This window comes from Manis javanica, chromosome 2 (assembly GCF_040802235.1).
Source record: "Manis javanica isolate MJ-LG chromosome 2, MJ_LKY, whole genome shotgun sequence".
Classification (NCBI taxonomy): Eukaryota; Metazoa; Chordata; class Mammalia; order Pholidota; family Manidae; genus Manis; species Manis javanica.
In genome coordinates, this window is record NC_133157.1 from 80,442,932 (window position 1) to 80,515,020 (window position 72,089).

Sequence of the window (72,089 nt, forward strand, 5' to 3'; positions counted from 1 at the left end):
ACCTAACAGCCTGTCTTTCAAAATGTTGTATCTTGCCCCCCACCCCCCTCCACCCCCGGTTCTTCCCATCCCACTAAGTGGAGCCCCCTTCCCTGGCCGGCCCTCCAGGCCCTGCACATTCTGGCCAGCCTTCGGCTCTCTCTCTCCCCTACCTCCCCTTCTCACCCTGTGTGTCCTGCTGGGTTGAGGCCATTGCCTCTGTTCCTCTTTCCTTTCCCACTTCCAACTTGCCCTCACTGGGACTTCCTCTTCCCTGAGGGCCTATATAAAAATACCTCCTGTTCATCAAGGTCTACCTACATGAAGCCTTCTTGCTTTCCTCCCTTTGGAAGAAATAAATTCTTCCTGGAAATGTGTTGAGATGCTTAGAGTCTCGATTAGAAGCAAGGATTTGGACCCACAGGGTGAGTCTTACCAGGGACAGGCCAGGGAAGAATGGGCGATGGGGTTGCGTGGGTGACAAAGAAGTAGCCACAGGCGGCTCCGTGGGAGAGGGTGAAAGGCATGAGGGGTGGGCGCCAGATGGAGGAGCGTCTGCATGGTCATTGTGCTGAGTTTATCGTGAGGAAGAAGCTTCCCCCCAATGCCCCAGGGAGCATTGATCCCCTCAGCCCATCCCAAGCCCCAGCCCGTCACCACTTCATGGAATCAAGTGTGCATCGTGCTGCACTGCGGCAGCAACCTCCTGGTTCTGGGACTGGGTTCTGCTCCTCTGGGCATTGCCCACACCCTGCTGTGCTCACACACTGTTGGGGAGGCTGGGTGTGATGGGGTGAGGGCATCGGCTGTGTGCAAGCCTGGCTTTACCATCACTGTCTTCAGCGGCTCTTAACAGACCTGAGATGTGTGCTCGGCACACAGCAGTGCCTCTGTGCGTATACGTTGGATGGGTGACTGAGAGTCAGGACAGCAGGAGACAGCATCATTTCCACACACAACACTCCCAGGGGTGTTTTTAGGAGTTCAAAAAGTGTGGGTGAGACCATATTGACTTTTTCATAGAAACTTCCCATCTTGGATACTTCTTACCAGATAGCCCTTCTCTCCAGCAACTGTAGGTTTGAGAGCAGCAGGGTTTTCTTGGGGCCCCTCCACCTTCTCCCGGCTCCCACTGACATCTTCGTTTTCATGCTGAAAATGTGACCTTCAGTGTGTGTGGTCACATACAGGGCTTAGAGTCTTCTCTGGTGAATCATGGTAGCCACCAGTATTTAGAGGTAGGTAACATCAGAGGGGCTCGGATGAAATTGTGTGCCACACAGACATACATTAAAGTACATTTATTAATGCAGGCACAAATAAATTCATACCACTCTATCTGGAGCTCAACAAAGCCCCAGTAATCTGAGCCCTAAGGTTCTCCAATCACACCACCCATGTAAGGTTTGGAGACACAGATGCAGTAATAGTGTGGAAATCACTTTCAGTTAATTTTTATATGCATCATACAATTAGAATCCTCTAACCAATGAGTGAATATAGGACCATTTAAGGAACAAGCCCCAGGTACCATTTCTATAGGGAAGGGCCGCTGGACTGGGCCTGTTCAGGTAAGGGTAGAACATCTCTGTTGTAGCAAATCCACTTTCCTGGAATGTCAAAGTTGTATTTGATCATATTTGTGCTTTGGAAAATCTGGTTCTGGCTGCTGTGTGGGGAATGAACTAGAAGGAGACCAGAACCAGTTGGGAAGTTGCTGTATTTTTATTTTTTATAATGTGTGTTTCATTTATTAATATTGCAACTTAACAAATCCTTGCTATTATTTCCCTTTTATATTGGAAGAACATTTTTTGAGCACCTGTGTGCTGTAAACACTTCTTCAGGTCAGGGCTCTTTCCCTCTGGGTCCTTGTCCTGGGTCTGGGAGAAGGGCAGGGAGCAGCGGCGTCCTGTATAGCCTGCAGGTGCTCAGTGCAGCGAGTGCGCCTGGCAGGGTCTGCAGGGAGGGCAGAGTGGAGTGGGCAGTCAGGGGATTTAGGGAAAGGCTCCAGAGAGTGAGGACCCCCGATGGCTTCTATGTGTAAATTTTGGGAGAAAGTGTCTCTTCCTGTGGGCAAATTTAAAAAGGGCAACTGCAGCCCTGGGCTATGTAACTTTGGAGCAGAAGTCACTTTTGTGCAGAAAACTTACTGCTTCCCTCAAAAGGGTCATTGTCCTGGTGAGGGCACATGGCTTAGAGCTGGCTGCACAACCCTCACATGCTGAACACCCATGGCTCGGATATACACTTTTCTCCCCGTTTCTGCCTTCCAGCTGGCCATCCATTTATGGGCAAGGTCGGCAGGCAGCTGGGACCGGCTCCTGGTTTCAGTGGGCTCACAGGCGCACTCAGGTGTCATTTTGGGTCTGTTCAGACCTTGGGGATGACTCAGTACCTTGAAGTACCTGTTCCCAAGGGAAACCAGAGGATTTGGATGATGCTGGCTCTGGCGACAGAAAGTGGGCTCCTCCCACAGCATCTTCAGTTTCATCTTTGCCAATTGCCTCCACGGGCCCATGTCATTCAGGGGCCAACTAGTAGGAGCTAGCATTCAGGGCTTTCAGCTGTTCACTGGCAATGCCATCCAAAATACCAGGAGACGGGCCAGAGGCTGAACCTGGGAGGAAGGTGGTGGTGGGCGTGGACGCTGGGAGAAGGTTTGGGTAGAATCTGGGGGGCAGGCAGGGAGGGGAGGTGGTGGAAGCTGGGAAGGTTCATTCAAATGCCAGAGTCACAAGGAACAGGCTCACCTCTGAGTTGTTCTAGGGTTGCTTGCTGAAAGGTCGCCAGCCAGGTAACTGGTAAATTACCCCTCTGTTCCCTCCCTGGGAACTTAGCAGGGACCCATGTTGCAGCCAGCCTGCCTTAGCAGAGGTTAAACTGCCCCCAGGTCTCTCTGGTGACACCGACCCAGGGGAAGCCCGCACCTGCCCCCAGGCATGCCTGCGCCTTCGGGGTCATCACGTAACAGGAGAAGGCAGCATGGCCCCTGCCTCGGCTCTCCCGCCCTCCGATGCATGCAGCTGTAATGCGCACGATGGATTATTCTTTCTGCTTGGCTGCAGGGACTTCTGGATCTACTTCCAAATATCTCTAGAAGCAACTTACTTGGGAAGGATGACTCAGCGCGCTGCAGAGAGCCTTGCTCCTCCACACCCACCTGGACCTGCTGGTGGGAAGGTGGTGTGGGGTCAGGCCCAGGTGTGAGGAAATGGCTTTAAACCTGCAGCCCCGACCGGTGAGAAGTTCAAGTGCAGTGGATGAGAACATTCCCGATAGAAAGGAAGGCCACAAGGCTGTGGCTAGTTGCTGTTTTATGGGCTATGATGCAAATCTGTGTGTGCTAGTTTGTGTGTGTTGAAATGTTTAGTTCTATGGTTATGGGAGGGAGTTTTGGAAATTGCTCACCATAGATGTCCTCTGGTCTATGCTCCCCACTTTACTGGTGGGGGATCCGGATTAGAGAGAGCAGATGATGTCCTGGGATTTCACTGCCTGGTAGCTGCTGACAGGGAATGAGAACCCAGAGACCCCCGCATTCCTGGCTGTTACCCTCAGGAGATGATGTGTGGTGGAGTTGGAGACATGTGCAAGCCTCTGAGTTCCCTGTACCTCCGTTTTCCCATCTTATAAAAAAGGATGTTGTGCTAGGGGGTCCATCACTCAGATACCAGCTCAGCACTCCACGATCCTACATTCCTTCCTGTACACATTCTGGCTTTTCCATTTTCCATGTTTCTAAAACAAGTATTTGATTGATTCCTTAAAATTAAAGTGCCAGCTAGCATTACTTCTATATGTATATTATTAAAAAAAGGATAATTTGTTGATCTGTTTCATAATGATCCATTGTATAGCAAGTCAAAAAGTTAGAACTTGCAGTGCACCCAATTAATTATGAAACTTTCAATTCAGGAAAAAACAAGTAATATTTGGGTTCCTTTCTTCCTGGAATGGAGATGTAAATATTTTGCCTGATACTCTTCAAGTTAGCATTATGCTAATAGCAGTGTAAAGTGTATCACATACACTTCACCTAAATAGGTGTATAATGTACACACCTTACACAGATAATAAAACATTCATAGCAACATGCTGACAGTCAATGCATGTTAAAAACAGTTTCACATGCAAGGCAGTCCTCAAACTCTTTTATTATGTTTTACTTCACATTTGATGACATCAGAGATTAATTGATACACACAGCATATTTTTGTAACTTGATCCAATTGTAAAGAGATCAGAAGAGATTCTGTTAGTTCCCTTGGCCACCCACTTGAGAATTTTAACAGTTCTTCCCATCAGAAGGTCTCCTTTGTGTCCATCCCGCCTGAATTTATCAGGCTGCAGGACCATCTGGGCTCTCAGCAGCTGAAGCTAATTCCGTCCCGCTCACCTGGTGGGCTGCTCGGGATGAGGAGAGTCCTTGGAGTTGCCTTCAGAGGCAGGCCTGGGTACTGCGGGATCAGCTGCAGAAGATGCTGGGAAGGTCAGCCCTGGGTACTTGGGAACAGGGTCCTTTGGACAGGGAGCAGGGGACAAGGCATGCGGTTAAATACAGATTGGTAACTAAGCATTCAAGTGACTCTACATGAGCCTGGAAGGCAAGTGCTGTGTGACCTCAGGAAGGCCCTTTCCCACTCTGTTTTAACATTTGTAGGATGAGAACTTGGACTAGCGGCTTTCTAAGACTTATTCTGCTCTGGGTGGTCTAAGTTGGTTTTGTATGATCAGGAACGGCTGCTTGGCTAAAATCGCGTCTTCATTATCTCCTAGTGTCTCTGGCTGTATTTGTGCGAGATGGGATTTTTGTCAGTTGCAAATAAAAGGGACTGTGCATGAGATATAGTGGATGAAAACTCAAGGCACAGACAGGGCATATATTTATTCAGAGTGTCTATGACACGGAAGGGAGACAGCAATGATCACAACAGGCAGGCATGCCACACTGGCATGGAGAAATCGTTTCTGTGTGTGTGCTTAGAGCGCCTCCCGCAGGCCACACAGGAAATGCTCCCTTTAATTAATGCCTCGGGTGGGGAGTTCGACGTTCTGTTGTAGAGCCTGCGGACTTTATGAATTTTATACCACGTGCAGGTATTTCCATTAACACAGGTAAAATAGTTGTAAGAGAAGACGAGCAGGGCTGTGTGCGCCCACCTGTTCCATCAGTATTGTGCACCTCACCCCATTGGAGGCGGGGACAGTGGAAGGGGGCGGCCGCCTGTGGTGACCCAGAGTGGCCACGTGGTGGCAGTGTTTCACTGTGATGAGGCTGAGCAGCCCGGCTCGGTTTTAATGAGCTGGTCAGAGGCAAATTTCTGGGCTCCGCCCTTTAGGATCAGTTTATGGGCTCAAGCGAAGATGCAAAATAGGATCCTGAGTGGAATATAATGGCTGTAGCAGTTACCCTCTGGCTCCCCCCTGTCTTCTTTCCTCTTAGAACGCCTCCCCGTTAAGAACTCCTTAGCCCCAGGCAGGGTTCAATATTGTGGAGAAGGGATTTGAGAAGATGAGGCGGTGGTTGAGAGGGTCAGCGGGGGGGGGGCGGGGGCGGGAGGGTGGTAGACAAAGAGCGAGGTGGCACCAACCAGGCAAGAGTGCCTGGGGTGGGGTGAGCCTCCCAGAACCTGAGGAAGCAGGGCTTTCACGGAGCGCCTGACTTTCCTCTCCCACCTGCGGGCCGGAGCCCCCAGGGCCCGCCCCTTCTCAGGGGCGCGGGGAAGGCAGCTTCTCTCACACAAGACTGGCAGAGCGCAAGGCTGTGAAAAGTGAGGGCAAGCCGTGGGGATGAGGACCCTGAGCAGCGTACAGCACCCTCCTCGGCCAAATTCCTCTTTGGTGAGACTTGGGGGCTGAGCCACTTGGGAGGTTCCAGGGCCACTGGGGAAATGAATCGAACACCCGATCCCAGGGCTCTGCCACGGCTCAGTCTGTTCTCTGGCCCAGGAGTCTGCGGGTTTCATAAGCTCCCGGGAGAACCCAGGGGGTCCTGGAGTCCCATGTCTAGGAAATGCTTTCTTTGGTTCCTCCCAGGGAGACATTGAGTGACCGAAGAAGTGAGGGTGCTGTGTGAAGCGCAGGGCCCTGGAATCCACTCATTGAAGCTGCCAAAGTAGGTCTGTAGTCATGTCCTCAAGATTTAGGACCTTCTTGGGCAAGTAAGCAGATCGTACACCTGCTGAGGCCTGCTTTTCTTCCCATCCAGATTTTCCCACGGACAGATCCGGGGTTCTCAGGAGGGCCTGTTGGCTGTCACTTCATAACCACGGGGTCTCAGCTTTAGATCTTAGATTCTTTTTGTTATGGAAAAAAATGTAAACATATACAAAAGTAAAGAGAATAGTATAAATTCTTATTTATCTATTACCTAGATTCAACAACTATTAAGATTTTGCTTTAGTTGTGTGACCTAATCATATTTTTTGTTGTTTTATTTTCATCTTCGATAAAATATCAAGCAAACTCCAAAAGTGCAGTCATTTCTCCCTTATATAGGGCATTTTCTCCATAATTTGCATGCCATTAACACATGTTAATAATAATTTCTAGGTATTATCAAATTCCTTGTCTGTACTCAAATTTCTTCAAAACTGTCTCAGAAATGTCTTTTTATATTTAGTCTGAAGTCTAGAGATTGGTGTTATCTCCTAATATCAGCTAATATATGCAGGTGCGGAGATACACTGATGGGGCATTTAAAATAGAGCACAACTTCTTAGCCCCAAACACGCAGGCCCATTGAAGTAGAGATCCTCACAGGTTCAGGGTCAGAGGGGCTTTGGAGATCACTTGGTACCTGCCCTCCCCAAAATCAAGGAGATATTTGATGTATCTTCAACATGATAAGGACTGTTGTACATTTAGTGCCTCCTCACACTGTTCCGGGGTTCCCCAGTGGACACAGAGGAGATTTGGAATAGAGAAGCTCATTTAACTGTCTGACCCTGAGGGAATTCCTATTTTCTCTGAGGCCAAGACCTGTAGCAATGGAAGGTAGAGGAGAAGCTTGCTTAACACACATCCGTTTAACCATTTCTCCAGCTTGGCCCACTCTGTCCACTCCATGAGCTGCAGAGTGTCCATGGCCTGCAGGCTTGGCTGCAGACACTCACGGGGCTCCCGAGGGGGCATCCAGCTGCTGAGAGGCAGGCCTTCCCACACACGGTCACATTGTCCTCCAAACCTGTGCCAACTCTCCTTGATTTTAATGCTCATTTAATTTCACCAAAAATCAATGACATATGGATGTCAAAAAGAAAAAATGTTGTTCCTACCTTCTCTGAAACAGTTTAATGCAACATAAAGACTTGGAGCAGGCAAGTTGACAAAATATACCCCCTGCTGGCTTTACTGAGATATAATTGGTGTAGAACAGTGGGTAAGTTTAGGATGTACAACAAAATGATTTGATATGTGTATGTATTGTGGAATGATCACTACAATAAAATTTACATAGTTATAATTTTTTTTGTGATGAGAACTTTTAAGATCTACTTCTTAGCAAGTTTCAAATACACAATACAGTATTATTAATATAGTCACCATGCTGCTCATTACATCCCCAGAACTTATTCATCTTATTGCTGGAAGTTTGCATCCTTTGACTAACATCTCCCCATTTCCTGTATCTCTCTGGCCCTCTGGCAACCACTATTATATTCTATGCTTCTGTGAGTTTTCTTTTTTAGATTTCACATATAAGTGAGATCATATGGTATTTGTCTCTCTCTGTCTGACTTATTCTACTCAGCATAAGGCTCTCAAGGCTCATCCAAAGGCTCACCCTTCAAGCTTGTCACAAATGGCAAGATTTCTCTTTTTAATGGCTTCATAATATTCCTTCACATATATGTACCACCTTTTCTTTATCCATTCATATGTCAATTGACACAGGGTGTCTCCATGCCTTGGCTATTGTGAATAATGCAGCAATGAACATGGGGGTGCACATATCTCTTCAAGATGGTGATTTCACTTACTTTGTATTTATACCTGGAAATGAGATTACTGGATCACATGGTAAAAACTGGCTTTTGAATTATGTACAGATGAGATAGTTGTAAAATTATAAAAATATAATTATGAAATTATGTGAACCTGGAAAAAGTCCCCAATTCACATTGTTTCTTAAGAGAGTTAAAGTTCTTGCTCCACTTTTAAGAAATGAAAACTAGAAGTCATGATCAGCACACAGAGTTTATGAAAGGCCATCTGGATCCAGCCAGCAGCTCTCTTCCAAGCAAAACCTTGTGTGGGTCAACACTGGCTTTGAGGAATGAAAGAATGTTCATATGTATTAAATTGAAATTAAATGCTTAAAGTATATATTTATCATCTTTTGCAATTCCCTGCTTTGCTTTGTTTCAATGAACTACCCATCTACAGGTGGATAGTGTTGGATATAGCATTCTGTATTAATAATAAATACTTATCTCAGAGGAAGAATATGAAGAAGAAATGAGACTACACACATTTTCCAGGCCAGTGCCTGGCACACACTAGGTCCTCAATAAATACAAAGTCTCATTATCTTCTCTTTCCTTTTCAATGGTAAGTCAACACAACTTTCCAAGACAGCTGATTCCATTTCCAAACAAACCTAGGTTGTGAGACGCTCTTCTAAAGCCTGCTTATAATTTCTCCCTGTAAGCTTTAGTTTTGTCTTCTGGGTGTGCCCAGAACCAAGGCAGTCTACGTGTCTTTGAAGAGGACCATCTTGTCTTTCCAAGAGCCTTTTCTTCTCTAGCCAGTCCTAGTTCTTTGTAACCGTCCTTGTATGATAAGTGTTTTCACTATTCCTCACTTATTACTTTATTCTTCTGCAGGCCTGCTCCACGTACCCCACGTTCTAGCCCAGATGAGTGTGCCATTCCCTGTGCTGTGCTGGGGAGCTGCTCCTCCACTTTGCTCTTATCCTGGACGTTCCCTTCCAGCAGGACCACCAGCCACTGCCTGGGTGTTAGGACTGTGCCAAATGTCGCTACTATAGGCCTTGCAGTCAACTAAAACTTATAAGTCTTTTTCTTCTAGATACTACTGTGAAGCCAGGCCTTTTCAATCCTGAAATTGTACATATGATTTTTTTTCAGCCTGTATGTAGGAATTCATTTGAAATATATTTCATCTTGTTTGTTTCAGCCTAGGTTTCTAGCTTGAGTCTTTTTCTTTTTTCTTTTTTAGGTATTTTGATGCAAGTCTTCAGCAATTGATTGTTTCCCCAGTCAAGCTGCTGGTAAATATATTGGACAGTGAAGGGATTGGAACACAGCCATGGAACACATTGTAAGAGGTCCTGCCTTCCCTCTAATTCATTTAGCACTCAATTCAACAAATATTTATTAAAATGTACATGATAGGCATTGTTCTAAATGCTGGAGATGCAGCAGTGGGCAAAACAAACAAAAATTCCATCTTTATGAAGCTTCCATGTTAGTGGACATCATTTTGGCTTGTAAGTTTACACTGATCATATATATGCCTTTGTCCTTATTTAATTAAGCTCACACTTATTCATAAGAATAATCTGTTGAGTGCTTGTTACATGTTGAGCCTTGTTTCTGGTCTTCATGCATGTAATGTAGCAGGTGGGAGCTGATGTAAGACAGATATGTTCAGGTGTCTACCCACTGGATTGGCAAAAAGCTCATTATCACTCTGTTGGGGTCCTCTCTTCTTTCTCTATCCAAGAGCCTTTTGTAACATTTTCATTCTAAAAGGAAATTTCTCCAAACTTTTCACGTGGGGAGAACTAGTATTGGTCAACCCTTTGTAGTGACAGCCCTTTGTAGTAGCTATTTGTTGCCACTCAGGGGCGCCACTGAGTACAGAATGTCTACTGGCCCTGTGACCCTGTGGTACTTGAGTGACCTGGCCAGGTTGGTGCCCTTCAAAGGGAGGCAATTCTCACTCTGGGCTGCACTCAGCAGGCTGTCTGAAGCAGTCCGTGAATGGCTCAGCAGACCTCTGGCATCTGAAACCCTGCCTTTCTTCAGTTCTGAGAACACTTTGGGGAGGTAGGTGGAAAGAAGGAGGAGCCTAGGGCTGAGATGTTTTTCCTTTGCAAGCCTCAAAATCTAAAAATGTATTCCATTCCCTTCTTGACATAATGTCAATTGATCAAAGCCTTCCCAGTACTCTTTCATCTAATGTGAAAAAAGAATTGGGCTGCTTCCTAAGGAAGGGGTTGGAGGACAAGGTGCTGATTTGGGGGTGCAGACCAGGGATTGCTCCCCATGCATGTGGCACGTTAGGGGTGGTGTTTGTGGCAGTAGTGAAGGGGGATGATGGAGATGGGGTGCTGGGGAAGAAGTTTCAAAACTTAATGTGTGAGTTGCCATCTCAGAGGCCACTTTAAATATCAGTGGAAAAAAAAGTAATCTCTGAGCTACCCCAAAACATATACATTACCTAATTTGACCCCCAGAATAACCCTTCAAGGTGGCATCACTGTAGCTGTTTCACAGATGAGGAAATAGGTTCAGCGAGGTGAAGTAAGGGAGGTGGGGCATCGGGCAGACTTCTTGCCTGAGGCACTTTCCAAACTGTAGGGCCCAAGTAGAGAGTGGCCCTTCGGAGAGCAGGACACCAAGATAGAAGGTCAAAGTTGCTAAGTCAGGCTGCTGGAACTTTCGGGTTTGGGCACCAGAAAGAAGGCAGCTGGAGAGAAATAGCCCCAGAAATCTGAGGGTTTCCTTTAGGTTCCTGGCCAAATCTTTAGCTGAATATGCACTGAATGAGACTCCGCAAAGTCAGCTGAGACCAGTTCTAGGGTACTGAGAGGTGAGTGATAACTTTAGAAGCTGGGGCATATTAGGGAGATGTTGGAGTTCTGATCCAGTCAAAGTAGAGCTGTTCACTTACATGAGACCCCAGAAATGCTCACCACAAGAGGAAGGACTATGTTCTAGGAAAATAGGATATGCCATGGGATTGAGAGTGAAGATGCCAGAGACCTGCCTTAACAAAGCCACAACCCAAGACTCAACAGGATCAAGATGACATGTCAGTAATTTATCTGCTTGTCAGAAGGAAGTGTCACTTCTTAGAGGAATAGAATGAAATTCAGTTTCTACAACATATCATTGGAAATGTTCAACCTATAATAAATGCAAGATAATGCAAAGGAAAAATATGTACACCTTCTTATGATCCGAAACCCCAAACTTTCTTTCAGTTGGCTCTTTTTCCTTGGGAGTGTTTTGGTTTGATTTAAATGATTAATAGAACATGGAATGTCTGGGCTTTAGCAGTAGGACTGGATTTCTTTAAAAAAAAATTAAGATATAATTGACATATAAGCTATTAGTTTCAGGTGTACAGCAAAATGATTCAATCTCTGTATACATTGGGGACTTATCACCACAGTAAGTCTCATTAACATCTGTCACCTTACATACTTACAAAATTTTTCTTTTCTTGTGATGAGACCTTTTAAGAATTATTCTCTTAGCAGCTTTCAGATATACAATACAGGATTATTAGCTACAGCCCCCATGCTATACATTACATCCCCATGACTTACTTATTTTATAACTGGAAATTGGTATCTTTTGACCCTTTTGACCCATTTCTCTCCCCTCCCGGGATTTGATTTCTGATTTAGAATCACAATTTGTTTGTTTCTGAATTCCTTTTAATATCTTGGCTCCTGTCTGTCCTGCCTGTTCATGGAAAAAAGAACTTGTACAGATTGATGTGCCTCCCTAACTAGACCTCAGCATTCTGTGATTCAGTTGAGAGATGACATTTTGAAACATATCTGAGATTCCTCTCTTTCTTCTTTAAAAATATTAATTGTCATTTTTTTTACCCCAGTAAGAAATTTTGGCAGATTGGGATGGAGTAGTGGAGGCAATACATGACAGGGAATTTTTATGTATTTGGAAGAATAGCCTAGATTTCACTGAACATCTGAATATCTGGATGATGGATAATAAAATAGGAAGGACTGTAAAATCTGAGCAACTATTATAAGATCTTCAGAAGAAATATCTTCTAGCTTTTTAATATATGACAAGAAGTTATAAGCATTTTCCCTAGACAGCTTCATCTTGTGTTGCATACATGACGAATTCAGTTGTTGCCCATAAAAACTGGTTTTTAAACCTTTCTGTTGTGTAAGAAACCTGAAGAAGTACAAGGAAAATGTTTTTCAGTTCTGTCTTTAGATACAGTTAGTTGATCAGTTAGCATTTTTAGTAAAAACGGTTGTTAATAAAGTTTTTCCTTTCCCTAAAATTAAAATTGCTCTCTAATCAGGAAGGAAGCAGTGGTTTCTGCTGGAGACCTTTTCATTCTGGTTGCTGTGGGACTTGGGGAGATTTACTGTTCCTGAAATAAGCACATTTATTCCATGAGGGAATAAAATCAATGTTATTAATTATTTTAAGACAGAAAACATCTTGAATCATGAAACCTTTAATTCATGGGTCTTAATCTTTCTCCTGGTTTCTAATGGCTGATAACTCATCCTGCAGAATTATGCCTCTGTGCCTTTGGAATGCTCTGTAATTAATTAATAATTTATGCTGGGTGAAGTGATATGTAGAACAGCGACGGGCATTCATTCCATGTTGGGATGGCTTTGGCTGTTTAAATGGTGAGGGAGGGTTTCCTGGTGGAGAGACTCTGGGGAGAGTGTGGCCCCGAGGCTGAAGGGCGAAGGCTCACAGGGGTGGACATGTGGGGGCTGCATCTCACAGCTGCCGGTTTGACCAGATCTCTTACACATCAGTCAGATGGTAATTTGCAGACCCCGACCATCCTTCTCTGGGTTGTGTGGACTCCAACAGGTTTCATAATTCGAATCTTTGAGAAAAGGTCTCTATTTGGATATGGGAACATTAGTATGCATTTGGGAAATAGATTTGCAACCCATGAGCAGGACTAATGAGCTTTTCTGTTCTTCTGATTCTTGGACCACTTCCATTTTAGTTCAGTAGATGAGGAATTTTTTAATGAGTTATGTGATATTTACTGAAGGTTGTGATTTTGGCAACTGCTAAATAGAAAAAAAAATTCCTCCTCCCTTACCCATCTTATTATTTGGACAGTGTTCTCAAATTATTTGCCAGGACCAGTGACACAACTGCCTTCTTGAGACAGGCTTCTGACACACTGGCCCAGATTTCCATGGCCACCAGCCAGCTTTGTGGTTAGTCTCCTCCACAGAAGCAGCAGCCTCTCAGATGGAAGAGCATTGTTCTAGAAAGGAGTGTGTAAAGATGTGGGTCAGCCAGAAGGTCACTCAGCCTAAATTCCTTAAATGGAGGGTGGTATTTTTTAGATACCAAAGTGGTTTCATTGCTTTATCAAAAATTGTGATGCTCATTAAAAATTCTATGTAATACAACAAATAACAAAAAAGATAATAAAAACCAAACCCCAAACACTCCATACCCCCCAAATCCCACCATCTATGAGCAGAGGTAACCAAGCTTTGTGCAAAATGTCTAGATAGTATTAACTATCTGTGTTTGGAAGCCCAAGGTCCTTCGTCACCACAGGTGACATTTGCAGTTGTAGCTGGAAAGCAGCCATTACGTGATATGTAAATGAAAAGGTGTGACTGTGTTTCCATAAAACTTTATTTACGGCCAGATTTGGCTGCAGGCTGTAGTTTGCTAACCCCTGAGCTCATTTATATTAGGGACGCATCACTTCCCAAATCTTTTTTTTTTTTTTTTTACCTTCTTGCTTGTGTCTTTGGGAATGAATATATCCATGGAGGAAAAAAGACAGAGCTAGGTTTATAAAAATGAAAGCTGTATTTAAAAATACATTAAGTTCAATTTTACTTGAATTTAACAGAAGAAATGAACTGAAACGAGACTGTAGGAACTACTGAACTTTAGACTCATGTTTCTTTACCACAGTGGCAACAGTTCCTAAATAGTTCCTCTGAAATTCAGGGGAGGAAAGATGATGAAAATGTGGGTCCTTTTGCTTTTGAAAGGCCAGTTTTCAATTTTGGATGGAGCAGTTGACTTCCTTCTCTGACAGATGAAGAAAAGCATGCTTCCACTTCTACTGCCTCCTGAATTCTCATTACTCATTTGATTGTTTTTAAATTGTAGAAGCTGATGATTTACATTCTGTTATGTAACCATGATTACCTTTGGGTCCTTTTCCTGGGTCACACTTTCATATGAGTGTTATGCAGCTTCTTCATTCATCCATTGACTGCTTGTATTTTGTGGTAAAGAATCTCACTTTCTCCTTCCCCCAGTAACGTGCAGGTGCTACATTCTTTCCTGTTGGGGAATGTTCATCTTGTATTCCTGCTGGAGGGAGTGCCTGGCTGTGTCTGTCGCACTTGGGGGAATCTCTGCCTGAGTGTCTTGTAGCCATTGCTCCTTTGCCTTCTCGTGTTGGATATTGTTCTTAAGAAACCTGAGCACAACTTTCTTTTCATCCCTTAGGAGAATCTCCCCTCACCTATGCCTGAAGGAATCATTCTTCATTGTTGAAATTAATCACTTCTTGAGAACGTGTCACAGGGTCAAACATTTACATTAGTTTTGTGCCTTTCCTGCTTCAGGGTGAGTTCTTCCTCTATGTCATGGAAATTTTCTTCTATTTTGTTTTTTCTATCTTTTCCATTCCATTTATTGAGCTCTTCTCAACTGTAAGGCCATGCATTACTGTCTTTGTTCCTGGATATCCTGTCAGTACTATTCTATTATTTTCTATTCTGGTTTAAAACCAGAGGACAAATCTTTGATCCAGACTGAGTCTGATATCTTTATCCAGAAGTTTCCTTATAGCCTCTGTAGGGGTTTCCTAAGCATTTTGAGAGAGAAAGCCCTGCTTTTTAATTACACTAATTTCCTTATTACAAGCCAAACTCTCTCCTGCTCTAATTGGGGTTCAAGTTCTGTGCATCTTTTTGGGGATGTTTAACCCACAATAAATCATTTTGGATTTGGCTTCTCCTGTTTCCACTCAATATTTCATTGTTTGGCTATATATAGTCTTTATATTTTAAAACTAATACAAGGCATCTGTAGGGTATAAATAGATTATATTATATTAAAGGGGAAATAAAGTGAGAGTATTGGCTTTCAAAAATTTTTATTTAATAATGAGTCATCAGGCATGTGATTGAGAGTCCTGTGTGCCCAGTGGACTTGCCAACTGGGGGGTCTGGTGATCAGGCCCCCACCTGGACCTTTCCACTGTGGGAACCTCAGGATCTGGTGTTGATATTGCTGAAGGGTCTGGTATAAGGGGGCTGGAAGCATATGGTACATGAATATTTAATATGTAGTGTATCAGAAAAGGATGTAGCATGTCCACTGAGGCTCTGGGGAATCTGGCCCAGCATCTCTGCCCAACAACCCTCTAGTGTCCCGCCAGGCAGGAGATGGCCATACCCGGTGGAACTGGATGGAGGAAGGGTCCAGGCTCCAAGTGCTCCGTGTTCAGACCGGCCCCAGACCCTGGTTTCAGGCCTCGGAGCTGGATCTCGGATCCAGATTCTCCTGGGCGTGTGTTTCTGAGGCATTTATTTCTGCTGCTCTTTGGCATCTTCCTCTCTAGGCACTGGTTTTCATCCTTTCAACTGCATTAACTCCTCACGTGTTACTTTCCATTTCCCAAAAATTTGCCCACATTGCTAGTGCTGTCCTCTGATATTATAATTAAAAAAAAAAACACTTTCTTAAATTTCTCACATCTCAGTGGCATTTGAGAAGAGTGAAGGGATATATACATTTATTCAGGCCACCATGTTGAATTAGGCCACTGTTTTTATTCTCCCTCCCAGCCCCGCCCTCCTCTTGCTTAGAATGTCTTGGAGCCTCATCTATATTTCATCACATCGTAACCATCCCTCGCAGTCCAGTGGAAATCTTTGCCTCCCCCCTCTTATTTACAGAAACTTTGATTAAGCACCAGCTGTGTGCTAGCTCAGGTCCTGCGCATTGAGGCACTGAGGTCACACTGATGAAAAGACACATAGCTCCTATTCTTGCTTCTGATGTACTATTTAATGGGGAGATTGTTCAGTGAGTAGGCATTTCTTAGGCAGTTGGATAGTGGACTTGACTGAGGGAAGTGCATGAAACACAGGGAGAGTGCCTAAGTCAGCCTGGAGGCTTCTGGAAGGAGGGGGCATTTAGGTGAACCCCAGGAAGGTGTTTCAGTTGGAGGGAGTAGCAGGAGTTAATAGGACAGCAAGAGAAAAAAAATGAATACTGGGTTATTTGACTGGTTGAATGTTACAGAATGTGAAAGTTATTTCCTTCCTTTGCACTCCCACTGTCATTTTAAAATTTATTACTTTACCATTTGTATGTGTGAAACCCAAATGTTGCCAAGTCCTCTGGTCTCTGTTTCTTTAATATTCAAGCCCAATCCTCCAAACACAGTTTCTAAGATTTACATATCCGAGAGGAAAAAGGGCTGTGTTTGTCTTGCTGACCCCAAGGATTGACCCCTTCCCTTTATTTTTTTGTCCCCTAGTACTCTACAGAGGACTGTTGTGCATTACAGGCTTCTATTGAAGGCTGAAGGAAAATAAGAGAATACAGCTCAGTCTACAAGCCCCCAAAAGTCTTTTCTTCTTCCTGGGGCCTCTGACTGCTGCAATGTTGCTGGGGGTCAGTCTCCCTTTTATGTCACTTCTCTCCATTTCTTTTCTTCTTTGAGTTCCAAGAGCCTCCTAAATTCCTTCCTTTTGAGCTTCTAGGGGAAGCACTCTAATCCCCACTAATTAATTAGGTAGCCCATTTCAGTTGCCCTCGTTGAAATTAATTGTTTCTGCCAGTGGGTTTCTATAGGATTGTCTTCCCTAATTAAGCAAATTCAAATTTCACCTACCATCTTTTGGTTCTGAACTTGCCAGGGTTCTCCACCAGATAGAAGCCCCTGAGGTTGGGGACCTTGACTCTTTCATGTTTATATAATAAAGTATAATGTTTCACTCACAGTAATTATTCAAATAAATCATGCCAATTGCATTGCCAAATACTCAGGGCTTTGCAAACATGAGATGGCATTTAATCCCTGCATGGTTTCTTCAGTCTCATGCAGGCCAGTTTGATTCTTCAGCTGTTCCGAATTCTTCCAGGCAGAGACAAATGACGGAGGTAAATGCAACACGAGACCTGAGACTTAGCATGCTGCAGGTCAGCCAAGGTGCAGCCCTGGGCTTCTTTTTTCCTGTAGTACCCACAATAGGCTCTTCTCTTACCTGTCAGGGTGGCATCAGCACTGGCCAAGAAACACCACCTGTCAAGCACCTGCAGAAATCTATGGCCTCAAGTGGGATGGCCTCAGAGTTCTGGGTACTTGTGAGGCCTGGGGAAGGGGTGGCTGATAACTGGTGTGGAAAGTCCTTTCCTCAGGGGATTGAAAGGTTATAGGACCTTCACCCATGCCTGGTTTCTCTGTGATATTTTGTTCTTGCCAATGACCTGAGGAACTTTAAAAACTGTCACTTCACTATTCATCAGTGACACCAGGACAGTTTGGCCAGTTCTATAAAGGATCCCTTTGTCAACTGGGATTAGCCAGGGCTTCTTCTCAAGGACACTAATGACAGTTTTTGGTTGTAACTCTGGTGGGTTGGAGTGGCCTCGTTGGTCATATTGATGAGTTTTCAAAGCAATAACTGCCCATCCGAAGGACATGGTAATAATAATTATTTATAGACAATCTTCTGTTAGAAATAAGCCAAATTTTATGTCATCTTTTCTCTTCCAATTAGCAGCTTTAAGCATTATGAAGAAAAGGGCTTTCTTAGAAAAATAACCAATAAATACTTGACTCTCAAGCAGTAGGAGATATCTGGGTTATTTTCTGAGTAGGCGTTTAGATTTCATAGAATCTGTAATTCTTTCCCCCTTCAAAGGCTAGGAAAACAGGACCTCTGCTTGCCCAGCCACGTGTTATGTGGTTTTCTGAGAGTGTGTTGGAGAGGTCATTGGTGACTGGGCATTCTCGTGGGAAGTAGCTGCCCATGCCTGACCTGGTCCTAGGCTAACATCTAGCAGAAAGTACTCAGGAATACTGAGTTAGTTCTGCTGCAAATGCAGGAATGTGGGGAGAGCTCCAGAGTCAGGTCTGTCCCATGCTGCCTTGGAACTGTGCCTGGTTTCCCACTGTTCTTTGGGCTGGGGAAGCTGGTTTGGATTCCCCAGATGTGTTCAGCTTTGGAGGGAGAAAACAGGTTTCTGGCTGAATTGCCACCCTTTCTAACTGAGTAACACAAATCTTCTCAATGTTGGTTTCCAGTCAAGTGATGGGACAATTTGTTCCAATTGAAAGAGTTGGCCACAAAAATATTCATTGAAACTTGTGAAAGATGGAAAGGACCATGAGTTGGGAATCTACAGTCGGAGAGAGAGACTGGGCTTAACTCTACATACAGCATGGGTAAGTGGGAACCAGAGCCAAGGAGCAGGGTAGAGGTCAGAGCATGAAAAATGACTAAGAGGAAACATTAGGAGTAGAGGGGATTCTGTCTAAACTGACCTAACAGGATTCGTGCTGAAGGCTGGCCAGGATGATCAGACATCACCTGGGGGATGGTGGCTGGTGAGGTATTCTGGTCAAATTGTCCTTGCTAAAACTAGATTTCACATGGAAGTGCACAGATAGGTCTAGGGGAACTTTCAGGAGACCGACTAAAGTTTGGTCAAGCAAAGAATTTGTGTCTGAAGCTATTTTCAGAATTATAACAATCTCTATAACTTAGAGTTCCCCTTCCATGAAATACCAGTATATAAATTTTACTGTGAAATAGCTGAGATTTCACTTCCAAGGTGGGTGTCTTTTATTTTCAGATAATTAGCAGTAGTAGGAATTGTGAAGGTAGGGAGGAATATATATATATTCCTATCAGTCAGGGCTTTGCAGAAAAATAGAACCAATTCTCTCTCTCTCAGCTTTATTTTAAGGAATAGGCTCACACCATTGTGGGGTGGGGTCTGGTAAGTTCAAAATCTGAAGTTTGCTGTCCAGTCCAATAGGCTGGAAACTCAGGCAGGAGCTGATGGCTTCAGTTTTTAGGCAGAAATTTTTTCTTCTCTGGGAGACCTCAGTTTTTGCTCTTAAAAGCTTCAACTGATTGGATAAGGCCCACCCATGTCATTGTAGGTTATCTCGTTCACTTAGACCAACTGACTGTAGGTGTTAGCCACATATGCAGAATACTTGCACAGCAACACCTTGATTGGTGTTTGGGTGAATAATGAGGTATGATAGCCCAGCCAAGCTGACACATAAAAGTAACTATTACAGTAAGTAAAGCTGGAGTTTTTGCAGTGAGGCCAAAGTAAACTGAGGGAAAAGAAAGCTGGATTTCTGAGGTAGAGATTGGTGTTGTATGGTGAGGAGGCAGGAGGAGACAGTAGTGTGTGTCTTCAGATCCATCATTCTGGGACTGGGGAGGAATGAAGAGCAACTTCCTCACTTGGAATGCATGAGTCGATTCAGGTCTTCTAAGATGTTTTTATCTGAAGCATCTCTGCATCTCTGGGACCAAGTCAGGTAGTCATTTGAGCTGGGTTTGGGTGGGTGGGTGGGGGTGGTGGCCATAGATCTTAGCTGTAAAATCTGAATGGTAGAAAGACATTTGGTTGGAAAACTAAAAATAGGTAAATCTGCCTCTTAGCCTATAGTTTATCTGTAAAGATGAAATGAATTCCCCAGCCTCCCTTTGAAATTTGAGGGAAGGGGATCTAAATAAATATCCATGGAGCCAAAAGATAAGGAATATTGTGTAGAAGCCATGACTACTAACTTAAAATGTGTAAAAATTGACATACTGTCGTGTTTTGCCAATGGGTTTCAGCCCCGGGCAAGTTCACTGTGAATTCACTGAGACTGAGGAATGACAATGGAATGCTCTTGGGGTCAAAGGATTTATAGCCAACTTTATTCCCACGGAGCAGGTCAATCACTAGAATCCCATCCACTCAGAGTGAGTCTGCATGCAGCAGGCTGGTCTCTGCCTCTGGGCCTCTCTGCCTCTACAGCCGTCTCAGTCTCTGTCCTCAGCGCTGCCGTCACTCCAGCCTCTGCTCTCCTGTGGCCTTGCAGCCTGGCAGCTGTGCAGCAGTCATGCCACCACGTTGCCCAGAGCACTGGGTGGAGCTCTTTATGCAGAGTCAATAGCAACATACTGCCCACATGTGTGTAGTGAGCTAGCTGACCAGGGCCCGGTGAGAATCTTGTCCATAGGAATCTTCGCTATATCCACATGTAGTATGCTGGTTTTATCTTTGTGTATTAGTATATATAAAAATATTTGTGAAAGCTTCACTCAGAACCTTATTCCCTCTACTGTGTTTTTCTAATAATGTTATTGTTCTATAGCTGGGAATTCTCCTACCCAGAAGATTCTCTGGGAGCCCAACCATCTAGATTTGGAAGGGATTCTGCAACTTGCTCTTACATATAAAGGCAGAGGCATTGAATTCATCATTGTGTATATGATAGAATATGTCTGATGGGATGCTGGAAAAGATTTATGCTTCAATTATTAATAAGTTAGCACTCAATACATTTTACAAAACCCTTTCCCCGTCAGTAAAAGACAACCATTTGCCTCTTCTAAACTAAGCACATCAGCTTCGGTAGTTTAAGTAGATTGGCTCAGTAGTTGCATATGTTGATCCTTCTAGCGTTCTGTGTTGTGGCTTCCCACCCCAACTGCTGAAACATTTGTGTTTTTTTTTTTTTGTCTAATATGAAGGAGAGAAATAGAATGTTTTCTTTGTTCATCTTCTTCTATAATACTTTCTGAAAATGGCCTTTCAGTCTGAAAACGTCACATACCTGGCTGTAGACAGTCACCAAGACTTGAGTTTTTGTAGTTGTAATGGGCATCAAATACCCATAAAATCTGTAAGCTGCCTTATAAAACTGCCTTGATTTCTGCTTGTGCACAGATCTTACTGTTTCAGGCACATATGTGCTTTTTGTAGACTTTTATTCTGGTTAAATTTTAAAAAGGAGCTACTTGTAATGTCTTTAACATTAACTTAAGTTGTAGCAGGCCTATAAAACAATCATTGAGATGCTATTAAAAGTATATGAATAATAAAACAGCTACCAGGAGAAAAGCTTAGAAAGAGTAACTTGGTCTTGGCAGCTCTGCCTTTTCAGAGGAACCTGGCAGTGGGGGGTGGAGGTGGGGAGGAGGTTGTACCTGAGGGGTGGCTTGGCTGTACTCTGACTATGTCCTGGGCAGTTCAGGGTTATTTGGGAACCAGGAGACCTGTACCGCCATGTGTTTTTCTTATTACGAGTAAAGGTTGTGGGACATTTTCTTGGTTGTAAATGGCCACAGAGTGAAATGCAATAATATTGCTAGGAAATCACCTCAGGCTACTTTGTTTACATGAGAAATTTATGAGGGCGAAGTTTTATGAAGTTGTTTTATTGGTAAAAGTCAAAGGCACTAATATTAAAATTCTACCAGGGCCATGTGGGGTGGAACAGCTCAGGATTTTGGGAGCATGTACCCTTCTGGATTTGAATCTCTGTTCTGCCATTTAGGAGTGTTGCAACCCTGGGCAAATTACTTAAGTTCCCTGATTTCCTGCCTTCATGAAAGGAATAAATAATAGTACCTATTGTGAAGAGTTTCTGAGAGAATTACTGGAGATAACAACATCTATACAGGACAGAGCAATCTTTGGTAACATGTCTGGTGCTTAATGATATTGGTTCCTTTTCTTCTTCTTTCAGATCATTAGTGACCTAATATGATGTCTATGATATTTATTTGGTATTACCATCAAGGAACCATCTATTTTAATAGCTGTGAAATGGAGCTGATGCTTGACATTACAGTGAGTATAAGTCCTGCACTGGTGATACAAAGTTCTAGAGGGCTACGTTGATCAAGAAGAGATTCTTAGAATTCTACCAAAACAGCTCCTTCTGTATTCCTTTTAAAAAAATATACAAACACACGATGGACATCACAGAAATACTAAGAATTATTAGAGAATACTATAAAAAATATATGCTAACTAACTGGATAACCTAGAAGAAATGGACAACTTTCTAGAAAAATATAACCTTCCAAGACTGACCAAGGAAGAAACAGAAAATCTAAATGGACCAACTTCCAGCAACGAAATTGAATCGGTAATCAAAAAACTACCCAAGAACAAAACCCCCAGATCAGAAGGATTCACTGCTGAATCTTATCAGACATTTAGAGAAGACATAATACCCATTCTCCTTAAAGTTTTCCAAAAAAGAGGAGATGAGGGAATACTCCCAAACTCATTCTATGAAGCCAACATCACTCTAATACCCAAACCAGGCAAAGATACCACAAAAAAAGAAAACTACAGACCAATATCCCTGATGAACATAGATGCAAAAATACTCAACAAAATATTAACAAACCAAATTTGAAAATACATCAAGAGGATCATACATCATGATCAAGTGGGATTCATCCCAGGGATGCAAGGATGGTACAACATTCAAAAATCCATCAACATCATCCACTATATGGATAAAAAGGACAAAAATCACATGATCATCTCCAGATGCTGAAAAAGTATTTGACAAAATTCAACACCCATTCATGATAAAAGCTCTCAACAAAATGGGTATAGAGGGCAAGTACCACAACATAATAAAGGCTATATATGAGAAACCCACATCAAACATCATACTTAACAGTGAAAAGCTGAAAGCTTTTCCTGTAAGATCAGGAACAAGAAAAGGATGCCCACTCTCCCAGCTTTTATTCAACATGGTACGGGAGGTCCTACCTATGGCAATCAGACAACACAAAGAAATAAAAGGCATCCAGATTGGCAAGGAAGAAGTCAAACTGTCGCTGTTTGCAGATGACATGATATTGTACATAAAAAAACCCTAAAGAATCTACTCCAAAACTATTAGAACTATTATTTGAATTCAGCAAAATTGCAGGATACAAAATTAATACACAGAAATCTGTTGTATTCCTATACACTAATGATGAACTAGCAGAAAGAGAAATCAAGAAAACAATTCCATTCACAATTGCATCAAAAAGAATAAAATACCTAGGAATAAACCTAACCAAGAAAGTGAAGGACCTATACCCTGGACACTACAAGACACTCTTAAGAGAAATTAAAGAGGACACTAATAAATGGAAATTCATCCCATGCTCTTGGGTAGAAAGAATTAATATTGTCAAAGTGGCAAACCTGCCTAAAGCAATCTACAGATTCAATGCAACCCCTATCAAAATACCAGCAGCATTCTTCAATGAACTGGACCAAATAGTTCTAAAATTTATATGCACCCACAAAAGACTCTGAATATCCAAAGCAATCCTGAGAAGGAAGAATAAAGCAGGGGGGATTATGCTTTCCAACTTCAAGCTCTACTACAAAGCCACAGTAATCAAGACAATTTGGTACTGGCACAAGAACAGAGCCACAGACCGTGGAACAGAATAGAGAGTCCAGGTATTAACCCAAGCATATATGGTCAATTAATATATGATAAAGGAGCCATGGACATACAATGGGGAAATGACAGCCTCTTCAACAGCTGGTGTTGGCAAAACTGGATTAACTACATAAACAAAAGTAAACGCGAAATGGATCAAAGACCTGAATATAAGTCATGAAACCATTAAACTCTTAGAAGAAAACATAGGCACAACTCTCTTGAATATAAACATGAGCAGCTTTTTCATGAACATATCTTCTCGGGCAAGGGAAACAAAAGCAGAAATGAACAAGTGGGACTACATCAAGCTAAAAAGCTTCTGTACAGCAAAGGACACCATCAGTAGAACAAAAAGGCATCTTATAGTATTGGGAGAATATATTGGGAGAATGACATATCCAACAAGGGGTTGACATCCAAAATATATAAAGAGCTTATGTGCCTCAACAAACAAAAAACAAATAATCCAATCAAAAAATGGGCAGAGGAGCTGAACAGACACTTCTCCAAAGAAGAAATTCAGATGGCCAACAGGTAAATGAAAAGATGCTCCACATCTCTAATAATCATAGAAATGCAAATTAAAACCACAATGAGATATCACCTCACACCAGTTAGGATGGCCAACATCTAAAAGACAAACAAAACAGATGCTGGTGAGGATGTGGAGAAAGCTCTTACACTGCTGGTGGGAATGTAAATTAGTTTAACCATTGTGGAAAGCAGTATGGGGGTTCCTCAAAAGACTCAAAATAGAAACACCATTTGACCCAGGAATTTCACTCCTAGGAATTTACCCTAAGGATGCAGGAACTCAGTTTCAAAAAGACATTTGCACCCCTGTGTTTATTGCAGCACTATTTACAATAGCCAAGAAATGGAAGCAACTTAAGAGTCCATCAGTAGATGAATAAAAATGTGGTACATATACACAATGGAATATTATTCAGCCATAAGAAAAAAACAAATCCTACAATTTGCAACAATATGGATGGAGCTAGACAGTATTATGCTCAGTGAAATAAGCCAGGCAGAGAAAGACAAGTACCAAATGATTTTCACTCATCTGTGGAGTATAATAACAAAGCAAAAACTGAAGGAACAAAACAGCAGCAGACTCACAGAACCCAAGAATGGCCTAACAATTACCAAAGGGAAAGGGACTGGGGAGGGTGGGTGGGAAGGGAGGGATAAGGGGTTTAAGGGCATTAGGTTTAGCACACATAGCGTTGGAGGTGGGCATGGGGAAGGCAGTATAGCACAGAGAAGACAAGTAGTGACTCTATAGCCTCTTAATACGCTGATGGACAGTGACTGTAATGGAGTATGTGGTGAGGACTTGATAATGGGGGGAATCTAGTATCCAGTGTTGCTCATGTGATTGTATATTAATGATACCATAAAAAATAATAATAATAAAAAAAGAAAGCATACCCCCAAAGACCACCTCATGACCCCCCAAATATTCCCATTTCATCTCCTCCCAAATAATCATGATCCTGGCTTCTCACACCATTAGTTAATTTTGCTTGCTTTTGAAGCTTATATAAACTGAAACATTTTATTTTGTGACTCGCTTTCACTTCACATGTCTTATAAGATTCACACATGTTGGTGCCTCTGGTGGTGTTTGATTCATATTTCTGTATTGTATTCCATTATATGAATGGATCAGCATTATTTATCTTTCTGCTGTTGATGGATATTTTGGTGGTTTCTAGTTTTGTCTATTATATTTAAAATTTTGTGCTTTAATGAACATATTATTATATTTCTTTTGGTGAACCTTTCATCAAAGGTGTATACCTTTCTGTTGGGAATATGCACTAAAGTTTGGAAATACCTTGATGTGAAAGTACTTACTTAGTAGGTAGGCAGAGACTCAATTTTAGCAGAGATTGTTAGATAGTTTTTGGAAGTGGTTGCAGCATGCAATGTACCATACTTGTACCCCTACAAGTGATGTATGAGAGTTCCAGTTGTACTATATATGTGTCACCGTAGGCATAATCAGTCTTTTTGATTTTAGTTACCCTGATGGATGGAGAAAGGTATCTTACTATGAATTTGCTTTGGGGTTTCCTGATGACTAATGAACATGAACAAACACCTTTTAACTTGTCTATTGGCTATTTGGATTTTCTCTCTTTCTCTTTCTTCCTCTCTCCCTGCATGCCCACCACCACCCTCCTTCCTTCATTCATTGGCCATCCATATTTAAGGTTTTGTGCTACTGCTCAGCTCTGTATATTAGCCTGAACTTTGGCTATTCATTAAGATTGAAAAGAACTGGTTTGGAGAGAGCAGCCCGGCATTAGGCAGAAAGCAGGGGCCTGAGAGTTGGCATATCAGGGTTCTACTCTCAGATGCTCTCCTTGTCCTTGTGAAGCTGGTCATAATGTCTTGGGTCTCGTATATTTGTTTTTTTAGTTGGTAAAATTAAAGACATTTAAAAATGACTTATAAGGGCATGTTTACCTCCAGCATTCTGTGATTGCACATATTTTAGCAGAACATCTACCATATCCTCACTGCCTTTTGAACATTCCTTCCTAAAGTGATCTGGAGTAGTGATTGTAAAAAATGGGCCCATGGATTGTTTGGGTTTGGGTATAGCTTGTCCCCTAATTTTACTGGTAAGGGAGTATTAGGAGCTGGCAGTACTAAGGAAGTTAAGGCTTTTAGGAAAATGGAGAAATCTCTCTGTCACGTGAACTGAGGCCATATAGGCTGAAGTAAAAACTGGAGATCCCTAAAGATGGTCAGAGTTGAAATCTTTCTTGAGAACCATGATTGTGTTTATTCAAGATGCACTCAAGTTTGGAAGTGTCCTGCCTCACTCCACCCTCTGCCGTATCCTACCTCTGTACATTCACAGGGCTGGAGACTCTCAAAAGAATGTGCCACTAGGGGTTGCCAGTTAAACAGCAGAAGATGAGGGGTCAGTGATGGGTTATGGGGTCACTGGGTGGCTCACAGGCTCTCCCATACTCAAGGCCCACTCACTCATTATGCTCCTTCCATCAAAGAAGTCACCAGGGCACCAGGGCTCTTAGACTGGATTCAGTCACTGTCTGACAGGACTGAATCCACTCAGATGAATTTTTTAAATATGCATAAGCTTTGTGGTTTTTTATTTTGTTACTTACAAGTATTTTACTTTACATCAAATTATCAGACCATAAAAAAATGTTAACAGGATCATTATTCTATGCTATCAATTCTGAAGATACATATAAACATACTGTACATCTACAGTGATTAATTTAACCAGTTCCCTGTGTTGACATTTAAATTATTTAGTTTTCCTGTATAGAAACCATAAACATCCTTTCAGTTAATTTTGTATGTATGAGTCTAATTTTTAAAAATCTTTTTATTATGGAAAATTTCAAACATATGTGGAAGTGCAAGGAAGTGTGTAATAAATCCACATGAATCTATTAATTAGTTTAAGAATTATCAACACATGGCCAATCTCATCTTTACCTTCCATTGTCCCCTCCCCATTTTTTGAAGCAAATCCCATATATCACATTATTTTCTCCTTAGATAACTTAGTGTGTCCTTCTAAAAGAGGAGTACTGTATAAAAATTGTGGTTGTCTCTCATGTTTGAACCCTGTGTGTATTTGTAGAAAAAAAATGGGGTGATTGTGTAACTGTGTTAGCTTTCTATTGCTATGTAGCAATTTAGGACAGTCTTAGTGGGTTAAAACATAATGCATTTATTATTTAATAGTTTTCATGGGTCAGGAATTCAGACATGGCTGAGATGTATTTCCTCTTCCAGGGTCTCACCAGGCTGCAATCCAGCTGTTGACTGGGACTATGGCCTCACCTGATGTTCAGAGTCCTCTTCTAAGCTCGGCCGGTTGTTGGAAGAATTCAGTTCCTCATGGATGCTGGACTGAGGTCCCTCGGCTCCTGGAGTCCACCTAGCTCCTGGCCAGAAGGTCCCCTCCACAGTCCCTCTCACAAGATACAGCTTCCTTTTTTGAGCCAGCAAGGAATAGAAGACTTTGGTGGTATGAGGGCCCAGTATCTAATTTTAGGACTTTCTTCTGATTAAGTCAGGCTCACCCACAATAATCTCTTTTTGACTGAATAAAATTAATGTATTTGGTGCCTTAATTACATCTGCAAACTCCCTTCAATTTTGTCATTTCTATTGGCTAGAAGCAAGACACATGTCCTACGGATACTGCAGGAGTGGAAACACGTAAAGACAGGAACAGCAATCCATAAAATAATACCCAGAATTCTATTCCATTACTAATTCAAGGCAGGAGTTGGCATTTTTTTCTGTAAAGAATCAGATAGCATATACAGGCTTTGTGGGCCAGATGATCTTTGTCTCAACTATTCAACTCTATTTACAAAAACGGGGTGGGCCGCGTTTGGTCAGTGGAATGTAGTTTCCTGATCCCTGACTTAGGATATATGACATTTGAATATCCTTTCCCTCCTTAAAAATGCACACCCATGCACTAATGCCACCATACTGTGATATTGTTTTATAACCTGCTGGGTTGGAGTGACATCTTATGGGCATTACAAACAATAGTACTGTCAAAATCTGTTCATGTATTTCTTGTAGAGGACATTGTTCATTATATCTCTCAATAATTTCTGCCATGAAATTCTACATGTAAGGCTTTCTTTGGAACTTAGCGGCAACAGAAGTTTTGCTTCCCCTGCCTAACTGATCTTTTTTTCCTATTACAAAAATTACATAATTCACAGTATTTCCCTTTTTGGTTTGGCTTCTAGGAAGCTCAGAATATAACTTGAAACTCAATTACCACAACTATGAAGACCTGACAGATTGCATATTGTGCTTATCCACCCAGGAAGATAAGAATATTGATGTTTTATCCTTGTTTTAATTTTTGGTGTCTCTCTATCTTACTATTATTTTATGGAGTGAACTTCTTTGTGGAATAACATTGAGTAAAAACATGAATTTAAGAAACTATTAAACTTGTATTAGTAACAACTCCAGATTAGAAACAGCCAAAATATCCAACAAGAGGAGAATTAATAAATTGTGGTAACATCATATGACAGCATTTCACAGCAACAAAAAAGATCAAACTACTGGTACTACAACATGGAAGACCCCCCTACGTCATGCTGAGCAGAAGCCAGACACAAAAGAGTACATGCTGCACAGGTCCATTTATACCAAGTTCAAGAACAGGCAAAACAAATCAGAGTTGGAAAGTGATTGCTCTGGAGCAGGGGTTATTTCCTGGGAAGGGGCAAAAGAAAACCTTATGGAGTGCTAGAAATGTTCTGTATTTTGAACTCAGTATCTTGTTATTGAGTGCATACACATGTAAAAAGTCACTGAGGTGTAGACTTAGGGTTAGTAGGACTTGATTCACTTTGCTGTATATACAACTTGCCCCCCAAAAGAGAACTGCTAATAATAGAGCTTCTTGCTTATTTCTTTTCCATACTGATGCCCATGTGCCTGTTGCAAAAGAACTTTAAAGTTGATGATTTGAAAAGTCCATAACTTTTTTATTTTCTAAAGTTTATAGGTTGGCAACAATCACACACTTTTATTAGACCATTGCTTTCAAATGCATAGCTGAAAAAACAGGTAAAGCCAGCTTCTCCACTACAAAGGTAGGTCACTGTCTATGGTGTGCTGTTTGTTCACTCTGTAAAGTAGCTGAGACGGTAAGGGGGTCTGGTTCCTGGGCCTCTTGCCAAGTTCAATGCCTGAAGTGTGTGCACCTTTTCTAATTTGTGCAAATACACGGATTCTAATTTGCGCTTTATAGCACAGGTCAAGTGGCTGGTCTACACAAAGGTAATACTACCTACAGAGTAATATTAATTTTTAGAACTGAGAGTGTATTTAGTGGTCTTTAGAATAGAAGCAGGTCTCTGCTTGGGTCTTTGCTACCTAAAGAATGTTTCAGAAACTAGAATAGGAAGAATCAATATCAATTCCTTCTCCTTACTTTTCAATGTACATTCTACTTAAGGATGTTAAGAATACAACCTCTAGTTGGCCTAGTAATGGCTTAATGGGGTAGAGCCATATAGAATTTGGGGGGGGATGATTTTTTGCTGACCTAAGAGATCCATACTTTTAGCTGAGTACCCTTAGAAAGACTGAGCTCCTCTTGACTTTGAAAGAGGTCAGGGTGGCCACCTCTTAGAGGAAAGCATGTGAGTGTAAGATGGGAGGAAGCACTAAGCAAATCCGTCCTAGCTGAAGCACTGACATCCAGAAAAGAACGCAACAGCAAAAATCAAAAGCAGGTTGAGATCTAAGAAGACACTTAGCATTTTTAAGTGCTAAGAGATAAATTTCAGGTTACATTATCAACCAGATATGTAGATACCATCAAGCCTATCTCTTTCCCAGGTATGTAAAACTAAAGCAAAACTATAATGAAATATTAATATTTGCTGGAGTGATGCTCAGGTTATACTGGCCTGTTCTCATTTGATATGAGAAAAGTGAGAATTATAGTTGGGGGTGAATATTCCTCCATCACAGTTAAAGAGTCTGTCCAGAAATAATAATAGTGAAAAAAAAAATCCCAACAATACATTTTGGTAAGTCCAGTTACTGCTTGCTCACATGACTCCCATTGTAGCTTAAGAAAAAAAAAAATCTGATACCTATTTTGGGTACTTTAGGTATATTTGGGTAAAATTTGCATCTCAACATATACATAATTTTCTAGACGAATCACTGTTATTACTCATAAGACTCTTGTTGCAGGAAGTTGTTTTTGTAGTGCTGTTAATTCAGCCCTTTGGCGCAGTGGAGAAATAAGTCTCTGCCCCAAATTCCAGCTATTAGGAGCATTTCCTCCTCCAGCAGAAAAATCTGAACATCCCCCTCCCCCGCACTGAGAGCGTCTTTGATTCTTGCCCCTTGAACACCCCCACAGATTCATTGATGACCTGCTGACTTAGGCTTTCCTTTGGTGGAAAGTAACGGAAACCCACTTGAAATCCAATTAAGCAGAAAAAGGAATTTACTGAGAGGATCCTAGCTGTATAGACTGGATTCAGTTTCAGATTTCTGGGGAAGAGGCTTGGTTGACCAGCTGGGGACAGAGGTCCAGCCCTGAGCCCACTGTCTGTGGCTGGGTAGCACAGTCACACAGCCCTAATGTAGCCATGGGATCTGCTCAGGGAGGGTTAATTCTCAGCAGGGAGGAAGTAGGCAAGTGCTGGGAAGATACCCCCAAAGTTGGTCGCTCTGGCCCCTCAAGAGCTGTCCATGCCCTCAACTCACCCTCCTACTTCATGGCAAATACAAAGCTGACCAGTGCCTCCTATTGGCCTATCCCTTCTTGAAACAATATTGGGCACAGCTCCTATTGGTGCTGGGCTCTTCAGATTTCTTCCTTGTTTCTTCATCACAGAAGCTCCAGGTTTAGGTTCATTCATGGCGAAGTTATTGAGCAGCAAGCCATGGGCTCGTAGCAAGCGGCCAGCCCCAGGCTGAAACCCCTTTTGATTTTTGGAAGCATTTGTTTTTCATTGCCCATGTGGTTATCTTTATCTCAAAAATACTTTCCTTCCCTAAATTTTAAATCTTGCAAAGAATGGTGAGATTTTGAAGTTATATCAAATTCAATCTTCCTTGTGGGCCTGGAATTGAAAAAAATGGTTTAAACAGAAGGGGAGGCGGTGACATGGCTCTTGAAAACAGACCGATTGCATTTAGATCGTCTGGCTCAGTGCTCTTGGGGATTTCGAGGGCACATTTTTTCACTTCTAAGCTTGAAATACAAGGACATTGACAGGGACTCTTTCTTTTTTAGTTCATAATTTTCAGTTACTTTGTTGAACTCATGAAAGAACTCCTAGGACAAGAGTTGCTTTGACACAGAGTTTAGGGGCTTTCTAAGCTCTTCATTTCTACTTTTAGGTTTAAAATGGAATTTAGATTTCTATGGCACAGTCTCTCACTTCACCCAGAGGAGCTCCCTGGCTAATGTTCATCAGACTCGTCTGGCATGGGCTCCTTCAGCCCACTTATTTAATGCTCATAGGAAGGCATAGTATTGGATGCATATGAGTTGGGAGCCCCTGGACATAAAAGGCTCGTGTCGGAGTTGAATATGTAAACATGTAGTTGCCGTACATTGTGAGAGGAACTACATGGTGGTCCTCTGAGGCTGTGACAGTAACACAGAAGGGTCCTCTTGCCACGAGGGTGGTCATGAAAAGCCTCACAGAGGATATGACACCATCTTCTGTCTTGTCCATCTCAGTGCATCCAGTCGCCAGTCGACAGTGGTTCCAGCCTCTCCTCTCTTCATCTCCTGTTGTGCTCTAACCCTGGAAACTGTCCTCTGTGGCTCAGTATGAAGAGCTCCTGGTGCCCGATGGTCCCAGGGGGCAGACTGAGGGGGAGGGATCTGCTGCCCTTGGTTCTGGTTGGGGAAGTCCAAGTGCTAGATCATAAGTTTCCCCTGCATCGTAGAACTTAAGTCTATAGACAGGGTGAGGCACAGTGATTAGCCCGATTCACTCTTACACAGCTGAGCACACAGATGGAAACAATACAAATACAGCAAAAATATCTCCACTAGACTGAAAACATGGTGTGTCGTAGCTGTGGTGAAGCCTTAATATGAAGTCTTTTTTGTCTAATCCCACCTGGTCCAAAGGTCACAAGGCCAGTCAGTTACAGCCAGAAGACCTGAAACCTGAGGGCACCAGAAGCATTTTTCTGCATTTGTAGGAAAAACTGCAGTGAAGATTAACAGCTGAATGGGCTTCTGAGCTGAGATGATCACTGTGAAGAGTCTGGCAAAACTCCCAGTCGCTGCATTTATGAGGAGAAAAGTGGAAGCTGCAAAGATAAGCTAATGTCAAAGGCAATTTATATGCTGGTGCTTTGGAAGTCTCCTGGCACCTCCCACCCTTATTTGGGTCTTAGAGAGTGGAGAGTCCTGTATGTGCCTATAGCCATACCCTTTTTTATTTAAGTCCTACCAAGCAGGCCATCAGCTAAAGCAAAGCCCACCTCATCACTGACATTGGCTATGTAGTGTAGCTATCACATTGGTTATCTTATCTCCCCAGTTCCTAGCTTCACTGGCTTTGATTCTCTTATCTTTAAAATGGGAACAATAACTTTGAAAGAATAAAGGTCATACATGGGAATTCAGAGCTTGGAGCACAGTAGATGCTCCAAACCTGGTAGCTAATGTTTTTATATCATCACACAAAAGCCAGCCCAGCACTTGTGTGGCCCACAGACTTGTGTCAGTTGGTGAGTTTGGCACCAGATCCTGAGGACATGGGATTATTGAAATTGTGATCTTTTAGACTGAAAATTTGATAGAGCAATTTAACATCTCAATCTTTTTGATAACACAATTGATCTTGTATTTGTGCCTTTTTTTAAAGAATTTTTATTTTTGTGGGAATTATTTTTATAGTATTTATAAAATTCTGAGTTCAGAACAATTTGGAAATTTAAGAAATATATTCTTTCATACAGATTATTTGAGAAGCAGTGACCTAACTCATTCTCCACCAGCTAAATTACTGAAACTCCAACCCCCAATGCCTCCTGTATCATTAGGGGACCTGCAGAGGCATCTCCTTGGTGCCCACACACTCTCCTCTTGGCCACCTTTCCCACCCTCCCCTCCACCATGCTGTTGTTACTCCTCCTGGCTAGGATGTGCCTGTTATTGTGCCTTGATGTGTTCTTTGTTTGCTGCAGCAGCTCCTCTTAGCTTTCTGTATCATCACCAGTGAAAAGCTCTTCCACCCTTAGGACTCTGTTACTTGCTCATTAAGCATAATTGCTTTGTCCCCTTCTTGGTACAGCTTCTAGAGGTAAAGCTTTTAATCAATGCATGGCAACTCCCCTTCAGTTTGGGAAACTTGACTGGTTTCCTAGCCCTGGACCAAAAGGAATTTGAATCTCACACGTTATATAGAACTCAAAGCAGTCCTCCTTGCCCTCTTCCCAGCGTCACCACTCTGGCTGTCCTCCTTAGGGTGTATCTTTCCTCCCCATTTAGCTCACTAATTCTTAGATTGCATAGTGGGCATCTCTTCTCAACTGCTGGAAGAAGGGTCTTGTCTCTGGACTCCAGTTACCAGCCTTGGTGGGGCAGGATATCACCCCTCCTATACCCCAGCCAATCTGCTGCTTATCAACAAGCCAAGGCTGGCCCTGGTTCTCACTTGATGGCTAGCTCATAAATTCACTTACACTGTAGGAGTGAATGATTGGAGTAAAAGATATAAGACTGGGGTCATTTTGGGGGCTTTCTAAGTATGTGTTGCTCATCTCTCACTGTGATAGACTGATTGCATTGCCAGACCCTGTTTTTTATATCTCCCTCTATTGAAACTGTTTAGTAGTGGCCTTTACTCTGACTCTGGGCTTGGTGACATGACTTTAGCTAATGGAACAAACAAATGATGCAGATAGAGGCTTAAAGAAGCATTTGGGAGCTTCTTTTTCCTTTCTCAGATCCTGTTAAATTTTGGGGGTAGTTTGTTACACAGAAATTGCTGACTGATATATCAGATATTTTTAATGTAAGTGAAACCAAGTTTAAATGATCGTTCATTAAGGGCAACAAAAGCTGAGCTATGGGAGGGACATGTGAGAAGTGGAGTGGGAAAAACCTTCCCCTAGGGCTGTTTTTTCTCTTGAGTGTATTGGATATTGACATTATGCATGGATTGGATACATATAAACCTCAGGGATTTAAAAAAATATATTTGGAATGAGCTCCTTCTCCCTATCTCTGGCACTTTCCCAGGTCCCTGGGCATTGGGAGGCATGGACAGATTAGTATACATTTCTCTGGCAAATGATGCATGCAGTCCATGGGATCCTAGAGCAAGATTCTACTATATTGGAAGGGCTTTCTGGATAAGAATGAGAGATCATAGTGAGTTCCATTGAATAAAGAGTGAGTTTTCTCCATTAAAATGTTGAGCTTCTTCTGAAGTATTTGTACTGGAGTGGACATCACATGCTTAGGGTTATTACATCTGTTTTAAACCTTGTCTTTATGTGAAGGAGGGCAACTTTTAAATTAAAATTAACCCCTCATTTAATTCTTTTCAGAGTGACCTAATGTTATTTCCTCATTAAGTGAACTGAATGACCTGTAGCAACACATGTGGATTTGGGAGTTGGGGTGGGAAATTGCATGAAGGCTTTTGCTGAACACCTTTAATATTCCCTAAATGGAGTGACTGGATAAATAAGCAATTTTTTGGGGGGAGAAAAATTGAGCCTCTTAGGGGAACTTGAGAGTATCTAATGAGTATATGAGTTGAGGGATATGAGGAGATTGAAGAGAATTAGGTCCAAAGAGCAAACACAAATGTAGCTGAGCTCATGGTTGGGTACTGTGTAAGTAGACATGCCAAGCTATACACCTGGAGTAAAAAAATAGAGAAGTAAACTCAGGCTAATATTTATTTTGTTACTTATGATATAATAGCTCCAATATTATTCTTTTATGTTTTAAGATTCTGAATTGCATAGTCCTGCAATTAGCTCAGGGGGCTCCTAATACCTGACTTCCTACTACTTGCTTAATTTCTTACTGCTGTCCTCATCTTCACCCAAAACAATTTTATTTTCTGATTCAAGCTGAACATACATGGCATATCCTTGTTGAATCTGTGGATTTATGTCAAGTTAATGGAAGACTGAAGAGCAGCCAGTGGATGAAAATTAATCCTGATATTCTGTAGTCAAATTACAATGTAGATATAAATGCACAATTAAAAAAATTTACTGATTAAATCTATCAGTAAATTATCCCCTTGCAAGAAGATTTTGATTCTGAAGTTGATTCTGGAATCTTTTAGCAGCTTTGGAGGTTTAATCTCTTGCCATAATGTAGTTTGTTCATTTTGGCTAAACTGATTTAGTTCTTTGAAAATACATCAAGTTTAAATGATAAATATTGAATGATCCTTTTTTGTTCTTGTTGCTATGTTGTTAAATTCTGTATGAGCTATTACTTTTAGTTCAACAATTGAGCAAATATTGAATGGAGGGCCCTGTGCCAGACCCTGGAGGGAGATTTAAGGGCAAATGTCATTTCAGTTTATGGGTATGGTTGAACATGAATAATTTATTTCTCATTTTGTTTTTGATGTTTTTAATTATTATTTTAATGTGTTCTTGGGAATAGGTACTACTTGCCATTAGTGCAAAATCCAAAAGACACAAAAAGTCAAAGGCAAAAAGTAAGACAGCCTCCCTCTTCTTATCCAGAAGGTACTCAGTTCACTTCCCTGGAGGCAACTGCTTTCTCCTTCTCAATTTGAGCCATGCATTTAAATGTGTGTGTGTGTGTGTGTGTGTGTGTGTGTTCTTACCTTTATACAAAAGGAATCATACCATATATACTGTTTTTCACCCTACTTTTTTTTCTTTAACTTAATGATATGTCTTGGAAATCTTGCCATATCTGGATATACATAAATGTCTCAATTTTTCTAACAATTGCAAAACATTTCATTGCATAATGGTGTCATACTGGACTTAACCAGCCTCTCATTGATGGCATTTAGGTTGTTTCCAGTCTTGTGCTATTATGAATAATGCTGCCATGACTTGCTTTGGAAACATATTGTTTTGCCTGCACTTATTTTACATACAATGTAATACAAACTGTATCTTTACTCCCTAAATATGTATACAAATAAAGAAAACATTGGAGTAGTCTGTCTTCAATTTAGTTTTAAAATTTTCATCTTCTCAGTTTCCCTGGAAATAAATATTTCATTGAATTGTTTTTTGTTTTTGAAATTTCTCTGAAATTTTAACTCAGGTATTTTGAAATTCTGAAGTGTCCATCTGTATCAGAGTGTGGGGATCTAACCATCTTTGTAGTCCAGTGCTTTTCAAACTATCTGTGGTAAAGAACTGGTTCTTTTTCTTTCTTTCTTTTACTGTTATTATTTAAAAAATTTCCAATACATCATAGGCCACTACTACTATATGCCTTACACCACATGTGACTCATTGAAAGAGGACATCCAAGCTGGCTTCTACCTTATTCAAAGAGACAAATTGCCAATCACGTGCTTGGATGTCATGTTAATGTTAAAGTTTCCACCCATCCACTTTTTTTTTGGTGTCATTAATCTACAATTACATGAAGAACATTATGTTTACTAGGCTTCCCCCTTCACCAAGTCCCCCCCACAAACCCCATTACAGTCACTGTCCATTAGCATAGTAAGATGCTGTAGAATCACTACTTGTCTTCTCTGTGTTGCACAGCCCTCCCCATACCCAACCCCACATTATACATGCTAATTGTAATGCCCCCTTTCTTTTTTCCTATCCTTATCCCTCCCTTCCCACCCATCCTCCCCAGTCCCTTTCCCTTTGGTAACTGTTAGTCCATTCTTGGGTTCTGTGATTCTGCTGTTGTTTTGTTCCTTCAGTTTTTGCTTTTTTTTTTTTTTTTTTTTTTTGAGAGGGCATCTCTCATATTTATTGATCAAATGGTTGTTAACAACAATAAAATTCAGTATAGGGGGGTCAATGCTCAATGTACAATCATTAATCCATCTCAAGCCTAATTCTCGTCAGTCTCCAATCTTCTGAAGCATAACGAACAAGTTCTTACATGGTGAACGAATTCTTACAGAGTGAATAAATTCTTACATGGTGAACAGTACAAGGGCATTCATCACAGAAACTTTCGGTTTTGATCATGCAATATGACCTATAAACCATCAGGTCAAATATGAATATTCATTTGATTTTTGTACTTGATTTATATGTTGATCCCACATTTCTCCTATTATTATTATTATTTTTATTTTTAATAAAATGCTGAAGTGGTAGGTAGATGCAAGATAAAGGTAGAAAACATAGTTTAGTGCTGTAAGAAGGCAAATGTAGATGATCAGATGATCAGGTGTGTGCCTATGGACTAAGTATTAATCCAGGCTAGACAAGGGCAGCAAGACATCCACGGATGCAGAAGATTTCTCTCAAAGCAGGGGGGGTGAGGTTCTGAGCCTCACCTCTGTTGATCCCCAAATTCTCACCTGATGGCCCCCCTGCGACTGTGCCTGTCTTAGGTTGTTCCTCCCTTGAGGAATCTTACCCGTCTCTGGCTAACCAGTCATCTTCCGGGGCCATACAGGGAAATGTAAAGTTGGTAAGTGAGAGAGAAGCCATATTGTTTGCAAAGGTTAGCTTTTTACTTCTTTGCAGATTTATGCCCTCTGGCTTCTATGCCCAGCACTTGTCTCGAGGTATCTTTACCACCTGGAGGAATTATGATACTCGGTAAATTCGATATGAGGCACGAATTCTATTTAAGGTTTGTAATTAGGAAGGAAGAAGAAAAGCTATAGATGTAGCATATGAAGGAAACTTGGGAGGATTGATTATTTCTTTGACATATCTTCTTGTATAGTACCTTAAGTATGTATAGGTTTTAAACTACTAACTAATTTGCACACACATGTTAACATTATAGGAATACGGTGACATAAACAAAGCAAATCTATAATTACCAGCCATCTCCAGTGAAGCCAAGAAAACCATTTAGGCACCCTAGGCATTTGTGAAAATTTATCTATAATATGATGGATATTTTCCAACTGTACTTGAACCATCAGACAAATTAAAGCAGCCCATTTCTGGGATCTGTTCACATCCCATATGTTCTTTTAACCATAGATAGTCTATAGTCATGAGATTTTGGGGTGCTACAACTTGCACCCCTCCCAACTCCTGGTTGAGTTCCAACAGTACAGATCCAGTCAAATTCGTTGTCTCACTGTATGCACATGCCAGCCTAGACATCTCCCTCCTCCTTCTTATGGCAAGTCCAGGAGACGGTGGGCTGGATGCAGCCACAACCGCAGCATCGTCCGGATCCCTGGGGAGGCTTTTTGATGATCATCCCCCGGCACGAGTCCTCCAGAGAGTGCTGATGCCGGAAGCTCCTCCTCATATCGTATCTTATTTCATTTTCTGTGTATCCAAGCTAGGCCTTGATCTTCTGCGTAGAAACAAACAGACCCTTTGCCCACACTTTGACATGCCCTCTATACCACTGTGCAGAACTCATTGGAGGTCAGCACACAGTAACTGCTTTTTTTTTTTTTTTTTTTTTAATTAAGAGAAAGGAATATTATCAGAAAAGAGTACCTCCATAGCTGATCATCTGACACCCTTTAAGTGATCAACATTAAGGATATTTAAAGCATGCGTTGATCTTTGATTTACCAATAGTTTTATCCTGTTAACGAGTAATCCCCTTTTCTTTCTTTCTTTCTTTCTTTTTTTTTTTTTTTTTAATTTTTAATCTACCCTTACATGAAGAATACTATGTTTACTATGCTCTCCCCTATATCAGGTCCCCCCTAACAACCCCATTACGGTTACTGTCCATCAGCTTAGCAAAATGTGGTAGAGTCACTACTTGTCCTCTCTGTGTTGTGCAGCCCACCCTCCCCTTTCTCCCTCCCCCCATGCATGCTAATCTTAATACCCCCCTTCTTCTTCCCCCCCGTTATCCCTCCCTGCCCACCCATCCTCCCCAGTTCCTTTCCCTTTGGTACCTGTTAGTCCATTTTTGGGTTCTGTAATTCTGCTGCTGTTTTGTTCCTTCAGTTTTTCCTTTGTTCCTATACTCCTCAGATGAGTGAAATCATTTGGTATTTCTCTTTCTCTGCTTGGCTTATTTCACTGAGCATAATACTCTCCAGCTCCATCCATGTTGCTGCAAATGGTTGGATTTTTCCACTTCTTATGGCTGAGTAGTATTCCATTGTGTATATGTACCACATCTTCTTTATCCATTCATCTACAGATGGACATTTAGGTTGCTTCCAATTCTTGGCTATTGTAAATAGTGCTGCGATAAACATAGGAGTGCATCTGTCTTTCTCAAACTTGATTGCTGCGTTCTTAGGGTAAATTCCTAGGAGTGGAATTCCTGGGTCAAATGGTAGGTCTGTTTTGAGCATTTTGATGCACCTCCATACTGCTTTCCACAATGGTTGAACTAATTTACATTCCCACCAGCAGTGTAGGAGGGTTCCCCTTTCTCCACAGCCTCGCCAACATTTGTTGTTGTTTGTCTTTTGGATGGCAGCTATCCTTACTGGTGTGAGGTGATACCTCATTGTAGTTTTAATTTGCATTTCTCTGATAATTAGCGATGTGGAGCATCTTTTCATGTGTCTCTTGGCCATCTGTATTTCTTTTTTGGAGAACTGTCTGTTCAGTTCCTCTGCCCATTTTTTAATTGGGTTATTTGTTTTTTGTTTGTTGAGGCGTGTGAGCTCTTTATATATTCTGGACGTCAAGCCTTTATCAGATCTGTCATTTTCAAATATATTCTCCCATACTGTAGGGTTCCTTTTTGTTCTATTGATGGTGTCTTTCGCTGTACAGAAGCTTTTCAGCTTAATGTAGTCCCACTTGCTCATTTTTGCTGTTGTTTTCCTTGCCCGGGGAGATATGTTCAAGAAGAGATCACTCATGTTTATGTCTAAGAGGTTTTTGCCTATGTTTTTTTCCAAGAGTTTAATGGTTTCGTGACTTACATTCAGGTCTTTGATCCATTTTGAGTTTACCTTTGTATATGGGGTTAGACAATGGTCCAGTTTCATTCTCCTACATGTAGCTGTCCAGTTTTGCCAGCACCATCTGTTGAAGAGACTGTCATTTTGCCATTGTATGTCCATGGCTCCTTTATCAAATATTAATTGACCATATATGTTTGGGTTAATTTCTGGGGTCTCTAATCTGTTCCACTGGTCTGTGGCTCTGTTCTTGTGCCAGTACCAAATTGTCTTGATTACTATGGCTTTGTAGTAGAGCTTGAAGTTGGGGAGTGAGATCCCCCCTACTTTATTCTTCTTTTTCAGGATTGCTTTGGCTATTCGGGGTCTTTGGTGTTTCCATATGAATTTTTGAATTATTTGTTCCAATTCATTGAAGAATGTTGCTGGTAATTTGAGAGGGATTGCATCAAATCTGTATATTGCTTTCGGCAGGATGGCCATTTTGACGATATTAATTCTTCCTAGCCATGAGCATGGGATGAGTTTCCATTTATTAGTGTCCCCTTTAATTTCTCTTAAGAGTGACTTGTAGTTTTCAGAGTATAAGTCTTTCACTTCCTTGGTTAGGTTTATTCCTAGGTATTTTATTCTTTTTGATGCAATGGTGAATGGAATTGTTTTCCTGATTTCTCTTTCTATTGATTCGTTGTTAGTGTATAGGAAAGCTACAGATTTCTGTGTGTTGATTTTGTATCCTGCAACTTTGCTGTATTCCGATATCAGTTCTAGTAGTTTTGGAGTGGAGTCTTTAGGGTTTTTTATGTACAGTATCATATCATCTGCAAATAGTGACAGTTTAACTTCTTCTTTACCAATCTGGATTCCTTGTATTTCTTTGTTTTGTCTGATTGCCGTGGCTAGGACCTCCAGTACTATGTTGAATAACAGTGGGGAGAGTGGGCATCCCTGTCTGGTTCCCGATCTCAGTGGAAATGCTTTCAGCTTCTCGCTGTTCAGTATAATGCTGGCTGTGGGTTTATCATATATGGCCTTTATTATGTTGAGGTACTTGCCCTCTATTCCCATTTTGCGGAGAGTTTTTATCATGAATGGATGTTGAATTTTGTCAAATGCTTTTTCAGCATCTATGGAGATGATCATGTGGTTTTTGTCTTTCTTTTTGTTGATGTGGTGGATGATGTTGATGGATTTTCGAATGTTGTACCATCCTTGCATCCCTGGGATGAACCCCACTTGGTCATGGTGTATGATCCTTTTGATATACTGTTGAATTCTGTTTGCTAATATTTTATTGAGTATTTTTGCATCTACATTCATCAGGGATATTGGTCTGTAATTTTCTTTTTTGGTGGGGTCTTTTCCTGGTTTTGGTATTAGGGTGATGTTGGCTTCATAGAATGAGTTTGGGAGTATTCCCTCTTCTTCTATTTTGTGGAACACTTTAAGGAGAATGGGTATTATGTCTTCTCTGTGTGTCTGATAAAATTCCGAGGTAAATCCGTCCGGCCCCGGGGTTTTGTTCTTGGGTAGTTTTTTGATTACTGTTTCAATTTCTTTGCTCGTAATTGGTTTGTTGAACTTTTGTGTTTCTTCCTTGGTCAGTCTTGGGAGGTTGTATTTTTCTAGGAAGTTGTCCATTTCTTCTAGGTTTTCCAGCTTGTTGGCATATAGGTTTTCATAGTAGTCTTTAATAATTCTTTGTATTTCTGTGGAGTCTGTCGTGATTTTTCCATTCTCATTTCTGATTATGTTGATTTGTGTTGACTCTCTTTTTCTCTTAATAAGTTGGGCTAGAGGCTTATCTATTTTGTTTATTTTCTCAAAGAACCAGCTCTTGGTTTCGTTGATTTTTGCTATTGTTTTATTCTTCTCAATTTTGTTTATTTCTTCTCTGATCTTTATTATGTCCCTCCTTCTGCTGACTTTAGGCCTCATTTGTTCTTCTTTTTCCAGTTTTAATAATTGTGATGTTAGACTATTCATTTGGGATTGTTCTTCCTTCTTCAAGTGTGCCTGGATTGCTATATACTTTCCTCTTAAGACTGCTTTCGCTGCATCCCACAGAAGTTGGGGCTTAGTGTTGTTGTTGTCATTTGTTTCTATATATTCCTTGATCTCTATTTTGATTTGTTCATTGATCCATTGATTATTTAGTAGCATGTTGTTAAGCCTCCATGTGTTTGTGAGCCTTTTTGTTTTCTTTGTAGAATTTATTTCTACTTTCATACCTTTGTGGTCTGAAAAATTGGTTGGTAGAATTTCAATATTGTGGAATTTACTGAGGCTCTTTTTGTGAGCTAGTATGTGGTCTATTCTGGAGAATGTTCCATGTGCACTTGAGAAGAATGTATATCCTGTTGCTTTTGGATGTAAAGTTCTATAGATGTCTATTAGGTCCATCTGTTCTAGTGTGTTGTTCAGTGCCTGTGTGTCTTTACTTATTTTCTGCCCGGTGGATCTATCCTTTGGGGTGAGTGGTGTGTTGAAGTCTCCTACAATGAATGCATTGCAGTCTATTTCCCTCTTTAGTTCTGTTAGTATTTGCTTCACATATGCTGGTGCTCCTGTATTGGGTGCATATATATTTAGAATGGTTATATCCTCTTGTTGGACTAAGCCCTTTATCATTATGTAGTGGCCTTCTTTATCTCTTGTTACTTTCTTTGTTTTGAAGTCTATTTTGTCTGATATTAGTACTGCAACCCCTGCTTTCTTCTCACTGTTGTTTGCCTGAAATATGTTTTTCCATCCCTTGACTTTTAGTCTATGCTTATCTTTGGGTTTAAGGTGAGTTTCTTGTAAGCAGCATATAGATGGGTCTTGCTTTTTTATCCATTCTATTACTCTATGTCTTTTGATTGGTGCATTAAGTCCATTTACATTTAGGGTGACTATTGAAAGATATGTACTTATTGCCATTGCAGGCTTTAGATTCGTGGTTACCAAAGGTTCAAGGTTAGCTTCTTTAGTATCTTACTGCCTAACTTAGCTCGCTTATTGAGCTGTTATATACACTGTCTGGAGAGTCTTTTCTTCTCTCCCTTCTTATTCCTCCTCCTCCATTCTCCATATGTTGTGTGTTTTGTTCTGTGCTCTTTTTAGGGGTGCTCCCATCTAGAGCAGTCCCTGTAGGATGCCCTGTAGAGGTGGTTTGTGGGAAGCAAATTCCCTCAGCTTTTGCTTGTCTGGGAATTGTTTGATCCCACCATCATATTTAAATGATAGTCGTGCTGGATACAGTATCCTTGGTTCAAGGCCCTTCTGTTTCATTGCATTAAGTATATCATGCCATTCTCTTCTGGCCTGTAGGGTTTCTGTTGAGAAGTCTGATGTTAGCCTGATTGGTTTTCCTTTATAGGTGACCTTTTTCTCTCTAGCTGCCTTTAAAACTCTTTCCTTGTCCTTGATCCTTGCCATTTTAATTATTATGTGTCTTGGTGTTGTCCTCCTTGGATCCTTTCTGTTGGGGGTTCTGTATAATTCCATGGTCTGTTCAATTATTTCCTCCCCCAGTTTGGGGAAGTTTTCAGCAATTATTTCTTCAAAGACACTTTCTATCCCTTTTCCTCTTTCTTCCTCTTCTGGTATCCCTATAATACGAATGTTTTTCCTTTTGTATTGGTCACATATTTCTCTTAGTGTTGTTTCATTCCTGGAGATCCTTTTATCTCTCTCTCTGTCAGCTTCTATACGTTCCTGTTCTCTGGCTTCTATTCCTTCAATGGCCTCTTGCATCTTATCCATTCTGCTTATAAATCCTTCCAGGGATTGTTTCACTTCTGTGATCTCTTTCCTGACATCTGTGATCTCCTTCCGGACTTCATCCCACTGCTCTTGCATTTTTCTCTGCATCTCATCCCACTGCTCTTGCATTTTTCTCTGCATCTCATCCCATTGCTCTTGCATTTTTTTCTGCATCTCTGTCAGCATGTTCATGATTTTTATTTTGAATTCTTTTTCAGGAGGACTAGTTAGGTCTGTCTCCTTCTCAGGTGTTGTCTCTGTGATCTTTGTCTGCCTGTAGTTTTGCCTTTTCATGGTGATAGAGATAGTTTGCAGAGCTGGTACAAGTGACCGCTGGAAGAGCTTCCCTTCTTGTTGGTTTGTAGCCTTTTTCTGGGAGAATAGCGACCTCTAGTGGCTTGTGCTGGGCAGCTGTGCGCAGACAGGGCTTCTGCTTCCTGCCCAGTTGCTTTGGGGTTTATCTCCGCTGTTGCTGTGGGCTTGGCCTGGCTGGGGCTGTTCCTCCAAAATGGTGGAGCCCCGTTGGAGGGGGAGCAGCCAGGAGACTATTTATCTCCGTAAGGGGCCTCTGTGCTCCCTGCTGCCCAGGGGGTTAGAGTGCTCAGAGATCCCCAGATTTCCTGCTTCTGGTCTAAGTGACCTGTCCTGCCCCTTTAAGATTTCCAAAAAGCACTCCCCTTCACAAGGCGCTGGGTTCTTGCAGGTGTGGATGTGGTCTGGATGTTGTCCTGTGTCCTGTGGTCTCTATTTTAGGAAGATTTTTCTTTGTTATATTTTCATAGCTCTATGTGTTTTTGGGAGGAGATTTCCACTGCTCTACTCACGCCGCCATCTTGGCTCCGCCCTCCTTTTGCTTTGTTTTTATACTCCACAGATGAGTGAAATCATTTGGTACTTGTCTTTCTCTGCCTGGCTTATTTCACTGAGCATAATACCCTCTAGCTCCATCCATGTTGTTGCAAATGGTAGGATTTGTTTTCTTCTTGTGGCATAATAGTCCATTGTGTATATGTACTACATCTTCTTTATCCATTCATCTACTGATGGACATTTAGGTTGCTTCCATTTCTTGGCTATTGTAAATAGTGCTGCGATAAACATAGGGATGCATCTGTCTTTTTCAAACTGGGCTGCTGTATTCTTAGGGTAAATTTGTAGAAGTGGAATTCCTGGGTCAAATGGTATTTTTATTTTGAGCTTTTTGAGGAAGCTCCATATTGCTTTCCACAATGGCTGAACTAATTTACATTCCCACCAACAGTGTAGGAGGGTTCCCCTTTCTCCACAACCTTGCCAACATGTGTTGTTGTTTGTCTTTTGGATGGTGGTGATCCTTACTGGTGTGGGGTGAAATCTCATTGTGATTTTAATTTGCATTTCTCTGATGACTAGCCATGTGAGCATCTTTTCATGTGTCTCTTTGCCATCTGAATTTCTTCTTTGGAGAACTGTCTGTTCAGATCCTGTGCCCATTTTTTAATTAGATTATTTGCTTTTTGTTTGTTGAGGTGCATGTGCTCCTTATATATTTTGGATGTCAACCCTTTATCGGATTTGTCATTTATGAATATATTCTCCCATACTGTAGGATGCATTTTTGTCTACTGATGGTATCCTTTGCTGTACAGAAAGTTTTCAGCTTGATATAGTCCCACTTGTTCATTTTTGCCTTTGTTTCCCTTGCCCAGGAAGATATGTTCATGAAGAAGTCGCTCATGTTTATGTCCAAGAGATTTTTGCCTATGTTTTTTTCTAAGAGTTTTATGGTTTTATAACTTACATTCAGGTCTTTGATCCATTTCAAATTTACTTTTGTGTATGGGGTTAGACAATGATCCAGTTTCATTCTCTTACATGTAGCTGTCCAGTTTTGCCAGTACCACCTGTTGAAGAGGCTGTCATTTCTCCATTGTATGTCCATGGCTCCTTATCATATATTAATTGACCATATATGTTTGGGCTAATGTCTGGAGTCTCTATTCTGTTCAACTGGTCTGTGGGTTTGTTCTTGTGCCAGTACCAAATTGTCTTGATTACTGTGGCTTTGTAGTAGAGCTTGAAGTTGGGGAATGAGATCCCCCCACTTTATTCTTTCTTCTCAGGATTGCTTTGGCTATTCGAGGTCTTTGGTGTTTCCATATGAATTTTTGAATTATTTGTTCCAGTTCATTGAAGAATGCTGTTGGTAATTTGATAGGGATTGCATTGAATCTGTATATTGCTTTGGGCAGGATGGCCATTTTGACTATATTAATTCTTCCTAGCCAAGAGCATGGGATGAGTTTCCATTTGTTACTGTCTTCTTTAATTTCTCTTAAGAGTGTCCTGTAGTTTTCAGGGTATAGGTCTTTCACTTCCTTGGTTAGGTTTATTCTTAGGTATTTTATTCTTTTTGATGCTATTGTGAATGGAATTGTTTTCTTGATTTCTATTTGTATTAGTTCATTGTTACTGTATAGGAAAGCCACAGATTTCTGTGTGTTAATTTTGTATCCTGCAACTTTGCTGAATTCTGATATTAGTTCTAGTAGTTTTGGAGTGGAATCTTTAGGGTTTCTTATGTACAATATCATGTCATCAGCAAATAGTGACAGTTTAACTTCTTCTTTACCAGTCTGGATTCCTTGTATTTCTTTGTTTTGTCTAATTGCCATGGCTAGGACCTCCAGTACTATGTTGAATAACAGTGGGGAGAGTGGGCATCCCTGTCTTGTTGCCCATCCATTCACTTATAATTTCCTATTGATGTACACTTTGTAACACTGTTGTTGGATCCAAGATTCAGTTCCTCCAAATCATGATCTATCTCATCCTCTAGTAAAAATACATTGTTTTGATGGAAGAATATCTTCTTTGAATTTTCAACAATTTGAATAAAGAACAAATTCTATTGTTAGTGTCTTAAATGCATTCTTTCCTGGGCAAGAACATCCTTGAAAAATTATGTTCAATGGAAAAAGTCATAGCAGCCAAATATGTATTCATAATGATGATTATTAAGCTCTCATATTCCATCTTTAAACAAACTCAGAGTCATGATTGGTCATGGAAAAATGTATCACCTTAACTGGAGTAAATTGCAGATCACTAGGGACTCCACTGAGAATATACAAATAATGGCCTTTTGAAAAATCCCAGGGACTCTTTTGTGAGAAGAGAAAGACTGAAGGACTTGCTTTTCTAATTTTAAAACCATTTCTTATTGACGTTTTGAAAAAAGAGACTCAAAATACTCCTAAGCAATTGATCTCTTTATATACAAGAGCTGAGACCTTTGCCAGGAAGTTCTCAGGGGTGCCTCCATCACAGCAGTGACCCAGCAGGTCCTGAGTTTCTGTAGCAAGTGAAAATAGTGTGAAAGACTCAAGCACTGACTGTGCAGAGTGGCGATCTCTTGGTCAACTGGGATCCAAACTTGAGGAGGAAAAAAGCAAACTTTTCTTAAGTGGAAACACCACCAGGTGAAAAAGATTCTCCCCTTTAATGTCCACCTAATTTATAGCCTTTTTCAGAGCATGAGACAAAGAGAAAAGTTAATAAATCAATAAAACTGTAGTTTTTAACATATGGAGGCTGAGTGCTGTTTTTTTCTTTCCCCACTTCGAGGCCAAAGACCAAGTTTCCACAATTTTCTGACATTCCTGCCTCCACCTCCATGAAAGAGTGACTCTTTGCCACTTGACTTCCCACACAAAACTGCTTAGTGGGAGTCCCCCATACAGAGAGGTTGGGAGCTGGAATCTATGTATGTACAATTATTTCAGACTTCTGAATGTATACTCCTCTGAAGGACATTTCTTAAAGGGAAATACTTTTTTTTTAAGGAATTCAAAAACATTGTATAAGATCCAATGTTGAGAAAAATAGGGAAGATGGGGTTGGGGAGGAAATTATGCCTTTTTGAGAGGCATAAGTAAATCAAAAACATGTCTCCCATAGAATTCCATGGAGGCCACGAAACATGGGCTGTAGAGAGGAAGTGAGTTCTAGGAGTGAAAAATCACCTGTGTTATTGAGTCAGTGGCTGGGGTGCGGAAAGGCACAGGCTGCTGGTAATTGCCCAGTAGCCTGTCCACAGCTGGGCGTTGGAGCAGCATGAAGGACTCTGCCCCAGGATCAGTCTGTTTGCTGGAGCCTCTGCTCTGCATTCCTAGCACCTAGGACAGTGCGGCTCATAAGAGGCACTCATGACTTTTGAATGAAGAGTCATCTGTCTTCTCTTGCCTTTTCTCCTACCATTTGACACAATGGATGGAAAGCTCACCCGTTATTTGCTGCTTGTGTCCACTGTGGTGGTGACTCTGACTCTATGTCTCCTCTTGCTCCTTCCGTCAAGTGTTAGGGCTGCATCTCCAGCTGCTTGCCAGGCATTTGTATTAGGATATTTTACTATTGAATCAAACTCAATATTTCTAAAGGAATCAGCCCTGCCTCTTCAAATTCTTTTGATGATGTATCACTGTCCTAGTTATGCAAATCTGAAATTTTTGAAATGGATGACTCTCTGAATCCAGCTAGTCACTGAATCCCTGAAGATGGCTATCTTCCATCCTCCCCTCTAGGGTTTCCTTTTTGCTGTACTAGTTAATTCTCTTAGCTCCTCATTCTAAAATTCTTGCCATAGCTTCTTCCCAGTCCTTCCCACATTTTGATGCCAAATTTACCTTCCTTAGTGTTGACATCATAGTACTCACCTGCTCTAAATCCATTGTCAAAATGTTCTACAGTATTGCATTAACTTTTCTTTTCTGCTGGCTTTCAAATTCCTCTACTTATTATTTCCCAAAATATAGTCACCTTCCATTCTAGGCAGATTTACTTCCTCATTGACCATTTTGATATTGTAATTTATAATAAGAAATATATATTTGGTCTTGGGACCCTGTTCGTGGCACATAGCTCCTAAAATCCTTGGGATTTCCTAAGTGATGAGAGTGATAAACATGTATTTTTGTTTTGTTCATGAGGAGACTTTTGGCAAGCATCTGAGGGTAGGGGCTGGTTGTCAGGGGGACAAATTGTGTGACTGGAAGGTTGGAAGATGCAGTCTCACTTCCTGATCTTCAGGGAGGGGTGAGTGTCTTGAGGCGACTCAATCTCCAATGACCAATGATTTCATCAATGTTATCTGTGCAATGAAACTTCCATACAAACCCAAAAAGGTGGGGTTCAGGCAGCTTCTGGGTTGATGAACATGTGGAAGTGTTGGGAGAGAGATGTGCCTAGAGAGGTCATGTTAGTTTTGCACCCCTTTCCCCATACCTTGCCTCATGCATCTTTCCACCTGGATGTTCCTTTTACAATAAACCACTAATCCAGTAAGTAAAATTTTCCTCTGAGGTCTATGAGCTACTCTAGCAAATTAATGGAACCCAAGGAGGGCGTTTTGGGCACTTCCAATCTATAGCTGATTGGTCAGAAGCACAGGTGACAACCTGGACTTGAGACTGACATTGGAGGCGAGGGCAGTCTTGCAGGACTGAACTCTTAACCTGTAGGGTCTGACACTAGCTCCTGGTAGATAGTGTCAGAATTGAGTTGAATTGTAGGACACCCAGCTGGTGCTGGAGCATTGCTTGTTGGGGTGGGGACTCCCCCCTTCCCTTTTGCATATACGGAATTGAGTGCAGAACCCTCTTAACCACCCAGCAGAACTTCCCCTGGTTCTGCCATTACTCATATTATTTTCCTCACTTCATTTCTCACCCATCACATACATTCAAAAGACACACATCCTCAAAATCCAGTTCAGATTCTTCTTCCTCTAGGAGACCTTGTTCTCCACTCCATCCCTCCATGTTTCCCTCTTCTTGTGGGGGTGTTCAGAGGTGAGACAAGGACAGTGAGGGAAACTGAGATGGTTACAGAAGCCACAGCATTGACCAGCATTTGCTGGGACTTTAAGGTATCACGTCATGCTCCCTTTCACATTTATTTTTTCAAGCACGAGTCAAAGGACTTAGAAATGTTTGGTTCAACCAAAAGATGGCTTTGTCTGGGGACATAAAAGTTCTTCTTAGTTTTTCTGAGGACTATTGCACAGAGAAATTCTTGTTCTGGTCTCTTCAGAACCGTAGTCCTATGTGAAAGCAGGATTTGCTGAGTTAAGTCACCAAATGGCAGCAACTTCAGGTAAATGCAATGGGATGTCCAGTGAGGCGGGATTTCTTTTTTTTTTTTTTTGAAAAAACTTGACACAGGGAACTTTTCAAAGCAATTTAAAGCTGTCAGTGTTGAAAGGTGGACCTGAGATAGACCCAGTGGCAGGAAAGGTCATCAGCAAGTCAGCTAAAATAAACTCAGTGTGAGGATCAAAAAGGATGAGGTTGGAGATACCCTTGCACAGTATGACCTGATCAGAGGGAACAGTGCTTTTGAGACCATGAGTGGTGGTAGGCTGGACCTACCCTGCCCCGGCCATTCTGCTATCAGGCTTGTGCCCATGGGATTGGAAAAGCTGTAGCTTCATTTTGGTGGGTGCCCCTTGGCTCCCCTCTGCACACTGAGCTGAGATCTATGCCAGTGGGGGGTGATGAGCAGAGCTGATGATACCATGCAGGTGGCAATGGTGGTGAGTAAATTCCTTTACAGACTTCCTGAGTATCAATTGTCAGCAGTGCTGGATCCAGAATTTCCACATGAAGGGGCTTGGAGTAGCCATTTCACTGAAAGGTGGAGGGTGTGGGGGACTGAATAGGACCTTATGTGATATTAAGAAAATGTCAGTAGTCCAAATCAAAGCATGGGGTATGGATAGAGATTATGGGACCACCCAATATCTCCCATCCCACTTCCTAAGGCCTCCATGACTGGAAAAATAATGTCCTGGTTGGCAGAAACAACCAGAGCATGATCTTTGGCTATGACCATCACTCCTGGTCTGGTCAGGGTAATACTCCCACCTTCAGAGGTGCTGTCCTGGTTATGGTAAACTAAGCTGCTGTAGCAAATTAGACTCTGAATGATAGCTCAAATGCTAAAGAAGTTTATTTCTTGCTCATGTAGCAGTCTAAAGTGGCTGTTCCTGGTTAGCACATGTCTCTTCTTCATGCAGGGGAGCAGAAATCAAAGTGTCTTTCATCTAGACCCTGGGAGACATTTACATTTAGGCAGAAAAAGGAACAAAGGAAAAGCACCTTCTCTATAAGGCCTGACTGGAAATGGTTCACATTATTTCTGCTCATATTCCATTGAGTCTTAGGTGCACTTAAATGCAAAGGAGTCTGAGAAATGTAGTTTAGTCCTATGTCTGTACTGTCCTGTTAGTAAGGAAGGAGAGAATGTGTTCGCTCACATGGCTAGCAGTGTTTGCCCCAGGTGCTATCTGGGTGCTGGTTGCAGCAGAAAGATGGGAACACAGGGACTATAGTCACTTGAGAGAATGGTGTTCCCAGGGAAAGAGCTGGTCCAGCTGGGCTTATGGGATTTCCAGTGTTGTGTGGTACATTCCTAGGGGACTGAAATACAGTGAAGATAGTCTACACTCTGAAGCTGGACAATCCAGTTATTTAAGAAACACTTTGCTAACAATTAGCACTCTTAGAAATGGACTCTGGGTGTCTTTGGGAGGTGTGGGGTTCTCTGTAACTGGAGATATGAAATATGTGGATGCAGCCAAGCTCAGACTGGTTGGACATGAAGACTTCTGAGGTTCACTGAGTACTAACTCTCTGATCCTGTAATTCTGGATACTTATAAATATAAAGTAATTCGCACTTACCATTATAATGGTAAAAGATGGAAAAAGGGGCTTCGAGCCAAGGTGTGCAGGTGGCCTCTTGGAGCTGGAAAAGGTAAGGAAATGGATTGTTCCTGAGCTTCCAGAATTAAGGCAGCTGTGCCAACATCTTGATTTTAGTGCATAAGAACCACTTCAGACTTCTGATTTCCAAAACTCTTAACATAATACATTTGCATTGTCTGAAGCCACCAGGTTTGTGGTAATTTACTACAGCAGCAGTGGGAAACTAGTACAGACTTTGATTCATTCTAGAACTAAAATATTATGATTCTCTGTTCATGTATATTAGTCTCATGTCTTTAACTAGAATAAAACTTTGAAGGCAAGGACTATTTCTGAGTTAATCCTCATTATCTCCAGAATGTAACTAAAGAAGCTCAATGATTATTGTTGATTTTTCAGCCTTATTGAATTATAATCACCAAATGAAATTATAAGATATTTAAATGATTTTATACACATATATATTGTGAAAGTGTCCTTCCCTAACTAGACCTGGTTAATTAACATTACCATCCATCACCTTTTTTTTTTTGATGGAAATATTAAAGTTCTGCTTTCCAGTAGATTTCAATTATAGAATACAGTGCTGTCAACTATAGTCACTGTGTTTTATATTAGATCCTTGGACCTAATTCATCTTATAGTTGAATGTGAACCTTTACCAGCCTCTCCTATTTTCCTCATCCCTCCCCCAGGCCCTGGCAACCACTTCTAGCTCTCTTGTTTCTATGAGTTAAACTTTTTTAAAAAGTTAATTTTTATAGAGTTTCTGGGGGAAGCAGAGAAGCCATGGTGAATCTCAAGATTTCTCAGGGGCTCGGATGCTGCGTCAGGAGCAGAGGGCTCTCTGGATTTCACCTGCTGCTCTCACGGGTGGTCAGCTCCTACATCCCCTTGCCCACATCACTTGGGGCCTCACCTCGGTAGGCTCACCTCTGCCCTCTTCTCCAGAGCTGGTTCTGACTCTTGGCGGGAGGGGTCTCTGAGTCTCTGCCCAATGTGGAGGGTACCACCATAAGTCACCCTTGCCGTAAGTGTGGCTCTGACATGACAGCCAGATGCTTGCCTCTGTGGTATGATAAAAACATCTGGTATTTGTCCCCTGTTTCTGACACACAGCTCCTAAAACCCTCGGCATCTCCTGAGTGATGAGTGTCTTTGGTGTGTTGATGTGATGGCTCTTGGCTGAGAGGTTGCTGGCTCCAGCATGGGGACTGGCTGCCAGAGAAGCCAGTCATCATCTGAATCTTGGAACTTGCAGCACCCCCCCTCCCGGACTCCAGGGAAAGGAGAGACATGGAGATCGGATTAGTCACCAGTGGCCATGATCATGCTTTAGCTCTGGGGTAGGTGGGGAGAAAGGTGTTCCTGGCACAGAGTGAATCCCTACGAAACCAGTGAAACCAAAATAAGTTAAGGGAAAGGTAGGTTAAACAGTTTTTTTATTGCTCACATCTTGCTTGAATTTGCTAGCTAAGCCTGGACCTGGCTGTTTCCTCCAGCTGCTGCCCACACTTGGCTGCCATGGTGCCCACTCTACTTCCCCCCTGTCCCTTCTGGGAGGAACTCCGTTGGTGGGTCCTTGGTGACTGGCAGATGCCAGACCAATTATGTACCAGGAATGGAGGGGAGGAGAGAATGGCCATCTTTCTCTCCACCCCTTGCCCCAGATCATCAGAAAGCTCTTCAGTGGTAAACATCTATTGATATGTAAATGAACTAAGGCTATGTGGGAGATTCTGGAAATTCTGCAGTCTACCCCCCACACGCCTACATAATGAAACCTCCACACACACAGAAAAACCCACTTAAACATGGAATTTGGGGAGCTTCTGAGTTGGTAAACATGTCCATGTGCTAGTAGAATGGCACATCCCAACTCCTTAGGGACAGAGGCTTCTGTGCTTAGGACTTTTCTGGACCTTGTCCTAGTACCTCAGCATCTGAATGTTCATTTATACTTCTATATATAAACTATAATAGTAAGTACAGCATTTCCCCAAGTTCTGTGAGTTGTTCTAGCAAATTATCAAAACTGAGGGTCAGGGGATTGCAGGAACCTGTGACTTTTTAGCCAAGATAGACAGAAGTGTGGGTAACCTGGGGATCTGATACCTGTGACTGGTTTCTGAAGTTGGGGCAGTCTTGTGGGACTGAGCCCTTAATGTGTGGGGTCTAACAGTAACTCTGGGAAGTGTCAGAATTGAATTGAATTAAAAGACACCCATTTGGTGTTGGGGAATTGGAGAATTAGTTGACCCGAGGCAAAACCTCAAAACCCTCTACCCCTAGACACAGTTTCCACTCTGAGCTCCAGTTCTGATGCCTAAACCTCTTGCCCAAGTCTAGGTCTTGTTAACTTGTCCAGCTTCTAGCCTCTGCATGCCTGAGCTTCTGCTTTTCTCTTACCAAATCCCCTAGGATCAGAGGTCTTGGCTTTGACCATCAGCCCAGTGGCTGGGTCCCTGTTGCCTAGTGACAGTCATCCCTGAGCATGACTTCTGGCTTGTCTCCAAGCACTGTTCGCTATCTAATTTCACATCAACAGGACGCCTTTCCCCTCCATTAGAATTACTTCATGCTGCCTGCTTTATCACCTCTCTACTGCTCTGCACCCAATAGTACACTCAGTTTCCCAGAGAGGACTTTAGCATCTGTAGAAGGCCTGCCCCAGAGGAGCCTAGCACTGTGCAGGGCAAGGTCAGCTCCTGGTTCTGGACTGGACCCTAACACCATGTCCTGAGGCATCATAGCCAACAAGGCTATGACTCGCTGCATTCTGAGAAATGATGTCAGCAGTGAACTTGGCCATCCCAGGACTAATTAAATTAAATTGTTCTGAGCCAGGGCTTGGCATGTGTTCTAGCTTTGAGGTCATAGAACTGTCATTGCAAGCCCAAGGTATGGGCAGAAAGGGACAGGAAGTCAGAAGAAAGATAAGGACATTAAAGGGAAGAAGGATGGAACAAGTGTCCACATTGAAAGGAGGGCTACAATCTGGACTTCTGGTTCTTCCATGGGACCTATTTTACTAGACACCAAACTGACCAACAAGCTGTCATTGGAACAGGAGCACCACATGTTTGACCACAGGCAAAGTGCTGCTCTCCAAAAGCAAGAACAGATGCATATATGGAATCTAGTGGCCGTTTCAGCAATCAGAGTGGAGAGAAGAAGGTATTTGTCTTTCAACGAACCTGAGTTTGCCTCTCAGCTCTGTTCATTTCAAGTTGAATAAGCTACCAGACCTTCAAAGCCTTAGTTTTCTCATTTCTAATGTGAGGATAACAACACCAATTCTAATGAGGTAGTGCATTCAAAACACCCAGTGACATGCTAGGCATATACAGCAGGTGCTCCATAGGTGGTGACTCTGTGCTCCTTCCTTGTCAGTATTTCCTATCACAGCATGAGGACAGAACAGTCTTTGTAGCTTTGCAGAACCACCTGCTGCTTTTCCTGCAAGCTGCCCAGTGTACAGGTATCCCAAGGTCAGCCTGTGTGCAGCAGCTATGATTGACTCAATTGCTTAAATGTCTCTTAAAGAGAGCAGTTGCATACAAATGTGCCCATCAGTGTGGGTGGGCATGTCTAGGTATCTATCATCAGGGACATTGTCATTGGAACTGCTGGGAAAACAGAAGCAAGCAAGCCCCACCCACTGCCCCTCGCCCTCCTAATCCCAGGGAACCTCCCTGGAAATGGAGTGGGTCTTTACAAGAAGAGTAGGTATTGCACAGGTGCCTGATGACATAGCAGCCTTTTTCTTGCACACATGTGCCCATTACTATCCAACAAATATTTATTGGGCTTCTGCTACACGCCAACCACTGTGTGAAGCATGCAATGCTGAGTGAGGCACATGCCATTCTCTCCTCTTACAGAGAAAACACAGAAAGCAGAAAAAATGGTCTGTCTACATATTAAAATCTAGAGTCAGGTGAAGAGCTTTCAGATATAGAGTGAAAAATAGATAATTGTTTGTAAATTAAGCACTTTGTTTTGCTATTTGCTAACAGAGTATACCTTTTTCAAAATTCATTTTCCCACCACAAAACTTGCGATCAAAAGTAATTTGCTTTCAAGGAAAACGAGCAACTTCCAAATGTGAGAACTTGTATGTTCTGGTTTAGAGAGACCTGCTATGCAAATGTGTAGGTCAGCTGCAGAAGAGCATTGCCGAGGGCTGAGGAGTGTTGCTCCCTTATAGCTGAACTAGACTTTGAACTTTTGGCCTTTTTGTGCCAAGGGAAGTAAAGTAATATCTCCACTGTCAATCAGAGGAGCTTTGTTTAATGGCTAAAACACAGATGTGGGATTTAGGTCTCAGAATTCTTGACTTTTCTCTGCCAAGGACCCAGTGTGGGGCTTAAGTCAACCTCACCCTGCCTCAGTTCCCCCTTCCTGTAAAAGCAGAGAGCCAAACAAGGATCTGAGAGTCAGAAACATGTATTCGATCTTGGCTCTACCCTGTAGAGTTGAGAGGACTCTGATTTTTGGAAACTGTTTCTTTCTGAATTGCTAAGGTCTTTCTATTAGAGTTTACAGTCTTTGAAATCAGAAACAGGACTTGTCTCTTCAGCTCTTTGTGGAATAAGCCCCTAAGGTAGAATAAGCTTGTTGAATGAATGAATGAACCGCAACACTGAAGTTTAACCTCAGCGATTTTAAGAGCCCGGAGCCCATGGCGCCACACCTGCATGCCAATGTCTTCACAAGCACAGCCTGGGTCCTCACAGTGATGGGCATGTCATGAGTTTGGTGTTTCCTTGGAAGAAAATTCATGGCAGTTCTTGTTTATTTCATATGGATTATCTTCTCTCAAAGGCCACTTCCCAGAATGGCTTCCTTCATCTTGTGGACCCCACCCCACTCCTGGACCTCACTAGGTAAACATCTCCAGGTGTGTTTTCTCTGCCAAAAGACTGAGCTGGACTTGAAATCTGCTTTGCCACTGGCCATCTGTGTGACTTTGGGTGAGCTACTGTATACCTTAGAATCTCAGTTTTTCCATCTGCCCTATGGAGAGGGGAGGGGAAGGGAGGGGAGGAGATTCCTGTATTGCTTCTGTCTCTCCCATGTCAGGCTACTAGTGAGGACCAAATAAAAAGAGATTTTTTTGTGTGAAAAAGTTGGAAAACTCAGAAGTGGCTATAGGCATCCAAGGTGGAATTCTTGTAATTGTCACTTATCAGCATCATCAACTTGGAGAATGGTGTTTGTCTTCCCAGCCATGTCACAGATGCACACTGGTGCTATACAATGACATGCAAAGAAGCAGAGAATAAAAAATGCTGCAAGTCATTGGTGACTACCTCACCATGTCTAGAGACTGCTTCCGTGCTCCTTGATATTTTATTGACCTATTTGGTCCCAGGTGGCAGGAAGGCAACTGTGGAATTGCAGAACATCCAAAGTGAACCATTTTATATTCATTCATTTGTTCATTTTTGCATCCAGCATGTAACTATTGAACATCAACTGTATACAAAGATGAATCAAACATAGGTCTGCTCTTGCAAGTCTTTCAGAATGGTAAAATAAATAGTGCTGCTTTCTTAAAACCAATAATACAAAATAGAAAATGATGGACATTACTAAGAGAGACATAGTTCAATGCTGTGGCTGGACTAAGGAAGGAGAGAGAATTTATCACTAAGAGGTAGGAAGGATTATGGTAAGAAAAAGTTTCTAACTGAGCCTTGGAGAATGGGGAGTATTTGAACTTACAGAATGAGGCTGGGGAGGGAGGGCATGCAGGCAGGGGAACGGCCTGAGTAAAGACAGACACTTTCTCAGAGGCAGAGGTTCCTCTTGTGACTTTGAAGTCCCCTTAACCCCTAGAGTAGGTTGTGCCCCCTGGCTTGCAGATTGCTTTATTTCTTCTTTCTGTTTTTAATTTTTTCCTTTGATCATTCTTCAGTTTCTAAAAATAACCTGTTATCTCACCACGCCGTAGATCTGAGCACGAGAGTGCCATGGCCCTACTCGTGTTAACACTAGCTCCATATTACACAAGAAGTCCATCAGAAATTCTCCTTCTGGAGTGTGAGGTTCACTTCAAAGCCCTTTTCTGTTGATCAAACCTTGGGAGGTGTCATGTCCAATCATCACTTCTCAGTTACTAGGTTCCCCTGCTTACTGTGAGATCAAAGGTAGCTCCACCACACAAGTGAAATGAAGTTCATTGCCTATAGGTAGCTGATGTGGAGCAGAATTAAATTAAGAAGGGCAAGAAGCTGTTAGCTCAGGGTGTGGGAAGAATCCTCAAATTGTCTGAAATATCAAGGAAAAGTGGAAAACCAAGCATTGGCCACCACAGCATGCCAGATGGTCAACTTTGCTTTTGTTTGAGAAACTATCGTTTTCATGAGTCATTGTACTGGAAGCCAGGACCAGCCTCCTAAGTTAGGTTTCCTCCTCCAGCCACAATGAAGTAGAAAAATAAGCAGAGTAGGCATTCCTTGATTCCTATCTGGGTATATGTCAATTTATTAAGTTGGGCTACCTAAGAGTATAAGACTATTTTTTGATTTAGGATTTTCATGGGCTGCTAAAGGTAAGAAATTGGGCTCAGTGTGGAGGTGTTAACTTTTTATTTTGCCAGTAAGGACATTAGAATAAAAGGACCTTGACAACTCCAAACTGATTGTCATTATCTTAAAAAGCAATAGAATTTTATGCCAATTACTGGGAAGGGTATAATTTCAGAATAAAGGGCAGTCATTCCTAGAGAAGCACAGTTGTTAGTCTTCCACTCAGGCTGTTGCCTTAAAATGTTTCAAACTGCCTCACTGGTAAGCCCAGGTCGTGGGCTGGCCTTTGGGGATCCCATGTAGTACATGAGAACTGACTTCATTAGTCTGTTTGGGATCCTGAATAGGTTGAAGAATTTTATGGGCACATGGATGGTTTTGAATACAGTCACATCAGTCCCTACGAGGTGTATTTTGTACTTGATTCATATTTCCTGGCACTGGGTGAGATGATGGTGTGGCCAATTCACTTTTATTCTGACTCATTTGTGGGAAGGGAAATTTAATTCTCTGGGAACCCTTGTTTGTAGCAGTGTTAAATCATCTGTCTGCTGTTTAATGATTTATATACACAGTGCAAAATGGTCCCAGAATTGCCTTCCTAATTACCTTACCCCTCCTTCATTCCATTCCATGTTGAAGAAATAATTTAGTCTTGTGCTTTGGGGAATCCACCCAAGACCCTAGTCTTTAGCTTACTCATTGCTTATATGTATTTTTATACTCCGTTGATATTGGGATTTTAGATGAGTACAAAGACTTCTGGAGAATGCTTAGAAAGGTACTATGTGGTATTTAGTGCTGTTATCGTGCTGAACTGCTTTGCCTTCTTAACTCAGCAATTAGTCTCCTCCCAAACTTGATGCACCCTCTTTGGATTGCAAATTGTGCTCCTCTGGTTTATTTTGCTGCAGTTCGTATACTTAATGTAGATGGGCCTTTGGTGCTCACTAAAACAGAGACTTTTATTTGAAGGGCTGCTCCTACGTTATGCTGATGGTACCTCGTATATTACACTTCTTTAGGCAGGGCATCTATAATTCAGTGTAGTGCTCCTATTCATGTAATGTTTCAGCATTTGCAGGGCTTATTGGTAATTGACAGTATACAATGGGAACCATAAATCAGATGGGCCAGGCCCAGTCCTTTACAGTCAGTTTCTCTGTCTACCAGAAATGAAAGCTAAAAATCAGTGACTGCCATTAACTGGGAGCTTTTCAGATCATAAAGTCAGAGAAAGCACATTTGTTGGCCTTTATTATTAATACATTTGGAGAGGCTGTTTAAAATAGATATCTCTGGTTGGTAAGGAGACATGAAAATAAATGGTTCCCTCTTATTATTTTTTTTTTAAGTTATTGCAGTTCATTTCAAAGGAATGACTTACTTTGACAAAGTGAGTGAACTTGATTTGTACTACATATAATAGGCCAAATGATATAGGAGACCTCAGATCGCATGATGTGGTATATATGTCACAGAGCTAGCAAAATTAGGATTTATTTTCTTGAAATGCAAATCTGCAACCGGGTGGCTCAAGAATCATAACATAATGGGGCATTTTGCAAAACACAATAGCATGCCTGGAACACTCTTATGAATGTTACATTGCCTAGGGATGGTTCTGGGAATGGGTTTTTCTGAAAGGACATACTTGAGGTTTCCATTGTTGATTATGAGTATCCCACCTTAGCTCTAAACTGGGCATTGTCTCTTCATAATAATTCCTCCTGACTTTGGGAGAGAGATGTAGGGGTCAAAAGTTTGCAGGGGGAAATGCTTAGCGGAGTCTTGTTTGGTGCTTGAAAACTCTGGTGCTGTGAGATATAAATCCTTAGGAAGCTAGGTTAGATGGAATTACAATGTATGAGCTCTAGAGGCACGTTGACGTCTGGGTACAATCTGCTGGCTCTGCCATTGTGCACCAGTTACATGACCTTGGGCAGGCTGCAGCATGTCTCAGAACCTCAGTTTCCTTGTCTCCAAAATGGGGAGGAAATTCCTGCCTTGTAAGGAGGATGTTTTGAAGAGTAGATGATTTGATACAGCAAAACACTTGGGTAAGTGTTAATTTTAGTTTTTTCTCCCCTGTATTTCTGGAGAAGAAGCAGAGTCATCAGGCAGCTTCTAGCTCTATTGAATCAGAAATCTCTCAGCATCCTTGAAGAGCAAGTGTGGTGGTCACAAGTTAAAGGTAGAACCTTGTCCTCTGCATCTAGAAAGAAAGCAGAGCAACTTAATTAGGGCAATGGTTGACAAAGCTGTCTTTTTAATATCAAGCTTGAGTCAAACCATTTGTACATATGAGTAAGAATGAAATAAATTCTACAGGTAAACTTGATTTTTCGTATCTTTTTTTTTTTTTAGGTCAGAGGTACTTTCTTATGCTGATGTATGAAAACAAATCATGGAATCTTACTTAAGCTAATAAGGCCTGTCTTTGGCAATAAAAATGTAAACTGAATCTTTACTTGGAAGTGTGTAAATGGGACTTCAGGTGTGTAGTCTTGACCTGTACCATGGGATGATAAGGACTATTGTTTTCCACGCCCTTAGTGCCTGGCAAGAGCAGCAAGCTTTGGCTCCATTATTCTGACCTTTTCATTCACTCAGATCTTACACTTTGTTCTTTGCTCTGAAACTGCTCTGGTCTGAATGCTTGTGTCTCCTCAAATTCGTATGTTGGAATCCTAACCCCCAGAGGTGATGGTATTAGGAGGGGGGGCCATTGGCCATATTGGGAGTTTCCTAAATTGTGAGGGTGGGGCCCTCATGAATGGGATTAGTACCTTTATAAAAGAGTCCCCAGAGAGCCAGCCCACCCCGTCCACTATGTGGGGACACAGAGACGTCAGCAATGTGTAACCTGGATGACCACGCTGGCACCTGGTCTCAGACTTTCATCCTCCAGAACTGTGAGAAATCAAGTTCTGTTGTTTATAAGCCACCTAGCCTGTGGTACTTTGTTATAGCAGCCAGAATAGACTAAGACCAAAACTGCAGAAATTGTGGTTATCACCAACTGATAATATTCCCGGTCTATGTAATGCGATACAATGTGATAAAAAACAAAACAACCACCTGGCAAAGCCCTGACTTAAGAATTCTATCCTGGTAGTTACCTAGAAGAGTACAAAAAACTGACACAGGGAAAATTTTCCTGGGCAGAATTAACCACCCCAAATATAAAAAGCAATGATGAAAGCTGCATGTGGTAATTTTTTTTTCTATTGGTGGAAAAATCAAATATTTGTGAAAAAAGTTAGATCTGAAAAGCTTGAGCTAGAAAAATTGGATTGGGCAGAAATATTGGCCATGGAAAAACAAGATGAAATAGCAACCAACACCTCACAAGGGCAAGTGCTGAATTCTGTAAAAGTTGGTATGGATGTAACACTAATTCATGAACTAAATTCATACTGTGCATTTGAGAAGGAAAACAATTAATCCCAAGGAAAACAAGGTCAGTAAAATTGAAAAAGATAGGGAAAACAATTGGATATCATTTAATGAATTTAATGAACTGAGGAATTAAATTCACTTAATGGAGTTGGCTTCTGAAAATACCTCTTTACAAAAAAGTATTAATGTGGTCCAGGCCTCCCCTCTGTCCAGAAGGCTCTGGTGGTGGTGCATCAGCTCACGTCGCAAGTCCTGGCTGTGGTCTTGCCCTCCACAGCCTGGACCTTGGCCCCTGTGGCCCGTCCCCACCCAGCCCTGAGCCCTGGGCTCCAGTTGCATGGATCTCCATGCTGCTCTGCTAGGCATGTATTCCCCGGGCACTGGTCCCTGCCTTTTCCTCTGCCTGGAATGGTCTTCCTGCAGGTAGCATAACACCTAGCTCACTCGGCCACTTCCTGGTGGCCTCTGACTTAGTTGTCACTCCTCGGGGAGAACTTGGACTGCCCTCCTCACTTTTTACCCTCTTACCCTGCTTTTTTTGCTCTCATGTGCTTCTTATTCCCTGGTATTAGTGTATCTATTTATTTGTCTACTTATTCAGCCAGACTGTGAGCTCCAAAGGGTTTGGTTCACTGCTTAGGACCTCAAAGAAAGCTTGGCCTGCAGGAGGCTCAACAAATACTGGTGGAACAAATTCTGCATTTAAATGTTTGTGTTCATTAACACAGGCCCAACACTCTCCCTGGACCAGACCCCAGGGTCTGGATTGCCATTGAGTCAACAGTGTAAGAGAAAAGTGACAGGACTGGACCTGGCCAGTGCAGTGTGAGCAGAAGGGACGCCTTTGAGAGCTCCCTTCTCCCTGCGGTGGTGAACAGCAGCACTCCAGGCAGTGGCGGCTTCGCCAGCTTCGGCCCTTGGGTGAGGATGGCAAGGACTGGCACTCTCCCGACAGCCTGGGTTGGCCATGGAGCATGAGGCGGGACTTTACCTTTGTGGTTTGGGCCCCGGAGAGTTTAGGGTTGTTTGTTACCTACATGACTAATACAACAAGTTAGGCATTTTATCTCCTTTAGTTTTTACCTTGTCCATACAGAGCAGTTATTATTATTCCTACTTAGCTCTATGAAAGTTGATCTCACACAGGTTAAGTAATTTGCCAAAAGTCACATAGCTACTAAGTGGCAGAGTCGAAATTCAAATCCAATTCTGACTGATTATATGGTCTAAATTCTTAAATATAGGCTTGTCCAATTTCTCAGCACATTGGGGAAAAAGTGACAGTCCAAACGGGCAAAGGCAGTTATGAGAGCTGCAATGGCTTCATTCAAAACTAAAGAACCATTGAAATCCTTTTAAAAGTAAGTGACATATCAGTGACTTTGAGAGAGCATCAGAATTGTAGGCATCGCATTTTCTCTGTCAGCACATACAATGAATCAAATATTAGAGCCCACCCAAAGGTAATTTAGGTTTGATGACTTTGAAAGGGGGCTGAAATAGTTCCCACTTCATAAGATTTTACTTATTCCGCCTAGCTCTACTTAGGAATTTCAAAAACCCGGTGGCTTAACCTACAAACAAAAACAGACAAATTGAAAAAATAAACCAATAAACTTATTTTAGGTGACTGAGCACATTTTTTCCCTATGTACAAATTTAGAGGAAGCCAGAACTCTCTGAAGGTCATGGGAGGGCATAGACCAGGGCAAAGGGCAGCAGGAATGTGGCTTCAGGGTTCAGAGCCTGTAATAGGGTAAACCCACCCAACAAACTGAAATTCAGCAGGGAGATGGTGTGGATGGGGTGACAGGTAACCTCCTAACTCCCATGACTGACACCCCCTTTCTTTAAACCAGGCAGGAGTTAGGTCTGTTGTCATGGCTGGGTTCTGTTCTTGCAATGGCTTCCCATATTTCTTTCTAGATCAGTTATGATTTGAATCCAATCTCCAAGTTAGGGGAGAGGGCTGCATACTATTTACTCCACATTAGACTATCCAGGCTAGCAGAGTTCTTCAGACATGAAGAGAACTACTTTCATGAATCTGGGATGGTACAGTCATTTCATTTATAGAAAAAAAAGTGCTGTAATGGATCTAGTTCAGAACAGCAGCCATAACGTGTGTATGAATGTAAACATCTACCTAGACACACACACACACACACACACACAGAATATGTATAATAAAGTCTACTGAAGATGAATTACTAAGTCCCTTCTTGTGGCACCATGTGGTTTGACCATGACTGTGAGCAAGTTGACATGTGGATGCTTTTTATTTTACCCATGTCTCAGAGCAGAGTAGGTCAAGGGACAGTCAGAGTCTCCCAGATAAGGAACAGAACATGGCCCTTTACAGACTTGTCTCTCTGCAATGAATCTCACCTTCATTAACACAGGGACTCCCACAAACTAGGCTTATAGATCCATTTCTCTCTCAGGTTGAACCTGCAAAATTTAGGTTGGTTTTTCAGCTACAGACTCCTACCTCTCCTTTGAACCTAAAGAGGTCTGCTAGGAAGCGGGCTGCCTAGCATGGCTCTGGACTCAGGAAAGACCATCTACTGAGAGTCCTAAAAAATATATATGAGATAAACTGGGATTCCAGAGAGTTCTGTTGGATGCCATGAGCACCAAAGAGAAAAGTTCGAATCTTTTTGCTAAGAAATCTCATTCTAAAGAAGCTGGGTAAAGGGAGCCACGAGGGCAAAAGCAATTGTGACACTAATGAAAAGCCAGGAGAGGAGAGAATCAATAATCCCATGTGTGGCTCTGAGCAATGTTCTCTGTGGTCAGGACTCAGGCAGCTTTGTCAAGAGTGTGTCTGTGGTGTAAGTGTGTGAAGCCACACACGAATGCTGCAGATGGTGGCTGGAATCTAGTAGAGACAGTGGCAGAGACATTGGTAAACTTCTTGCCAAACTGTGTGTAACTAGAAGAGTCACATCAAGGGGATGTGCCTGGGGAGGGGCAGGTGGTGGCTTTGATTTGAAGGGGCAAAGGGGCTGAGGCTAGGAGGAAGTGACAGTCCTGAAGCCTTGAGGGGACTATAGGACTTTAATGACCCAATGGAAAGCATTGTGGGTTGAATGGTGTACCCCCCAGGGACATGTTCAAGTCCTCACCCCTAGTGCCTATGAATGTGACTTTATTTGGAAATGAGGTCTTTGCAGATGTAATCAGGATGAGATCACACTGGATTCGTGTGGGCCCTCATTCAGCCACTGGTGTCCTTATGGAAAGAGGAAAGAGTCAGGGGACGGCGGAGGCATGTTAGAATGATGTAGCTGCAAACCAAGAATATTCAGGATTTCCAGCCACCACCAGTCCCTAGGAAGAGCATGAAAGGAGTTTTCCCTAGAAGCTTCAGGGAGAGGATTCACCTACCTATACCTTGATTTCAGATGCTTGGCCTCCAGAATTGTGAGTGTGTGAATTTCTCCACTCCATTTGTGGTTTTGGTGTGTCAGCCCCAGGAAAACAAGACAGGATGCAAAGGGCCATCAGCTTCAGCCTCAGGGCAGTGGAGAAAGGTGAGCAGAACTTGGATACAGGGGGTCAGAGAAGACTTAGGTTCTGGGAGGTGAGACAGCCTGTTGACAGTGGCACTGAGAGATACTGGGAGGGGGTGGCCTGTTGTTTCTCTTTGATTTCTCATTCAGTGGTTCTAGGGGGAGGAATTTTGGCTGTTGCAGGAGCAGTTAACATGCAGGTATTTGAGTGAGGCCAGAATTTCGCAGTCTCTAACCTCTGGCACTCTTTGTGACAGATCACATTTTCCGAAGGTGGCCACAGTAGCTCCTGTACCCCTTGCTCTTTGGAACCTTGCTGCTCCCCCATCATACAGTGAGGTCTAACTCCCCTCACCCTGAATCTAGGCAAGCTTATGACTCCATTGTAACTAATAGAATGTGATTTCAAAGTTAGGTAAAGAAAAGCAACCCTGCTTATGTCTGTGCCCAGGGAATGGAGACTTGTTTTGGAGCCTGGAATCCTCTTAGAAGTAGTCCAGCTGTTGTGTAGCTGCCATGTTGTGAGGAAGCTCAAACTAGCCCATGCGGAGATACCACATGGACAAGCCCCAAAGCTCCATGCATATGGGAGGGATGCTGGGCCATTTCCTGGCTGCTCCTGGCCCATCTCAACACAGCATACACTGTTCCAGTTCCAGCCACCATCCGATCTGGAGCCCAGTCCTCTGGCCATGCTCTTCCTGAATTTCTGACAGACACAGACTGTGAGCAATCATAAAATAATTGTTTAAAGCCACCAAGTTTGAGGTTGCCTTATTAGGTGGCAAGAGTAACTGGAACCTCTTCAAACCTTTGCTCAGGGCCAGTTCCCCCATGAAGCCTTCTCTGACTCTAGATGCCATGACCCTGTCCCTTGACACTCCCCCTTCCCACACAGCTAGTTGTGGTTCCAGATCTTAGCACTTCCCTCCATTCAGGGTTCAGTTTTGCTGTCACCAGTCTCTTCTTTGCAGATTTTCCCTAATTCCTTTGCAAAATTCTTTCCCCCCTTCTACTTCTAATCCTGCAGGCCACACCACCTCAGCTTTCTCAGTAACAGAAGGACCACCTTTCACCTTCCTTAGAAGGCAGGATTTGAGCTCCAGTGATGCTGATGAAGTTTTTAATATAACTAAAAAAATTCGTTTTAGTTAATCATGAATTCCTAATGGATAAACACATCTGTCTCAACCACTGCAGGCTGTGTCTTATTTATCTTTGTACCCCCAGGTTAGTTCACTGCTTGATGGAGAAAAAGCTTTCAATGGATAGGTGGATGGATGGATAGATGGATGGGTAAATGGATGAATGGGGAGGGAAGGTTGGAAAATATAAAGTGGAATTTGAAAAACTGTGGCCTATATGCTGCCATTTCCCAATTCTATGCCCCTGGAAAACTAACAGATTCTAGCCCTCTTTCTGGGGACTGGAGTGGCTGCCTCATGCTGTTTTTGAGCAGCAAATAGAAACTAGCAGTCAATCATATTTTTTACTCAAGAGGACTAAAAGCATAAAGACTCTTTTTATAAATGTCAATTTATTAAAAATATTGTTAAAATAGAAGTCAAAATTCTGTATACAACTGCTTCCTGACTTTCTTCTAAAGAAGAAAACTTTAAGCTAAATTCATTAAACCCATATACAGATTACTGGGCTTTTCATATGCATGAATTTCACATTAAGAAGGAAATATCTTGTCACACTATGGCCTTTGCAGTTGACTGGAGTGTGGTGAAGTGTTTAAGTAAAGAATCCATCTCAAAAGGGGAGCAAACAATAAAGCAAAGTGTGGGATTCTAAAAGCCAATATTGTCAATAATGCTGGATCGTTTACAGCCAATCATTTACCAGGATGACAGAACCAATGGAGAGAGGAAGTTACCCACCCGCCCACATAATTGCACCAATTGCTAGAATCAGTTAATAGGCCATAAAAAAAATCAATCCAAGAGAAGCATAGAGACACGTCAGGGTAGGTCTTTGCTATTATTGGCCTTCATTCACAGCCACATTGGAGCAACTTACTCTTTATTAGCGGGATGACCTTTCTGACAAATTATCCTGTCAGTCTCCACTTTTGGGTCTCCTTTTATTGAGAGTGTTTTCTTATCTCTGTCGACTGTGTTTTGATTTTTGTAGCACTGTGCCTGGTTTCTCTGGAAAAGGAGAAGAGGTTTGAAGAGAAGAAAAGAACCTTTTATGCATGGACCAGTGCCGGGTGGTGGGGTGTCTGAGTCCTGATGTCCATCTGATCCCCCCAGCCCCATGGGGTAGTTGCAATTGCTACTTCCATTTCTACAGAGGAGGAAACTGATGTTCAGAGAGGTTAAGTGACTCATTATACAACTAGAGAGGGATTCAAATTCAGGTTTGCCTGTCTGGGCCAAAAGCCATGCTTTTTCTGTTGAACAAGTCTCTGATTTCTTATCCAAAACGTTTGGAGACTGATGTGCTTTAAAATTCAGTAAGGGGACATGATGCATATCCCATATATTACTTAATACTCCCAGTGGGGTCAGGAGCAGCACCCTGTAATCAAACCCATTAATATTTTAGCAGGGAAACATATAACACTGAAACTAAATAGTATAAATAAAAAGTAAAATTGCCTCATTTTTTAGGTTGCCAAATGATTTTGCACTTATCTTATGAAATTTTTGATTTTCAGAGCTTTGGGATTTCACAATTCTGGTTAAGGGCTTGTGTGTATCTGTATCAATCTGCCTCCCAGGAGAGTTTGCACATTCTTGTCTTTGTTCTCAGGGACATCTGAAATGGAACAAGCTAGAGTTAAAAATCAAAAGCAAAAATAAAAGCCTGATGCTGTAGCCAGTGGACAAATGTTTACACACCTGGCATTTAAGAAATGAAAGTGGCTTTAAGGACAAATTGGTGGCAGAACCATAATAGTCCTTCATAAGCCTTCCAAATACAGAGAAGTGGGAAGACCAGGGATCTCCTGTGGTCTTCACGAGCTAATAGCATCCAGGGCCCATTGAATTGTAATTCTAAACTGCAGTCCATGCAGCACAGCCATTTGGACCGCCTAGGAAACTGAGACTGCTTCTATTTTCAGTTCCTCACCCCCACCCCGCCTTACAGATATCTCCTCTGAGGATTGATGGGCGTATCACAGAGCCACTGGTATTTGCCCCAAGTAATTGGATTGACCCTTTGAAGAAAAGGTTAGTTCATATAAAATGAAATTTTCAAGTGGAGGGCCAGATTTCATCCTGGAACATCTGTAATTTACTTGGAGGATGGGTTTTCAGCCCTTGTTCTATTATTTCATGGTTCTCCATCGTACTAGATACACTTGCCCCTCCCCCAACCCCCAGCCCACATCAGGAGCTCCATCTCTTTTTTGTTGGTGTCATTTGACCACCTTCCCTGCCACCCTGAAGCCACAGACTGCTGAGCCAAGCTGGACCAATGTCATTTTTCTTTTGGATTATAATTATAAGACAAAGGAACAATCAGGTGGTTAAGGACTCTCGGGTCACAGTGGGTTAGGCTTGAGTCATGGCCTCAAGACTGTGCCCTTGCATTGCTGTCACCCTGGCATGCTGCAAAGAAACAGAACCTAAGAAGCCGATTTTCATAGAAGAGACTTTAATGAAGTCCAATCCAGAAACAAGTGGAGAGGGAGAGAGAGAGAGATTGAGTATTAAGGCTTGGTCAGGGCTTGGTTTACTGGTATTCTTTTATTAGCCTGGGTTCTTCAGAGAAACAGAGCCAATAAAGTAAACTGGCTTATTTATTATAAGGAAAGTAGTTACTATATATTTGATTGTGGAGGCTGAGAAGTCCAAAATCTGCAGCCAGTCTGCTGGAGACCCAGGACAGTCAATGGTGCAGTGCTAGTCTGAGCCCAGAGCCTTGTGACCCAAGAGAGCCGATGGTGTGAGTTACAGTCCGAGTCTGAGTCTGAAAGCAGGAGAAGACGGACGTCTCAGCTCAGAGGCAGTCAGACAGCAAGAATTCTTTCTTATCCTTCCTTTTAGTCTATTCAGGCCTTCCATGCATTGGCTGAGGGCCCCCACTCCCACATTGGGGAGGGAAGTCTGCTTTACTCAGCCACCTGTCTGACTGAGCATCTCATCCTGGAGCACCCTCACAGATGCATCCACAAATAATGTTAGGCCAAATCTGGGCAACCCAGGGCCCACGAAGTTAACACATAAAATTAAACATCAAAATCCTTGTAATAAATCTTCCTCGGCAGGGTGCACCAAATTTACATAAACAATCCAGAGACCAGGGATTTGCAGGAGCCAGAGGATGAAAGGTTCTGGGAATCATGTGTCACAGTCCTTGGACATCCTTCCTGGGGAAGCTGCTGAAGAACTTGCCGAGGTGGCTGCTGCCTCAGAGGCCCCTCTCTCCAACTGTGCTCCCTTCCCAGCCAGGTCCCTCCCTCTGCAGAAAGCTCCACGGTGGAGTGGGACTCCTTTCCTTTCATACATTTTAAAATGAGGTTGGATCAGATGAATGTTCCCAAAAGTGTAGTGTATGTACTACTGTTAGTATGCAAGGTGATTTTAGAATGCATTGAATAAATACTTCTTTTATCATTTGGGTATTTTCATGTGCGTTAGACAAACCTGTAATTTATACATTATATTAGTCATGGTGGGTTAGGCCATGCTGTGTAACAAACCAGCTATTATGCATTTAAAGATGATCTCAGCAGGTCTGGGTGATCAAACCCTAAAATTCCAAAGATAGGTTTTGTTCCTTACCCAGTTCCTGGAAGATAACCTCTAAGCTCTCGAAACAATCTGCCTGTTAAGAGTGTCTTTGTTACCTGATATTTTGTGTCACATTTGATCATTTATGTTAACAGTGTGTGATTTTGGGGTCTTGGGCCACACAGCATCAGTCTGACCTCTGGAGGGGATGGAACTAAGGTCAGTCACATGGGCACTTAGCCATGCCTACGTGATTGACCCCCAGTAAAAATCCTGGACACTGAGATGGATGAGTTACTCTAGTTGACAGTACTTCCTGCATGTTGTCACACATCGTTGCTGGGAAAATGAAGTGCTTTCCACAGCTTCAACTGGGATAGGATAACCAGAGGCTTTTGCCTGTTCTTTTCTGGATCTTAGTCTTTATCCCACACATTAAATCCCTGGCTGCATGGATATTAATGCTTAAGGCAAAGTCAGTTTTACAAAAGTATAAAAAGTGTATTGGTTTCAAGAAAGATGCTATAAAAGAAGAAGTGCAGATGGTATACAATATAATAACAATCCTCAAGTCATGGGTGAATAACTGGAGTTGGGATACCACTGGCCCAGATAATTGCCATGGGACACCTTGGTTGCAACATATTCCTATGATGATTCCAACTTATGGGCCATCCTTTCCTGGTACCAAAAGTTTACAATATTAAGACTCTGAAATTTTAAGTCAATCTCTTGAAATCTAGGATAGGAAAAACTAATGGTTGGGAAACTTTGTTTTTTAATATTCTACTATGTCAAATGAACATTTAGTAGATGATTTTCATTCAAAACTTCCTTCTTAGGAGTGACTAATACACTTCTTTTCCAGCCTAAGTGTATTATTTTTCTCTTCTTAAAGGAAGTTCTCTTCTGGCTTACTACAGAATATTCCCATTAAAACTTCTGGCTCACTCCTGGTGTATGATTTAAATGGCTTAGTGAACATTTTCTTGTCAAAAGTAAAGCAGAATGTTTGAAGCCTGGGGAAAACCTTTGACAGCTGACACATTTTCTGAATGCAGTGACCTTATCAAAAACATCTTTCTAGGTAAACTTTAGTTCACCTGGTGAAGCTAAAATAGAACAAGGACAAACAATACAACAAATAAAATGATATTAACAGGAAAACTGTACTAGAAAATTAGTATTCTACACTGACAACAGTTACCTTGCCTGCAATAACTTTTTTGTAAGATAGCAAAATCATATAAATACATCCAGGCTTCTAAAAGTCCCATAAAAGTCTGAGTTTAAACAATTCTAGAATTTTGGAATCTGTGGAATTCAAGAGGAAACTTCTTCATCCCTCTGCCTTTTCCAGGGATGCTTGAAAATAACCCGGATTTTAGAAGGTCTTGAGCATTTGTGAAAGAGGGCAATAGGAATAGCATTGTCAACTGTTGCTTTTTTGATTAACATGAGTGTCTACTTGAAATGTGCTAAGGTTGGGAGTTGGGAACCGTGGCCTCTGGGTTGATGGGGTGGTGAGGGCCCCTGAAGAGCAGAGACTCATCATCTCACATTGCCCCATGATCACTCACAGAGTTTGCTGACATCTTAGTCATGTGCCTGTTATTGTTTCTCTGCCTGCTTTGTTGTTTCTCACAACTGCAGGCTGCTCTGAGCAGAGGCCATAGGGTGAGGTTAAGAACGACAGGATGCCCCGAGCTCCACCCCTCCTCCAGGCCCTGTGCCTGGGGCTGCCTCTGCTCCCACCTCTGCATCCTCACCATGCCAGCTGCATGGAGGAGGTGGCCAAGGCTGAAGGAGGGGAAGCATTGCCCTAAGTTTCTGACCCAGGGTACATGCTCTTCTTGGCTACACTTCACAGAGCCTCCAGGGCCTTCCCCTGCCATGTGCTTCTCTTCCTGTTTTGACTGAAAGGTTTAGACTTTGCTTTTAAGGCTTCCAGTTTGGGGTCTTCCTATTATTGCTCCAGGTGCCACAGTCACACCTGTTGCTGCACCCTGAGACTCAGCAGTTCTTTGCGGGCTCAAACCCCAGTGTGACTGGGACGGAAGGGGAAAAGCAGGGATGGGCAGGTATGGTAGGAAGGAGGGAGTGCTGGTTGCTCCCTTTCCCTCTTTCTTCCCCAGTCTGATGTACGCACGGGCTTCTGCTGGCTGCCACTTAAATAACGTGTGTTTTACATTCCCACTCTTTCATTTCATTTTTCAGGTAGGCGACATGTTTGTATGGTTCAAGCATAAAAAAGTATAAAAGGGTACCCAAGGAGGAATCTCCCTTCCACCCTGTCCTGCCCCCATCCCAACCCCCATCCCCCTGCATCCCACCCCAGGGTAGCCACTAGCACAGTTACTTCCAGATTGGTTGCATGTGCATCCATAAAAATACAAGCAAATCCTATACATACCTATGTCCACCTTTTTTACAGAAACGGAGTGTTCTATACTGCACTGTTGACTTAATCCTGCACTTTTAATTTAATGAGCTTTTCATGA

At 42.1% G+C, this 72,089-nt stretch overlaps 1 long non-coding RNA gene across 2 annotated transcripts; it reads left to right on the plus strand.

Annotated features, from left to right (window-relative positions):
* Nucleotides 1-265: 265 nt before the first annotated feature.
* LOC108408374 (uncharacterized) lies at nt 266-27,484 on the plus strand. 2 transcript variants are annotated; one of them, XR_005062720.2, is made up of 3 exons: nt 266-404; nt 9,166-9,274; nt 27,199-27,484. It is a non-coding gene; the product is annotated as an uncharacterized lncRNA (long non-coding RNA). The 2 variants fall into 2 exon arrangements; XR_001855983.3 differs by having other exon boundaries at nt 9,166-9,267.
* The last annotated feature ends 44,605 nt before the right edge of the window (nt 27,485-72,089 follow it).